The sequence below is a fragment of the Lepisma saccharinum genome, chromosome 1, assembly GCF_977018435.1.
Source record: "Lepisma saccharinum chromosome 1, izLepSacc3.1, whole genome shotgun sequence".
NCBI classification, from domain to species: Eukaryota; Metazoa; Arthropoda; class Insecta; order Zygentoma; family Lepismatidae; genus Lepisma; species Lepisma saccharinum.
Window position 1 is genome coordinate 153,581,283 of NC_139229.1, and position 72,089 is coordinate 153,653,371.

Consider the following 72,089-nt stretch of genomic DNA (forward strand, 5'->3'; position numbering starts at 1 on the left):
AAGGTCTACAATCGCTATATTCACCTCATACCACGATTGAAAAATGTCCACCATTTCTAAGTCAGAGATAATAAAAAATAAAATATTATTTTCGGATTAAAGGTAGTACGTGAGTCAGTCAAAAAGTTACTTGCACAGCATGAGAAAACAAACCAGGAGCGAACTTCCACGAAACTTTCATTTGCACATAAAAGTTCCATACATCACCTAGTTTATTTAAACATTTGTCGAGGCGTGTCACAAGTTTGTCTATGCCTGCTGCGAAGAAGTCACGTTCAAAGTCCGATAACCATTGACGAGTTGCAGCTTGCACCTCGTCATCCGAGTGATATCGTTGCATTGCAAGTCCTTCTTTCATGGGTCCGAAAACATGGAAATCACAAGGTGCAAGATCTGGGCTATAAGGGGGGTGATCCCACACTTCCCACCGAAACTTGCGCAGAAGATCCAACGTTAGTCTTGCCGCATGCGGTCTCGCATTGTCGTGCAGGAGCACAATGCCTTTCGAAAGTTTACCTGGCCGTCGATCTTTGAGTGCTTTTCGCAATCATTTTAAGGTTTCACAATAAAACGATGCATTAATCGTGGCACCCTTCGGAATGAATTCGGTATACAGTTACACCCTCTTGCCCACAAAAACAGAATCATTGCACGCACTTCGACTTTGGACACCACCTGCAGCTGCCGAAACATGTTCACGACTGGTTAGCAAGCAACCTCCAACTGCCACGCCAATGCCTGTAACGTCACGCGCCACAGATACATGTCTGCAGTGTTTTTCCAACCCATTGCAAGAAAATATCCCTGTACCAAAATTTTTGACTGGGGTGTGCAACTAATTTTTTTACTAGCCCACGTAGATCGGTCAAATCATGTACAGAAAATCAAAATTTTCAAAAATGGACTATCGATATGAATTAACTCAATTGCTGTAAGATCTTGACTACTACAAGGCTATTGAGCAACGTAGCTTCGTTCTATTATTTTTAAGTAATATGTTTATATTTTTCGATATTCCAGAAGCTTTCTGAAAATTTTGGTTTGTTTCTTTTAATTTCCAAGCAAATAAAAATAAATTCCAGAAGGCCGCAAGACCTGTCCTTAATAAAATAATTTAGGCATAAAATCTCTATTAATATTAATAGATTTTAATGTACAGGCTGGATGCCGTGTTTTATTGTAATACAAGTCTAAGCTAATACTGATACTAACGTAGAAAAAAAGGTTTCACACTCATATTCACCTATTATTACTTAGAACCTTAGCCTAGTTTCTTTTCGCAACTCCGTGCCCTAGTATTTGGATTTCCCGAGGAACTAGCAATGGTCAGGGACAACCCCTTCCTCTGTCACTGAACCCTGACCTGTTCACCCTGAATTGTGGAGCTCTGTATGACCTGTCGCACGACCCACGCCATATAGTCAAGTGCCATCATCTGTGCAATTAATATGAAAGCGACGTGAGAACGGCCTTATTGACAGTGTTGCCAATACCACGAAACAACAAAGTTCCGAATAACTATTTAAAATTATGTCTATCCAAGCTTTGCTTACTACTATTGTTAAAACAAGTTTTCGTTCAGTAATAAAAGGAAGTTTTAACAGTTTCTGCAATAAGATTAAAAAAAAAAACTCGAGTGCAAATCATACATATTTCACTTACTTTATTTTTGTATATCTCTAGTTTAATCGCAACGATTAACATGAATGGTGAACGGACGACTAAACAGGATTAGAACCTACAACTTGTGCAATCGTAGCGTGTCACATCTTCCGCTGCTAACACTTGGTCGGTAAACGAATTAAATTATATTTATGCCAAAACTGATGCACCCAGAAACATATAGTTTGTCTTTGTGGGGTGTGGAGGGTCACATTTTCGGAAGGAACTCAATTGTCAAGCTTTCTTCCCTGAAAACTGCTGCCGCCTTCACTCACAAATAGTATAAGTGTGAGTACCACACAGTATCATTGTATTCTGTGCATTGTCCTTCATCCATTTCATCCTTTCATTTATCCTCATCGTCACGATTAGCTACAAAAATATCCGAAAAGCTACATAAATTAAAACAATTACAGTTCGTCTCTTTGTATGCTTTGCTGTCTTCCGTGGCAGAGTGGTTAGCATCACACGCTACAAAGACAAGGGTTTCGGGTTCAAATCCCAGTTCTCGTGAGTGTCCCATCAACAATTTCATCACATCATCACCCATTCTCATCGTCGCGATGAGCCAAAATGGGAAGAAAAGCGACGCAAAATTACAATAATCAAAATAAAATCTTTGTATGCTTGGAACGTCAGCATTCTACGTCTGTAGTTAAATCGTGGTTATGAAGATGAATGATGATTAGATGAACGAATGAACACAACGAGATACTCGTGTCCTGGGTGGAATTCACACCTAGAGCCTTCATCGGGTAGCCATATTGAGTTCAAACAGCCGGAAGCCATATTTCTCAACTGATACGTCCCGATTCGCTGTGCCATAATATCCAATATATTTCCTGTAAACATGTACCCTCGTAATCTATATAGGAGATCCAACAAACAGATCTAACAATGCGAGACAACAGCAAGCACGCAACGAGAGACGTAACGCAGCATGGTCGAACGCCGCTAGAACGCATGGTGCGTAACGAAGAAAAAATTCCCTCGGCGCTCTTGCAACAGACACATAAAGCATCATCAAAATCTGATCCAGGCCGCATTAAACTAACGATCTATCACCCCGAGCAGAGCGCTGTGATTCAGCGAAGAAAGTGCGTCGTTAAATCTTAATTCCGGAGTTTTTCCACCTTACGTTGCATAAATTCCATCAACAACCGAGTTTATGTGCGAGCGACAGATCTGGAAATAACTTCAGTTGTGCAAGGGCTGGCGGTTTCGGTCTGTCGCGGCGTGGAAAGTCATCTTGAAATGTTCCCGCCGTCACAATGCCCTGTGTAAGCTCGATGATCTTATTCTTACAGCCGTGAGAAGACAAGGGGCGAAGGCATCTCCTCTTTGAAGGTCTTACGAGCTTTGATGTAAGCGTATTCATCTGTTCCGTTACATTGAGCACAAAAAATGCTCCATTTCTCTTCGTGTTATTAGTTCACAATGTGTTCGCGTAACGCTAGTGTATTAAGGGCAGTCTTATTCTCCTTGTACACAAGGTTGGAATAGAAATGAACACTTGAGTTAAATATAATGTGAAGTTTAACACAATTTGGATAATGATTAGGAAGTGCATTTCAATCCTCCATGATGTACTGCGTGCAAAAATAGTTTCCGGTAGTTGAGAAAGTCCAATGTCCACAAAATTATTGTTGCACGAATGTGGCTGCTATACAAGCAGTAATAAGTGTATTCCACATATACACACGCACACAACACAAACATACATGCACGTATTACGTATATATGTGGCCGCCTCCATGGCTCTCTACGATACCAGCGGTTCTAGGTTTGAATCCTGAATAACGTAAATGCATCTTTTTCATCATCTATTGCATCATCTATCCTCTTTTGTTGTGGCTAACCTAGAGATAGAAGAGCAATTTAAAATAATCAATGCATACTCGCACGCAGACATGGTATTCCTGAACACAAAGTTCATTGTCGCAGCAATACAAATTTCCCATATCTCTATATTATCTTGACTCTACTTGTCAGTTCCCTATAGGTTCATCTTAATATTTACATTCCACCTTCGTTTTGACCTTACCACAGGTCTCTCGCCATCACGTTTTCTAACAAGGATTCTGTAAACATCACTGTCCACTCCCATGTGTGCCACATGAGCTGCTCTACGAAACCTTCTCTCTTTATTCATTCTAATAACAAGACGACAAATATAGATTATACAGTTCAGTATTATCTAACCTTCACTCACCTGTTGTTTCATCGCTTTCAGGTCCAAATATATTCCTCGAAATATTTTCAAATATTCTGTATGTATGTGAACTATGGTATTTTATACTAAAAGGGGAACACAAGAATTTTGAAAATAAAATCACTGAATATACGTACCATTTACACAATTTTTGTTAGTGTATTACTACCATATATACTTACATTCATTACACTACGATATATTTGCAGTTCACGATAAACTTGAGGAAAGTTTTATGGATGGTCATAGTATGTACAGATCATTCTGATAGTGGTTAGTATTTAGATAAAAAGTCATTAGATATTGTACTGTATTGTATTTTAGTGATTTAATATCGATCGATTTTCTATCCCTTTCGATCAATCGTGATGACGAGGACGAATGATGATAGAATAGGCACAAAGTAAGACGAGAGACTCGTGTGAAATGACTACGGACAGACGTTACGCACTATTATAGACAGCTAGAACTTTCACCAATTAAATAATCTTGCTCCGTGGCGCTTTACGCTAATTCTGTCATTTTCTCACTCGTTATAATGGATGAAACCTTGATCCAAACATGGACTGAGATTCTTATCCGTGTAAAATAAATCACTTTACTGGAATCGCAACAGCAGGAGACCAAAGATTATTAAAAACTATGGAAAGTGATTTTTAGAATATAATAGAAAGGTCTTTATGAGAACAATGTTCTGGTCTCCTGAGCCGCTCTTACCAACCCTTGTCACAATAAAAATTAAAAGAAGGTTAATAATCATAAAGAGCAATGAAAAAATAAAGAGCCGAACTTAACATTTACTTAGTATATTTAAAGTACACTTAACTTCCAATTAAAAAGATTATAATAATATAATAAGTGGCTAGCAGAGCGCGCTACAACGCCAGGGGTCCCGGGTTCGAATCCCGGCCTGAGCATGGGTGTTCTTTCTAAACTGTCATCACTCATCCTCATCTTCGCGATTAGCCATGAGTGGCAGAAAATCGAAGTAAAATACACCAAATCAATAAGAAAATAAGGAAATATATCATAAGAAGCACAAGTATACGAATTAATGCTTCCTTATTTTAAACATTTAGAAAGTTCATTAGGCTGTAATGATAACACTTGGTTTACAAACGTCACACTATAATACGTAAAGTACCTCACTGATGGCGCATTGGTAACGTCATCGCTTTGTATTCAAGGGATCCCGGGTTCGATACTCGGTGGAGGCACATAGTGGTTCGAATCACACTTTTTAAACTGGACAACATATCTGTGCATAAAGTTGAATTTAAAATCCCAAACAAACAATACAATATGTGAAATCCATACTTACTAAAATATTACAACGGATAATCAGTAGTGAATCACTTAGGGTAGTAATGCAATTAGAGTGAATGAATAAGAACGATGGAGGAATAACCGCTTTGGGATAAGTGCAGAATCTTTCATTTGCACTAATCACTAAAACTGACCCCTATTCTTGCCCTAACATGTCAATGTTCTTATTGGGCATAACTAATTACGGAAATATAACTGGTAGCTCTATATTAGGATCCTCACTGATATAGATATCACACCTCATCATTAGACCTCGGATTTTAGGTTTATCACCTATTTTTTCCTATACAAGTTAGAAATAATAAGTTATGTAAGCGTTTCGTTAAAAAACGCAACAACTGATGAAGTTTAATAGTGCCTAAAAAAACTATTTTGCTTGTTAGAACCTGTTTTAGGTATATGCGCCTAAATCAAGCCTCTTTCTAGGTTTTTATATATTTTTAAAGGTTCTACGGGATTTTTATGTCACACAGAGGCATTTGCTTTGTTTGGTCACGGGAAAATTCAATGACGAACGTGTTTGAAACGTTCTCTCTGTCGATTTCCCTTCCTCCAAGTCCATGACGATTTTTCAAAGCTCTAAACAAAGCAAAATGTCTGGTGTCACTGTTACCTGTACAGTCCAAAGTGCAAACATCTGATTTGTGTGGTCTTGCTCACTTTCACGTCACTTCGGTGCTTTGTGGCATTCACGCCTTGCAAACTAACATTTCAGCATTGAAGTTTGCACCACTGACTATGTATTTGTTGAAAGATTATTTTCAGCATATACGATGATCCTCACAGACAAAATCGCAGAGTTTGACTGTGGATAACACGAAAAAAAAATTGTTGCCTAACTATACGGCGAAGAGTGGATTTTAATAGCAAATTTCCAATGGAAAGTTCTGCCACCGCCGTAGGGTTAGGCAACACACATAACGTTATGCAAGATAGTGAGCATTTCGGGATATAGGTGTCCCATTTTCATTGACGGTGACTAACCTAATCAGTATTTTTCAGGAATTTTGAACTATGTTAAGTCTTTTTGAACCTACTTCAGGATTTTTCCAGCCTAACTTAAGATTTTTAGGATCCATTTTAGGAATTTTAGAACCTATTCTAGGGTTTTTCGAACCTATTTTCGTATTTTTAGAACCTATTTTAGGAGCCTAAGAGCACACTTCTTAGAACCTAAAAATCCGAGGTCTACTCATCATGCAATGTAACGGATATTGCATTAGGAGCATCAATCTTCGTAGAATTACTCACCACGATGACTAAACGCATTTTCTCCGGCTTCCTTTGCGAAAGACTTAGAATTGCAATTCTACTATTTAGATTAACTCCTAATGCAAGCATCTATTTTCCTTATGTGATACCTTGAGAGGTAACCATGCGTTGAGAGACAATGTAATACCTTTTTTTCTCCGCGTTGTGGAATCCGAACCTATAAAGCTGGGATACCGGTTCCATAAATTTAGCGCGTTTGACCTTGAGAATACATTCCTCGCGAAAAAAAGCCACATACTCTAAAGCAGTACTAAGCATTGTTTTATTTTTTTAAATTGGAATAACCTCGGATGCCGACAATATCTTAACACTATTTAAAGCTTCTTCGTCTTCCTTTCGGACCCTGTCTAAAGCACTTACTTCTTTGCATGGGTGTAACTTGGGACCTAACTTTTGGATGGCAGAATCGAACTTGGGGCTTAACGTTGGGGGTAGAATCCAGGATTATTTGCTAAATAACTGTTACATTCGCGAAATAAACACAAAATACTTATATAGTACTTTTCTTCTCAGGTATCAGGTGTTAACAAAAGTATCCTTAACTTGTAAGTGTTAATAAACCTGAAAATTCGTGGAGGGGATTCTTTGTTTTCTCCCGCTAAGTTAGGCTTATTGTTCTTTTTCTAAGAATTTAACACTACTAAGATCCCTATAATCACAGATAGCTAGTACCAGATTGGTAAATTGTATTCTTTCTCGATTGATCAACGTGAAATTAAAATATAAAACAGGTGGAAGCAATTTGTCAGACATAGTACACTAGTCTCAATTAGTACTCCAGCATTTTGTTTCTTTATACACTATATTTGCAGAAGATACGTACAATTCAATCTACAAGTACATCAACATACGCTGTATACAACACACCTTACTTCTAAACTAGTTGCTCCTGTTCAAAGATAGCTCGGCAAATTGTCCATACTATTTTCATTCATTCTTCTCTTGCATCCCATGCGTGTTCTTCCCGTTGTGTAAAACAATGAGAATACAAATGGCGATGGATAAATTGCTTGGTAACACTTATGCCTCACACTCTACTTAATAAATGTCGGCCTACCAATAAAGAGGCTTATATACAGCTATGTCAACCAAGGGTGGTGAAAGTGCAAAAGTGAGAAACAAAACTATTTATTCGATTTCCACAAAATTCACTATATGGGATCAATCAGCCTCCCGATGGCGTATTGGCAACGACATAGCTCTGTAATCAAGGAGTTCCTTGTTCGGGTCCCACTTTAAACTGTAGGTCCAGTCCCTATTAGCCTATCTGTGCATAAAGTGAATTAAAACAAAACTCAAGAGGAGCAATCTGTGAACAAGAAATGTAGAACCATGTCGTCAGGTTCAGAGCAAAATGATTCAATTTTGCACAACTATTCGAATTCAAGTGGAGTCTACTTCGGCAACCATAGCTGCTAATATTCTATTTTTGACTCTATATTTCTTTTTCTCTCTTTCTTTTCTTCTTCCTTATTTCATTATTTCTTTCAGTCCGTTTCTCCATATCTATCTTATTTTTTCTCCATTTACTTTCTTGTCCTGTGCCTTTCTCTATGTTCCTTTGTTTGATTCATTTCCCTTATTTTACCTTTTCTGCCACTTTTGGTTAATCGCAAAAATGGAAATGAATGGTGATAAGATGAAATTGATGAAATCACACATGGACAGGACACAGCATAAGCTCTAGTGGATGTGAGTCCAGCTCCAAGAGCCAGAGAGTTCCTTTGTTGCTACCTATGTCTTTGTTTCTCCATTGTTCTTCTTGTCCTGCGTCTATCTCTGCCTCTGCTTCGTCCTCTGTTTCTATCTTTTGTTTCTCTATCTCTTTCTTTTTCTTTCTTAGTTCTCTCCTCTGCTATATGTTATTCCCCTGTTTATCACTTTCTCTTTTATTTCTTTCTGTGTCTTTATCCATGTGTGTGTAAGTGAGTGAGTGAGAGAGAGAATTCCATGTATATGTTACTAAGTATTGGTGATAGTAGCGAACTCATTGCCATGCCATCTTGTTATTGGTAGAAGCCAAATAGACACCAAATACGAATAGTTTAAAAGCACTAGACAATGGATAATGTCCAATTAACATTGCATGCTAATGTAGAACCATTGTGACTAACATTCAGAGAATTAATACTGATTGCGGCGTAGGGTTTATGTAATGTGTTGCTAAGCCAGGAGTACTTGGTTTGAACTCCGAATAAGGCGTGTATATTTCTCTGTTTCCTTTTCCTTGTAAATCATCCATCCGATTAGCTTAGAGACGTAGAAGAGCGCTGTAACATAATTAAAATACCGATGCAAATGACAGGTAATCCAGAAATTGGATTACCATAATGTGTAAACAACTTTTCACCTGGCGCGCGCAAAATTTGCTAATAAACCAATAATCAACAGCTAGCTGGTCATGGTGTAATATTGTGAAACAATTTTTATAGGTTTGCAAACTTTCGACAAAAGCATCGGTAAATACTGTAGTTACATCCTTATTTAAACTAAAAACCGTAACAACTCGTAACAAAATAAGGAAATGTGGCTTCATCTTCGCCTCTTCATTTCGTAAAGGGTAATATAAATTTAGATTGCTAATGGAAAGTAATTCGCAAAGAAACAATTGTTTCTTCAACATTCCAAAGCCGGTGTAGAAAGTGACTCGAAACAGAAACTAAACAGACGGCTTATTATCATTCACATTCGTTAACTTCCGGTTTCAACAATTTTTTCCAGCTTTTTGGTGAAACTCGCACTCAAACTTACCGCAGATCTACATGGCTGTTGGTAAAACGTAACAAGGGTGTTACTCTTAAGGCTCGCTTGTCAATATTGGGGTAGGTTACTGCTGGTCTGTCTCGTAGACACCCTCGCACCAATTTTCCCCTCCCTCTCGCTGCCTTGGCAGGTGAGAGTGCATTTACACAGACGTTCCACTTCGAAAACTGGAACAGTATAAGAGGCGGATAGGCCTCGCGCGCCTCAGACCTTCGGTGGCGCTGTGAGTCAACGGACGGCGAGGATCACCACAGAAGTGACTTGAGCGAGGGGAACGAAGCGCAACTTTTTTTTTCTGTGTTTGTGTGACTGTTTCGGTGAAGGAAATGTGAACATGAGTGGCCGTTTGGTGTAACAGAACTTTGTGCTTCTCTGCATTGGAGTAGGAGGGCGAAAAGTGGATTTATCTGTTCGGACTGCGGATAATTTGTTTACAAGGTGCGTACATTTTTCTGTTTCTGTGATGTAAAAAGTAATTAGTGTCTTTACAGTCTACATGTATTTTTCTTTATTTTAAGTCGCTTTTTGCTATTATGACGATGACTACATGACATTCATGGAGGGACACACAAGGGAACAGCTGTGATCAAGCAGAAATTCAGACCTGATACTTCCAGTCTTTACAATCTAAAACTAAACTCCTGGCGCAACAGCTCTCTAAGGGCTGTCTTGCCAGATCGGCTTCTTTCATTAGGTAACGCGTGGACAGCGCATCGCGTCCCATCGCCGCTGTTTTCTACGTTTCAAGACCGGAGTCTTCTTTTCAAGTAGCTCCTCAATTGTCTCCACGACTCTGGAACCACGCTGAAATTTTGGGGCCTCAAACTGGGAATCGAACCCGGGGCTCTTCGCACCAAAGGCGGGAGCGTTAAGCATTTTTTTACTACCTCCATGCGGTAGTATCCCCCTTCATTCACACTTTTGTATCAACTTTTACACATATCAATTTTTACTATATTTTCGGTTTTCTCATTACGGACGAACACAAACATCCATGTCCTAGCCGGAATTCGAACCCAATACCCCTGGCGTCATCACGGAGGGCGACGCAGATACATCATTTACAATCTAGCTGCCATTATGATCATAATCGATCATGTCTTTGATTATCATTCTCTTGGAGGCAATGGTTCGAGAATCGGCATTTGAAAAATGTAATTCCTAAATTTGCACATCACAACGGTGATGCAGCGGTTTGTTTGTTTGTAATTCTAACTCTTAAGTTCAGAGTGATGATTCGACAAAATAGATGACATCCCTGGTAGTACAGTGGCTATCGCTGTAGCCCTTCAATCAAGGTCCCCCGTATTCGATTCCCGGTGGAATCACATTACACACTTCTTCGGATCACACTTTGCATTCTACGTCCACTTCCGATTGATGTAGTTGAGCTGCTGACATGACAAAAATTGCTTTTTAGATGAAGCAGAAACACAATAGAGCAGACACGGGATTCGAACCCAGAACTTATCGAGCCGAGATCGTGAATAGAGTAATAAACTCGTAGCCACGGAATCTGGATATAGCGGTTAGCATAACACGCTATAAAACTGAGGACTGTGTGTTCTAATCATGAGTAAGCATGACTTGCTCAAATGTTGATCATTCATCACAGTCACTCCACTCCAATACCGAAATCGCACCTTGAAGAAAGATCACAGCAGCTTCCTTCCATCATTATTTCTACGTTTCTTTCCTCATCTTCGCAATTGCGGAAGGGTGTAACTAAATGATGTTAAATAAGCCAACAATAATAGTGTGTACTCTCATTGCCACGATACATTAGATAATTATAAAAGCAAAACAAAATTTCTCACGGGGCACGTGTATTTGAATTGACAAATTCACATAAAGCAAAGAAATGAATCGGTAATGTTCATACAGGTTAAGTAAGATTCAGTTCAACGCAATTTGTGGCTTTGTTGCGAAGTGAGTTGAATTGTTGATAAAAATAACTACAATTTCTAATTTTAGCTAATTCAATTTGCTTAAAGTTAATCTGTCAAGCGTATGAACTGCACGAGACAAAGCTGTGCTCGATTTCTCATTAGCCTATGGAAGTAGACACAAGGAAAGAAACGTTCGGAGGGTGGTGCTGACCAGACAATATTAATGTAAGCTCAGAACGAGAATGCAAGGAGCCATATCCACATTAAAATCACATTGAAAAGCCTTTCTCTCTGTGTTCAGAGTGTGTAACCTGCCTACATATGTTTTTCGTAATCAAACGAGCAATTTAAACAATACGCAATTAGCGTCTGGACGTATTCAAGCAAAAGCAAAACTGGGTTACAGATACAAAATGAAATTACTGCCTCCCAAGTGATTGAATTTAAGTTTTTATTAAGATAAAAAGAGGGAAACGTTGTGCCTTGTGAATTTCATTCTGGCATGGAGGCTCATCGAGAGGCCTATTAAATTAAGAGCCCACAAATTATCGATCGGCCACACTGGAGGTGATGGAATAAGCATCACGCTCCGGCCGCTTTTACCTACCATATCAACCTGTAGGGAAATTCGCACCAGAAATTACCCACTTCGAGAATCGAACCCATGTCTGCTCATGGAAAGCCCTACCGCAACGTAGGTCGAACTGTTGATAGTGCGACTAATGCAGAAGAAAAACATTGCATGGTTGAGTTTGTTTCCTTATTAAGAACATCTCAAAGTACAGGATCAAAGAAAAATCAACTCTCTATGGCTAGTTGCATCGCATGGCTCTCCTTGCTATTTTATTCTTTAGCCTCCTATTTCAATTGGGCTTCCCCGATGACGTAATGGTAACGTCGTCGTCTTGAAATCAAGGGGTCCCGGGTTCCATACACAGGTGAGGCACATAGTGGTTCGGATCTCACTTTCAACTGTTCCAGTTCGGATTAGCCTAGCTGTGCATAAAGTCTACTTAAAATTCAAACTCAAAACCAGGAAATTGTTTATATTATCCATTTTTCTTCATGGGTTATTGAATTCTTTCACTTTATGTATCTTCGTTCATTTTCTATAATTTTTATATCAGCCTATCATATCTTGAATAAGTTTTGACATTACATTCTTCTGTGATTGTAGGATAACATACATAGGATACATTTGTTACAACAAAATAACCATTTAAGCATAGGTGTAACCAGCTGCGAACTTGCTTCAAATTGTAAATAATATAATTTAATTTAATATTATTTCACAGTACTGAAACAGCTATAAAGTATGTAATAATAATAATAATAATGAGGTAGCTGTAAACTACTGTTTATGACACCAAATAAATATATGGTCGGTTTGCTTCGATCAAATTCACCACTCACAGATTCTCCACATCGTAGAATCCAGATCTTGGTTGATTGATTGATTGATTTAGTTTATTTTACTTCGCGTTTTGTGCCTCTTGGCTAATTTGCGAAGATGGGGATGATTGATGAAATGCTGAAATTGATGAATGGACATTCACAAACAACCAAGCCCGAGCTGGATTCGAACCCGGTACCCTTGGCGTCGCACCAGATCTTGGATTTAGATGGGTCTCCCCGATGGCGTAGTGGTAATGTCGTTTCGTTGTGGTCAACGGATCCCGAGGCCGGTACCCAGTGGAGGCACGCAGTGGTTCCGATCCCACTTTAAACTGTAAATCCAGTACCGATTAGCCTTTATGTGCATAAAGTGGACTTGAGAACAAAGCAAAACTCATAATTTAGCTAGCTAACTACTGCGTTGAGGCTAAACATGATTGGATCTCCATTGTAAAGTCGCATTCTGTGGTTGCGTGGGATCGGCGAACACGACAGGCAGGGAGATACGTGGAGGTTAGCGAACATGTAGACATACGTACCGCACTTAGTTGTTCTTGAAGCGTCAACGAGTCTCCCAGATGACATAGTGGTAACATCGGCACCTTATAATCAAGGGATCCCGGGTTCAATACCCACTGGAGACACGTAATGGTTCGGACCCCACTTTAAACTGTAGGTCCTGTACCGTTAGCCCATCTGTGTGTACTTGAAACAACAATTCAACAAATTGAAGCGTCAAGATCCTCATTGGTTAAGTTAGGCTATGTCCATGTTTCCTAAACACAGAAGAAAGAGTTATGTTCACTAACCTCACGAAAAAGGTCAGTTCCCTAACCCCACGTAATCCGGAGATAAGTTGAAACATATGAAAACGAAGAAGTGTTCTTGCTTGAGCAATATTGCCAGCTTAAAAATATCCATAGAATCGTAAGACAATCATGGGCGGAGCACGATTCGGAAATTTAAGAGAAATAGAAAACGTCGCGAGATGGCACCAGCAGTTCCGCTATCGAATTCCGTGATCCTGGAAATCTTGAGAATTGGGGACAATTGACAGCAGAGCGCCGGTGTAGTATACTCAGTGAATGCGTTATTAAATCCCGAAAGTAGAGCGGAACTGAAGTTGCTTCATTATCAGACTCTCTCGATGGCAAATCCAATTTTAATGTTCTTTGTTTCTTTTTTACTATTGTTTCTGATTTCGCGAGGAATGACAAAGGTGGCATGGATTGCAAAATAGAAAACAGATGGCCAGTGATTGGCTTTCTCGGTAGCAAATTAAAGACCTTCACTTGTGGGGAGGAGGGGGGTCATGAGCTTTTGTTTAGCTCGTATCCGATGCTCATTGAAGGTTTTGCTTTAGTTTTAGACGTGTTGTCGGGAGGCGATCGCTTAATTTCATATTCCAAGCGGATTGCTCGACATTTTAAACATTTCTCTGTGCCGATTGCTTCCCTCAACACTTTCTCAGCGCTGTTCCTTCCACTACGGGAATTGAAATTTTCATGTGATGGCCAGTTGGGAGTCCTAGACACTTCAAAGTATCTGAGGTAATTTTTAACATTTTTTAAACTCATGGGTCTGTTGCTTGGGTTTAAAGACAAAACAAAACAAACAACTAGTTTCAATCATTGGAATGCCGACCTTCGTGTCCAAGTGATTAGCATAGCTTGACGACACAAAGGGTAAAGAGTTCGAGTCCCGGCCTTGGCATGGATATTCTTTGTGTTTGTATTTCATCATATCATCACTCATCCTCATCATTAGCCAGAAGTGGCACAAAAACAAAGTATAATAAACCAAATCAAATCAACCCTTGGAGAATTTTTAATCAGCGCGTTCCCATGCTGCTGCAACCATTGTGTCAGTGACGAAAGCTGCCGAGCGGCCTGTGATTGAGCGACGCTTGGTTTGGTCCATTGCCGCTGATTACTGACTTTCCACAGCGAAGTTCGCCACTTCATCTTTTAATTGTCCTCACAATGCTGGGTCAACATCGAAACTGCAATTTCCACCGGGGATCGAACCTGAAGAAATCGCTCGCGCTAAAGACGAGAATAAAGTTAATTTTCTGTTTGTCATTTCCTTTAATATCTCTGTCCACATTTTCCCGTTTTGGCTTTTGGACGTTTCATTGCAAACACAAACACGAATGCTTTGACCCAGGATTCGAACTCGGGGCTCCGGCGTCGTATCACGCTACCATTATCACTTTCCCACCTAAGTCGGCTATCATTTTGGCACATGTGAGCCTATAAAATCAAGATACGAATTACCAAAATCAAAATTAACTACGCTGAGAAGTAGCCCTTGCAAGTCCAGTGACTGCCAGGGGGCTTTTTATTGTGATTTCGCTTCCTACACAGATAACAAGTTCGGAGAAACAACCAGAATGAAAAGTGTTTGCGAAATTTCTCCCAGTACCGATACGTGAAGGTACATTCATAACAGGACAATGAGTAATGCTGATGATGACATAATCGAAGCTATCTAATTTCACTCTCGACTGTCTGCAAGGCTTATTTGTTCCGCTGCATATAACTTGAAAATTGCACCAGAGAAAGAGAACGATACATCTGGGAGGAGACGGAAGAGCGCCCTGAAGTCGCGAGTAGCATGTGCTTTCGGTTTCCTACAAGGAAGGAATGCTCGACGGCACACCCGGTGTCTTCCTCATTTCTAGGCGATTTCGAAGTTCCGCGAGATGAGTGGAAGACCTTGCTGATACCATGTGAGTACTTCCTCACCTGAGTCTCCTGAAAAATCCCGGTACAAAGGAGGAGTGGGTGGTGTGTGTGTTTGAAGATATTTACACACCTTTCAAGTTTCAATTTACAGCACCTGATATCTCGAATAGTACAAATGTTTTACCGTATACTTGGTGTACATCCCCCTTTCGCCTACTGAATACAATTGCAATTAGTGAAATTTGAAATAACAATAGTCCTCCTCTGTGGCCGTGCGGTGTAAGGCGCCGTGCCTTGGACTCCGACTGCGGGACGGCAGGCATGGGTTCGAGTCCGCCTGGGTTCAGTCTCTAGGTTATCGCCCTGTATATAGGACCGGTGACAACCCACCAACGTGAGGAAATTGGGGGCCTACGAGTGAGTAGCGTAACCCGGTCTCGGAAATCTTCTATAACGGTTGAGGGTTCGGCGTGTTGACCCCACGTCACCCCATTATCGGTTGAAGATCTCCACACCTCTATAGGTAGGATTGTGGGAGGGAGACTGGCAGTCGGGAGATAGGCCAAGGCCCTTTCAGGGCTGTCGCGCCATGGGTTGTTATTATTATTATTCATAACAATAAAAACATCTCTCTGCATGTTAGTGAGAATATAACTTGAATGCAATGTTAATTAGACATTATCCACTATCTAGTGCTATTAACTTATTCTCACTGCGTTTCGAGAGATAGAGCACCTCCTCTCTGGTCTTCAGGTGAACCAATTTCCTTTGCCGGTGGTGGGGATCGAACCTACGACAGGCCTGTGATTTTACTACTTATTCGGTGCTCTAACCAACTACTTCACGATGCCGTCCTCCGTGGTAGCGTGTTACGACACCAGGGGTTTCGGGTTCGAATCCCGACCTGGGCGTGGGTGTTCCTTGTGAGCGTCCCTTCATCAATTTCATCGTATCATCACTAATCCTCATCTTCGCGATTAGCCGGAAGTGGCAGAAAACCAGAGTAAAATAATCCAAACCAACCAATCATTCGTACTAAGTCCCAAAAGATTGCGTGATTTTTAGTGTTTCTGGCGAATTTTACATTTTTCGCCTATTCTGTGAAGACGGCGAAAAATCATAAATTTTCTGCCATTTGAGTTTAATGTGATCACTGATCAGTAACAATCTCGCAAAGTGGTACTTTTTGGTTACAGTTGTCACGATTGATATACGAGGTAACACATTGGAAGTTGATATTTCAATACTAGATTTCCCTAAAATTTTCCAAAACACTTTATCAAACCTTTGGCTGTACCTGAAAAAAATCCTGGTTACGCTCCTGTTTCTGTACATTTAAAATTACAAATATTAAACCTGATTCATGATTATTCGGGAAAGGCACTAGTGAGCCCCTCTTAAAGAACTTTTAGGGAATGGAGGTCCCCACAATATCCCAGCCTTTACATCGACGCTTAGAATTAATCTGCTTTATTAATTAATTATCATTAATTTTCTCGAGTACTGGACAGAATAATGTCAGTTAAGAAGAAGATTTAAACCCCACTCTCTCAACATTCACTCTCGCCTCTAATATTACCCCCAACACCGTCCGCTTCGATATTAAGACTGGATATAGACGCCGTGCGTTCATTCTCATTGGTGACTCGGCGATCTCCATTACGGACGACCAATATCAATAACACTAAGTATTAATAATAAGTCTACGTTTCGAATCCTAGATAAGGCATTGATGCTTTTTTGTGGTAGTTTTCTCTTCCGTTTCACAAATTATTCATCATCCAACTAGCGTAGTGGTAATCGTGACGCGCTACGAGAAAAGAGGTCCAAAGTTCGAAATCTGTTTATCTATCGCCCATTTCATCAGTTCATCCTCACCGTTGCGATTAAACCAAAAGTAAAAGAGGCTACGTAAAATAACCGAAACAGGATGTAATATTCATTCAACCTAATCGACTCGATTAACTTAAACAATCAATTGATCTTGTTCATTTTGCTTCACTTTTCTGCCACTTTTGGCTATTCGCGAAGATGAGGATGAGTGATGACATGATGGAATCGATGAAGGGACACTCACAAAGAGCATCCTTGCCCAGGCCGCGATTCGAACCCGGGATTAACAAACAAATCGACATTAAATAAGTAGTAACAGTTCCCATACGGCCTGAATGTCATCATCTGCCTACAATCGCCAATTCTATATATATATTTTTTAAAATCAACCTGTACGGTGTTGCACAGTCTTGCTGACAAGTATTCCGAACTATATTAGCTGCAGGTAACTGTTACAGACCCCGTGAAATAGCTCCTTACCCAAAGCGTGAGTTTAATGCACAGGATCGTGCCAGGACAATCAGAAGATCTTAATCGTCAAGTTTTACTGCCTCTCTCTGCCCTTGGCGTAGATTTCCATTTACGAGATGAGGACACGGCGAGATTCTTAATTTGGAGAAACCTCTGCAGCAAAACAATTGTGAATGTCTGCTACACACGGGATCTGGATTTGGCTTTCCTCGCAAAATATAAAAGGATGGATTTTTTTAACCTCCGTACTTTTATTCAGTACCTTTATCGCTTGAGGGACCATTGAAACATATCTAACATTGAAAGTGTTCTGAGGGGTTTGTAAATGCTCCTACAGCATTGAATTAATTGATTTTGTTCATTTTACTTCGCCTTTTTGCCGATTTTGGTTAATCGCGAAGATGAGGATGAATGGTGATGAGATGAAGTGGATGAAGGAAAAATCACACATGGAGAGCACACAACACAAACCCCACAGTGGATTGATTATACTGGCTGTGGGTCCAGATGCTAGAGCTTCGCAAGCCTGCATTTACCGGATGTATTGCTTGTAAGAGAGGTTGACATTCAGAGAAGGTCACCCTTTACACACCCTAAAAATTGACATTTTTCATGTGAATTGTTTGCCTTTATGTAAAACTAAACTCTGTGTCGCAACAACCTTGCGAAGGCCAAGGCCTACCAAGTGGCTTTTAACGCCGGGTGAGGCATGTTCAACGCATCGAGGCCCATCGCCCCTCTTAGCTGTTTTTCTAGACAAAAGGCCGTTATTTCTTGCAAGTACCTCCTAATTCTCCTCGTCATGCTGAGTTAACACGAAAACTTTGAAGTCCCTAGCAGAGATCGAACCCGGGACCGCTCGTACCGAAACCATTCTGCTACACGGGATCTCGTTTTTGCAAGCAAACTTCAGTTCTCGTATATACTGTAGCGCTAGCATATCTGTGCGATTCTTTCAATGATTTACGTCGAAGATGCAACAAACACAAAACCTTTGTAACAACTTCAAGGTATCGGCGAGAACTCCTATTTTATTGGTGCGTGTGAAAAATTCGTGCCGGTGCCAGTGTCGTCACCGATAACGACTCCGACATTATACCCCTGCGCTGATGGGGCAGTGGCTTTGGCAACCCGGCGACACTATACTATGGCCACCCTAACAACCGGCCGCCATTCACAGTGCAGAACGGTTATTTTGACAAAATCCTGTTTCCCTGCTGGCTGCTTCGGGAGGAGGGATTCTAATGTTGCAGCTTGCTGCTCAAACAGATAGCAGCGGTAGGCTTAATTGGCTGTTTGACTGCACTGTCCTTCGTAGGTAAAGGCGGCTACAGCGGGTGAATGCCATAAAGGCGTTCTCCGCGCCGGTTGTTATCGAGGCGGCACTCTACTTCCAGCCTAGAGCTTCAAATACATTGCAACGTTGCTTCATACGATTTTCTTTAGAGCCGGTTTCATGCCGCGTATGGCTAATCGTAACGATGAAGATGAATGAGATGAAAGTGCACTTAGAAAGGAGCCCATACCGAAACTTGAACCCGAAATCCTGAGAGGCGAAATGAAATACGCATCCATACATTCTCATTTCGAATACTTGAGGTAATGTTACGAGCAGCACGCTCCATCGCCTTTCCCACTTTGACAGCATCTCAGTCACGATTTCGCGCGTGAGGTGTGTCCCGCCACTTCCTTTCCAGCGTGTGCGGAAAGGGCAGTATCACGGGCGACTTGTCCTTGCAAGTGATATTGAAAATTCAAGCTGCCAGTGGGGAAAGTACGCCGGTTTCACGATCCGATCGCTTCCTGGACTTTTTTTTGCGCGGCGCAAGGGGAATGGTGGGAGAGTTTTATATTTCCGGCGCTGGAGTGTCCTCCCCATTGGCTCCTTGGAGGAAGCTGTGCCAGTGGATCAGGACGCGCCACTTTCTCCGCCGGACTTTTACCGACGCGGAGAAAGATTCTTCCGAACTGGTCCGCTCGGGCGACGTGACACCGATTCCCCCGAGACAAGCGGCCAACTTTGGATATCAGGAAGCACCCTGGTTTTCTTCCGAGCAGCTTTTCACGCGTGTCAACATCCGATTGACCGTCACCTGCTGACAGGGTAAAAAAAAAGTGGTCAATCATTACGATGACACGTGTACACGTCCTGTTCGCATGTTTATGCTCAACTGGACACGTGCTTGCTAGAGAATTCTGAACGTCGCTTCTCCAACTCTTTAATCTCGACCATAGGCGTGAGAAGCGCTGAACTTTTAGTGGTTCCATCTAATAACAAAAATAACACCAAACCTGTCGAGGCGGGAGATCATCCAACCAGTTACGGTGTGACGTGTGGTCAGCACGACGATCCCCATGCCGTTGTTGTAGGTTTCCGTGGCCGGTCTATCGTAGACAATATAAGTAAATGAATAGATGAAAATAAAGTTACACTTTTAGTCTTGTTGGACTATTCAAGAGCGTTCGACTCGATCAATCATGAATTGCTATTGGCCAAACTGTATCACTATGGCGTTAACGGAAACACGTTAAATTGGTTTCGCTCATATCTCAGCAACAGAAAACAACGTGTCAAATATCGGGAACCGGAAGTTACATACTCTAAGTGGTTGGCTGTTTATCAAGGCGTCCCTCAAGGAAGTATATTAGGTCCACTACTATACATGATTTACCGAGCTGTCTAATATTGCCACTACCATCAGTATGCTGACGATTCGCAAATCTATATTCAGTGTAATACAGAAAACTACGATAATGTGATGACCAAACTTCAATTCGATCTTGATGCTATAACAAATTGGTCACAGAGAAACTCCCTTCAATTAAATCCAACAAAATCTTGCTTCATGATCATAGGAACTCATGGTACCCTTAAAAAACTTCATAAAAACGCGCCTTCTCCTCCAACTCTCGACAGTATAGCGCTAAGCGAGGTGGATACAAGCAAAAACTTGGGGATTGTGTTCGATAGACACTTAAATAGGGAGGCACAAGTCAAATTTGTTGTGAAAAACTGTATGGGGAATCACAAATCTTTGTATCATTTAAAACACACCCTGGACGCTAATGTTAAAGATCGCCTTATGCAAGCACTCGTCCTATCCACATTAGACTATTGCGCTCCATGTACAGTAATATCTCCCATGGCCTAAACTATAACTTCAAGAAATTCAGAACTGTTGTATACGTTTCATATTTAACGTAAAGAGAAAAGAACATGTATCCCCCTATTCAAGAAACTTTCTTGGCTAAACATTAACAATAGAACAAAATACTTAATACTCACCTTGATGCACAAAATACTTAAGAGTGGCTCCCCAAAATACTTATCCGATAAGATCTGTTCTCGTAGAACATCGGTCGAACATAATATCCGCAAGAAACACAATCTAAAAATCCCCAAACATAAAACCGCCACCTATAACAAGTCCTTCATTGTTACAGGGATCAGGGAATGGAACAAACTGCCTGCACCATTGACTAACATTATTTGCCATCAAAGTTTTAAGAAAAATCTAAAGAACTTATTATTGTCCCAACAACTACAGTAACCTTCATATGTTAACAATTGCACCTGCACTTATACATCATATAATAATGCATACCAAACCTACCCCCAACCCCGCCCACACACAATCAAGTACTGAAGACTTATTACTTATGTTTACTCCACATTATATATATACTAATGTATTCAATGTATTATTTTATCATTGTATAATATTTATATTATCTTTATTGTATTATCATGATCAATATGTATTTTTTTTTCTTTTTTTTTTTTTTGTATTCACTTATTGTATCTCTGACAAGGGTTGGTTGTAAGAATGGTCCTAGAGGCCGAAACACGCCTGCTTAAATAAAGACCATTCTATTCTATTCTATTCTACTCATTCGTAGCTCTCCAATTTCCTCACGGTGGTGGGTGTCCACCGGTCCCATACACACACCGAAATCTAGAGAGAAAAGTTGCTTGCTTTCTTTCCCTCAGGATACTCGAACCTGCGAGCATCCCTTGGCGCGGGACTTTCGATCAGATTGCATAATTGCATTTATACTTTTGTTATTTTACCTAGCTTTTCTGTCACCTTTTTGCTAATCGTGACAAAGAGGATGAAGGATTATTATTTGGAATTGATGAACACTAGGGACTCGAACCCGGAAACTTCAGTGGCGAGATCTAAAGTTGAACGCTTAACGCGCTCGGCCACAGAGCTCGTGATTGCATAACTGTGATATATACTCAATATCTGAGAAAAAAAATCACAGAAAAATTTCGAAATTTGTTCCATTATGCACCCAGTGCGTTTATGGAATATTAAGGAGGGTGTGATCAGAAAGGGGAAACGTGATTCCTTGTTGTTGTGTTTTTTTTTCCTGAAAGCTACATTTGCAGCCTTTCAATACATAAAAACTTATATGTCATTTTTGTTAAGTGTATCTTATACAAAGTGGTATATGGCCCTGGTAATTTCTCATTTCTGCTCTGCTAGCTGGAGAAGATGTTTAGCTAGGTTACAATATGTACCGCTAGACTCATGAATGCAATCAGCGACTGAGAGGTGGAACTATGATGCTGAAAGTGGCGGCTCCAAAAGGGGGGAGGGGGGGCAAAACAAGAAAAAAGTAGATAAGTAAATGCTCTTTTAACCCGAATACGGTTTTGTTTAGTATTTAAGGGTTATATTAAATATGATCACCCGAACCTAAAACAACCCGCTTCCTCTCTCTCTCTCTCTCTCTCTCTCTCTCTCTCTCTCTCTCTCTCTCTCTCTCTCTCTCTCTCTCTCTCCGATTTTTATTTTTTGGTCCCGTCGCTGGATGCTGATGGAAGGAAAGAAGTGGTTGTCATTTAATTAGAATTAGTCTTGAGTGACTGAGGAAAACCATAGAAATGCGTGTATGAAATAACCCGGCCGCACAATGATGTTTCTTTTATGGTTGTTCCTTCATCCCTTTCAATTCAATTTAACAGATTTTTTGCTGTGCGAGGTTCAGCTATTTCTGGTCCACCATCGTATCATCAATTCATCATTCAATCTCATCGTAGTTGTTTGAAAAGAAATCTAAGACGCCAAAAATCCCGTAGAACGCTTTTTTTGTGAAAAAATAAAAAAGGTAAATCATTTATCAACTTTTCGTGCTTAAAATGTACAAAAATATTTAATAAATGTGAGTGTGTGTGCCAAAACCGTACGTTTCTCAAGCTTGTAATATTGTATTCATATGAAATCCTCTTTCTATAGAAAAATAATCAACTATTGGAATTTCCTGCTTTGGGTTCGTTGTATTCTAATTTATTTAATCCTTTTCCATTCGTTGAGCAATTCAAACTAATGTTTCATACTTCCGAAACACCCTGTATTTTTTGTGTTCATATTGAGCATGCGATTTAACCATGGAATTAATTCATTAGTATATTAGAGTGCTTGGTGTCATTAAGCAACTCTTGCAACTGCTCTTTTACGAGCTTCTACTTTCTGTATGATAATCTGGTGATTTTTCGTTCATTGCCCTTGCACATAATCCTTGCTAAGCTGAACAACCTTCAAAACACGTTGTTGCTGATACATAAGGAGTAAAGTTTAATAATTCACGATCTTCATGAAAATAGACAGCATTCGCAACCTACAAATTCACTAACCTGGTTGCCTGAGAGTTTTTCGAGCTATCTCTTGTGCACAACACTTTTCTCACTTGCCGTATTGTTATGTTTGAGATTGGCCTGGATTGTGCATTCTTGTATATTCCTGAATGAACAGCTGTGTTCTCACAGTTTTTGCGACGAATGGGAACAAAAATGTGATACGGTACGATGCGCTCGACGTGAGCTGGATTTATGACAAGCTGTGTGCAAAGATGCCAGAGTACATATTTTACAACTGACTGTAGTATTTTTTTTTTATTTTTTTTTACCGACGGAAGTAATACTCACACATGCTATTTATAAGATAAAACGGTACGAACTTGAACGAAAAACAAAAGCTAAAAATTAATAATAATACCGTATTACGGTGACGTGCTACAAATCTAGGAGTCCTAGGTTCGAATCCTCGGTAATTCATAGGGGCAAGGGCAGGCACTTGCCCTACCAAAATATTTTGGGGTCGTTAAAATTGACAAGTTACGATAAATTTGTTGAACTCCTGTGACCTGAGGAGTAAAGTAATAAAGAGTAATATTTGTGATTTTGCAAATGTAACATTTATTTAGCAAATAATCCTGGATACTATTTTTATGGGATGGAAAACTTTTCGATTCTGCCCTTCCACCCTAAAGTTACACCTTAAGTTACGCCCATGCATGGATGTGTCATTGTGTTTGTCTTCTCAACGTCGTGATTATCTCGAAAAGTAGAAAAGTGGCGTAAAATAACCGAATTAGACATTAAAAATTGGTAAAGCTCTCGGCTGTGTATTCCGCGTGCCATGAAAGCATATGGGGCTCAGCCAGCCTCACATCCATGGGTACCTGAGGGCAACTCTAGGACATAAAGGCATGGTGCTGATCGCATCTAGTATGGCCGAGATAGAGAATGTATAGTGCCCTACCACCACATTCCCTATGTTCGAAATTAGAAACAAATTTTATTAATTTATTTATTTGCCAGATGACCGGGCAAATTGAGTGCTCGATTCGTATTAACGACTGTTAATTCACGGTTTGAGAGCTACAGACAGCCTATGTAGCTATCGTTGTACATGTCTTAAACTCGCCAAAACATATATGTATCTATTAATACATTAGATCATAATATAATTCACATAAAAATAAACATACATACGTATATCCTTCACATTAGACAAACTACAGAGTGCATTACAGTCTCGAATCGCTGATACAATAAAACAATTCAGTTTGTGAGTTTATTGTTAACAAATTGGAACTTTGGGATCGTGTGTATGATAAATTGGGGTTTCCTAATGGAAACAATCACACTGTGATGTACTTACAAAGGAATTCCCGTAGAAAAAAATATCTTATGTATAGGGTTTTCGTTACCTGCGTATTTCATTTCATCTAATCCAGTCAAATAGATTATAATATTAACATTGCATTGTGTTCATTCTTTTATGTATATATTTATTCTAATCATCATTTATCCTCATGGTTGTGATACTCTACAATAGTAGATGGTGACTCTACTCAGCCCAGAAATGTGAGACTGCTTAATTTACTACTTACCCAAAATAGGTAAAAAACTCGTAGAATATATATTTTTTTTATTTACCAATTCAAGTATAATATCAAATCGAATTCTGATAGGATATAAACAAACTTCCAAATATGGTGTTATTGAAGGTTGTTCAAAAGCGGGAAATCGTTAAATGGTACGAATAACAATGGCTCAATTTAAAATAGGTTTAGGGCTTTGTTTCTTGACATCCTTTCGAAGCTTGCAGATGTTACTCGCAAATAAAGTAGACAAATAAGGCCACCCTCATAAAATTGCAAGGTACGCCACTGAATGTGCAAGTTATTATGTACCGGCATGAGTCATGAGTAAGGATTACAGTACAAATTATATGAAATAAAGATGACAGACGACGTTAAGTGGGCCTGCTGACACGAAGGTAAAATTCATCTGCTCGCATGACGGATTCAACAAGAAGGAAATTATAGCCTTTCACTCACGTTACCTTATAATGGAATTCCTTAATTAAGGAAAACTTGAACACATTACAATTAAACGAGAACTGCAACTTATTTGCCGGAATATCTTTGCTGGTACATGCCGAATTCAGTTGTTTTTGCCAATATTATTAGAATTTTAGAGGTTGCGTCTAGTACTTGTTTTTTGTAATGTAATGAAAGTAGAGGGTGAACTTATTCATGAAACTAATATGGAAATTATGAGCCATTGTTGCACATGCAGATAGAAAAATGCCACACATTAACTGAATGCACGAAATCGAGCACACGGGTGCACATTTCCTCATGCAAGATGCATAAGCAATACGCGTACACCCATTTACATTTTTTGGCTCCGAGTAAACTGAAAATTCTAATGAAAATTCATTAGACATAACATGAAATATAAATTATAGTTCTATGTCTAAAATTGACAATTTGATTATTTTCGTACATTATTTCAAATTTTAAACACGAAGAGTAGCTACACGAATCATTGTACAAATTGAGGTTTCGTATCACAGAAGAAAATTAAATAAATACATCTTTTTTTTTAATTAAGGTTTTGAAACAACACAAGATATTCGACTAGTCGTCCATAGCTCTAGTAGATTTGTAAGTGGTTCCATTTACGGTTTGTCAGCCACAGATTGATCACAAATTACCTAGTCAAGAGAGCCTATTACTGTCGGTTTTGTAACTTGAAGTTGTCGTCTAACCGTCTAACCGTAGTGAGTTTCGCACACTCTTTTTTCCTATGGTACTGTGACCTGCTTAGCACCTTATATATTAGTCTTGTTCGGGCGTTTACTATACATAATGCAATACTATGGTTTCACATTTCGCCATTGAGCACAACGAACTAAAAATGTAAATTTCTTGCTCCCGAAAGATAAAATTGTTTTTACTACCTCTGTTCTTTCAAAAATATACGATCAAGTATTACATCAAACATTAGTTTCTTGTATTTGGTTCTTTTATTGTTAGTATTATACTTTCTTTTTGCTTAATCAGGACGATGAGGATTGAAAAATTCGAAATAGAAGAATAAAAATAATGCAGTCGATGAATGAGATAATATGTCTTGTTATCAGTCTCGTCTAGAGTTTCAAACTCCTGTCTCGATTCGTCTCGAAATAACAGATGCAAAATTGTTTAATAAGTGCTTGTTAAAAACTACAAACATAAGTTTTTACGCATTAAACAATCTCTTCTATCCTATATGTACTGTATATAAATAATAAGACAGCTAACTACTTTTATATGTTTGAATAAGTCGCATAATACTCGTAAAACAATTCTGATTTAAGCGAACCAATTTACTGGAGACTAGATCAGGCCAGGATTTATACATGTGGAGCCATGGACTAACAACATCGCCAGACAATTCAGTCGTAACATTCAGGCCAAGTTTTGTTGGTGGTTAGTTATAGTATTTTTATACACGTATTTTACCACATCTTTAAATATCTCATTTGCTCATTTTGTTGCCTTTTTTTTTATTCAAAGCAATTTTCCCCCAGTGATTTTCTTTTTAAATGAAAGCCTGGATTTGTAACCCCAAGCCCCCTAAATGCGAACCTGGACTATGCTCTCGAACAGATAGTCTGGGTGTTATTCTCGCTCTCTCCCTAGGGCCTCCCCGATGGCGCAGTGGTAGCATCGTCGCCTTGTAATCAAGGGGTCCCGGGTTCGATACCCGGTGGAGGCACAAGTGGTTCGGATCCCACTTTAAACTGTAGGTCCAGTCCCGATTAGCCTTACTGTGCATAAAGCGGACTTAAAACACCAAATCAATCCAATCCAATTATTCTCGCTCTCATCAATACAATTTTTCGAAGTGTCTTGTCATGTTTTTGCATGATCAGATTAAGGGAGCAAGTGGGGCCATCGCCCTGTCTACAACACGTCTAAAGTTAAGTGAATAACCACTTTATTTGTATTTTGCATTTTCTTATTGTAAGTCGCCCGCTCTTAACAGCTAAAAACAACCTTGAAACACCTAAAACTAACAGAAAATATTTATTTATTTTGAAATCGGCGATACAACAATCATATGTGCATGCCTGAACAGGCTTCGAACGTGGGACCTCTGTCTACGTAGCGTGTTATGATAACCACTCCCCCACGGACGTCGGCTACTGAAGACAAATCCTCTAGTTAGTAATACTAAATGGCGATCAACTCCTCTTTTGAAGTATAAAAGGGCCATCTACCCCACTTGACGTCTAAAGTTAGAGCGAACTACACCCTAGAAACGTCTAACACTGACAGTTAACCTTCATTGAAGCTAAAGGCTACAGGAAAGGATCACGGCAGGACATTAATCTGCCATTGCGTTTAGGTTACACACAGCCAAAGTTTGTTATAAGTCCACTGTATGCACGGATAGGCAGAACGGAACCGGAAACACGCCGTGGTACGAACCCGGGACCTTCTGATTACAAGGCAACAGCGTTACAACTCCGCGCTGAGCCACAGAGGCGTTTCAGAATTCCTGTTATTGAGGAATTAAAGGAAGAGGGAAGTGTAAAAATGTCGAAATCGTGCCACAGGAAATAAACACGCATGCCCCAATGTTACAGCATCAGGGAAGTTGCATGCGATCATAATCCTCGATGCGGTTGCACGCTGTAAGGTTCGGACACGGTGTAGGGCGTCGAAGGCATCTTGGAGTAACGCACGCGTGGGTGGAGCGAAGCATGACATCACTGACAATGGGGGGAAAAGGAAAGAAAAAAAATCCTTAACGCATGAAGCCACCTCCTTTTCCGGGTCATCTTTCAGGCGCCGCTTCTCATGTGGGTCCCTAGAAGACGCAAAGTGGGTGAATGTGTGCAGGTGAAATGATGTACGAGTGTAGAAGCGTTAGCACTACTATTTGTTCCCTTCTAGCGTTCTTCCTGAAGGAGGTTTTAGTGGAAAAGACTGCTTTAAATACGAGAAATTTATTCAAGAATCCTGCACACTGAGTGACTGTTTAGTTCAAAGTGAAAGGAGGATTTTGTCTTGCTTTAACCTACAGTGTGTGTTGCATATTGTTCTAACGTAACCACAACCAACATTTTAATATGTATTTGGCTGGGAGAAGGGTGTGACGTTCGCAATCACAGTGACCTGCAACCATTCTGTTCCATACGTTTGTAATGTATCTGTGAACGAGAGAGTATTGGCTATGGCTAGGATCGAGGCGAGACAAATTCACTGGTCTTGAGATTTTTGTAAATCAAAATAATATAAATAATAATAAAAACTTGCTCAACTGTGACGCTTATTCAGATTTATCAAGGCGTAGCACTCTGATTAAGTCAGGTTATGTGTGCAAAAATTATATTTTAAATGTATTTAATAATTATTTGCTTTCCGTTTTTGTCATATTATTTCGAGGCGATGCCGAGAGAAAATCAATTTTTCTCATTCAAGAACAAGACTGAATTTTATACATGGGCCTTCGGAAGGGTAAGAGGATCCCAGAAAATGAATGTCATCTTAACCAAAACATTTCTTCATATTAAATAGAATTAATGTTTTATTTACATTCTTTTAGAAAACCGTAATCTTGCTCATTTCTACGTATGTATGCTATGCACAGGTGGGTCCTACATATTTTAACGAAAACGATTCGGCGACGTCACTCTTAGAACTTTGACTTTCTGAAGAGCAGTTTAATTTTATGCAATTCTTTCGTACATATGAGTCAGTAGTTATCCTTAGAATCTGCAAATTTGTGAGGGTCTTCAATTCAAGAAAATTCGTAAACATACAGAATATGCCAAGCAACCTTGAAAACATACAAAAATCAACAAGGTATGTAACGATAATTTAAAACTTAGAGCTATTGAGCCCGTAACTGCATCTCCTGATGCTATTACATGCATACCCTTTGAACTGCAATTTATGCTACCATCCTCCCAGTTATTTCCAGGGAGTTGCGTGTAATAGTTTTAAAGCCAACAGTCATGGTTGCTGACCCCTTCCCAAATGGTATGGCTAATCAAGTAATAAAATCGCTGCGCTTTACAAAATTATAACTCTTTGCATAAATAAGATAAATATGTTAAGAATGTTCCACTAATGAGCATGACCGAAAGTGGAAACTAAAGAGAAAATTTCAATCCACCATATTGCAGTGCATGTTGTTATTTTTCCACGATACGAAGTTGCTAGTTACAAAAGAGTACTATTTTCATAAAATCACCTACTTCGACTTGCGCTTTGAAAATATATGCCACTTTATACTCAGATACAGTGTCCGAAATAACGGGGTGTACTGGGAATTCCCCCCAAAGAAAATGTAATCTCCGCCAAAGAAAAATATGTTTATCCCTGCCACGGATGTTTTCAGACTCCTGAAAGAAAATGGGGTTGAAAGCATATAGTGTACCATTTCTTAACTCTGTAACTATGTAACTGTGTGACAAACACAATTGAAAATTAATTCGTATCAAATAATGTTCCAGTCATGTATGTAGGCTTGTGATGGACACCTTTCAGCCTGCTTCCTGGCATAGTGATGTTATTTTATAATCATTAAAGTGTTCACAAAAAACTTGTAGGTAGATTATACTGTAAAGTTTGAACTTCGCAATATAAATGTGGTCAAGTTTTCGGACTTACTAGTTCGATAGCTTCTTTTATGTACGAGATTGGGTTTTCTTAGAATGTAAAGGTGCTAAGGGTTTCTAAATTTCGTGCAAATGTTTTCCTAAGATCTAATGACCTAGGTTAGAACCAATGTTATAAGGCAAGGCAAAAAAAAAAAAAAACTCCCGAAATGAAATCACAAAAACGCCACTGAGTAGGTATCCCCCCCCCCTGCCCTAAAGCAAGAAGGTTAATTCGCACAGTGCTCAGATGGCCTGATCGGGACTGGTCCTACGATTTAGAGTGGGAACCACTTTGCAAATGTGCCTCCACCGGGAATCAAACCTAGGACCCCTTGATATGAAATATAAGCATCAACACTGTTTGCCGTCACGTGACGTACCGTTAGGCCATTGAAACATTATCTTGCGATGAGGAAATGCAATATTACAACGAGATTAGCCACGTCTTGGCCTTATTTTCCCCACAAATTAATTTGTGTATCATACTTTCTTGGCTTTCTCCAAATTAATTTTGTGATAAAAATCTTCGAGAGACAGTCATTTTTGATAGTGAAATTTCTTATCGGTCCGTAGGCCTACTTGTGCGACTGATCCTAATTAATTGCATGCAAAAATAACAATCTTTCACGAGCGAGCGAGCGCAAACATGAGCGTAAGTAAGCGAGAAAAATCTTGCATGACAGTTGTTCACGGTGTCAAAGACGGAGAAATTTTGCGTCCAGTGTCGCATGACATTTCCGCTTCGTTTGCAGTCAAATACGTTGTTGATAGCAGTAGGAATTTACATATTTCATGTTAAATGACTATGGCGTTAACTTTCTTCGCCGGTACCGTTACTTTTAAAGAGACTCTTACACGAATCAATAATTGTGCTTTCAATATTTGAAAAACAGCGCTCGGAAGCTAGACACGTCCTTTATAATTGGACATTCAGAAGCAACAGTGTTAGAGTGAATATGTATGAAATATTATAGAAATGTGTAACTATGAATCAGCACATCCTAAGAAATTTGTAATACAAAACACAACTACCGGGCATAGTTCATTACAGGCAAGGGATTGTGCCAGGGGTGACCACAAGAATTGAGAAGAAATATTGTTGAGAATTTCTTGATCATAAACTGGCTATACACCATTAATTAGTGATTGTACAATTCTTGCTTCATGAATAAGTTTATATTTGGGAAATATTTGTTGCAATCGTGGTTGTTATTTATGAGGGAGAGGGTATAAAAATTATTCGTGGCAGAGACAAAAAAAATACGTGTATTGCTATTGATGCTTGCCTCTGTTCGCATACCGTATGCAAATTTGCATATTTTCCTAGATATTTCCGTTACACTTAGCTACTCAGTATTTTTTCTAACAATATTAATATAAATAATTCACATACCGAATAAGGTATGCTTTTTGCGTCTAAATACATAGGTTTGCAATCATGCTTGCGTTAAGATGAATTAAAGTTAGCTGAGCGAATTGAACCTTGATATATATATTTTTAAAGAAGCATTACACTTCCATTACGAACCATGTTAAACGAGTGTTGATATGCTCCACATAGCATATCTCTGAATGGTCCTTTTCGTCTGACCGATATAACTGCTTGATGTTGCGCTTTGTTCACGGGATTAGAAAGTAAGTAGAGTAAACAAATTCAGCGACTCTTTAGCAAAACAGAATGCTTATGTAGCGAGCCGTAGGTTTGTTTTATGCACCGCTTGGTTAGGCAAGCGATGTATTGCAGTGCCTCTCCGAACGTATCTCGACTTGTCTCTTATCTTACGATAAACTTGCGAACGTCAAAATACGGATAGATGGAGAAGGAGCCTGATTGGTAATTATGGAGACTGGGTTGATCTCAGAAAGATAAACCAATAAAGAAATTGAGCAAACCAATTGTACTCTTGCACGATTCCGTCCTACACAAATATTACAGGGCCTCCCACATAGTGTAGTGGATAACGTTGTAGTCCTTTAATCAAGATGCCCCCGGGTCAATTTCCTGTAGAAATACATTGCACAGTGTTTAGCATCCCAGTAGGTTCACTCCCCGTTAGCCAAACTTATGCAAGAAGCAAATGTTTTGCAGATCATTGCAAATTGTTACAGCATTATTCAGTCTCTTATGTTGGTGTCTCCCCGATGGCGTAGTGGTAGCGTCGTTGCCTTGTAATCAAGGGGTTCCGGATTCGATATCATGCGGGGGCACAGTGGTTCGGATCCCACTTTAAACTGTGGGTCCAGTCCCGATTAGCCTTTCTGTGCATAAAGTGGACCTAAACTAACAGTTCAATTCAAAAAAAGTCTATTATGGTGTTCATTGTATGTCTTTCCAAAGAGCAGATGTAATTCATAACTTGGTGACATCACTTGCTCAGCATTTTCCAATATTTATAATTCTTTTCGAAGTTAGAATCACTTGATGATCAGCGAATCAATGGTTACCGTGGAACCCATGTTCAACTTCCTAGTTTCGAATCTGCCTGAACACAAAACAAAAAGAACCCTTGGTATTTCTATTTGATTATCGTTAACTCTGATGACAGTAACGCTCTAAGGATTCACGATTGAAGTTTTCAAGATAAGGTGTTAGCTTCGTTGCATACTCTTACCCTCTAAATTACTACAATGACAGTCACTTCCTTCCCCCTGCATCCTTGATAATGATGCAGAAAATTTCAGGAAAATTCCAATATAATTGCAACACGTTTGCACCGTGAACTCCAACTACTCTCGCCCAGTTTACATTTGATTCCCTCCAAAACAAATTGCTCTTTCAAGCAAGGAAAATATCCGTAACACTTGTGCCGACACAATTAATTCCACAATAAATTGCGTTCCTAATTTATACATCACAAAATCACAATTAAGGAAATTCCCTTCCCTTTTGTACACATACATTGCATTCGTTCCTTGTCAGAGGAATGCACGTGTCGGAAAACTGTAACGCTCCACAAATAGTTGAAAACAGCACCATTCCTTCATTCCATAGTTTAACAAATTACTTACGTCAGAGATTATTGCAAAAAATTGCAAATTAGACAAGCATTTCCCACACTCCTTGGATTTGTGGGACTCGGAGCACATGTACCGTGACAAATATTGTTACATTCTCTCTCTCTCCATTTTTACATATCGTTTGTCAATTGTTCTTTGTTTGAAACATCCAGTTCTTGAGCAACACAGATTTTCTATTTGCTTGTAATTAAGTTGATGGGTTTTCTGATATGTAATGCTGCGCAAACTGTGAATAAAAGACATATTTTTTTCCCTCCATGTTGTGGAGGGTTCAATGAATGACTTGCGTCACGAATACGCAAATGAAACTCATATTTCCCACGCTGCCTTGAACTCGAAACATGTGCGGAAGAAAATGAACCTTTCAGGGAGGAAGAAAGTGAAGACAGTGGAGATTTATTTATGAGGTTGTAAAAAGTCCACTTCATGCTCAGATAGGCTAATCGGGTTTATGAGGTTGTGTGCATTAAAGACTGAATCTCAGGATATGTTTTTGTAATGAAGATGCTGCACAAACTAGGCATAAGCAATTAACAACTCAAAAGTAGTGCTTCCATTTTCCTTGATAACTTGATTATATAATCCAAATGTAAAAATAGGACATGCACTCTGTTACTTTCTTTTCAGAATAATTCATATTAAGGTTTAATTAATGAACTAATGGATGACTAATAGTTACGAACGCTTCACGTGCCACTGTGGATACTATTTCGTCATTTTGTTGTTCTGTCTGGCTAGTTTGTGTGTTTGTGCATGAGTGCCTGTGTCTGTAGGTTGATATATACTTATCTATCTATGTTTTTGTATGTGTAGATATATGGTTAAAACAAATTAAGGAATTCAGTTAAAGTGAAGAAATAATATTAAAATATATAATGATGATAAAAGAAAATTGTGAATACAATCAACGCGTATGTGTGTAAAAAAATGTATGGACATATACATTTGGGTCCAAATTCAGAATGAAATTAAAATTATGAGTCTGGACAAAACGACAAAGGGACGAAATGTTATCCATATTACACGAAATACAGTGCTCAGTTTTAAGGAGACTTGGTATTGGAGTTACATCCCAACAAATAAATTTATTTTGTGCATGTAAATAGCAGTTATCATTACGATGATGCACAGTAGAATTTTGACTCCCCGCAATCGAAAATAATTGAGTTATGAAAGATACAAATCGATTTAATTACTTTTTTTTTGGAAACGTCACGCTAAGCAACGACAATAATAAAACATTTATTATTAAGATTAGCAGGTCTATTAATAACAATAAATTTGATTAATAATGGGTCTATTATTATAATTGATAGTTATTATTAACAATATTATTACATGAATATAAAAGACGGTGTATGAGTAGAGATATAAAGGCACACATTCATTATCTACCAGCTTATTTCTAGTTAGATCACTAAAATTTGTATGAAAAAGTTTTTGCTCCAAGCAAATTAATGTCGAATTAAATAGGAAAATGATATATTTATAGAATAACAAAAAGGTTGTTAATTTCAGCTGCTGGAAATCAAATCTCTGATTATTTTTATTATTATTATTATTATTATTATGCCACTGTCATTACAAAAATATTCAACACAATCGAATTCTTATCTTCATATACGCTCAGCGGGAATAAGCAAATTTCATATTATTCAACAACGGGAAACAAGTGTTTTGCTTGTATAATTTCAGTACTATGTAACTCCTTCAGGGGTTGGTGTGATTGATTGATTTGCTTTATTTTACTTCGCTTTTTGTGCCATTTTTGACTAATTTGCGAAGATGGGAATGAGTGATGACATGATGAAATTGATGAATAGACACCCACAAACATCCATGCCCAGGCCGGGATTCGAACCCGAAACCCCTGGCGTCGTAGCGCGATGTGCTAACCACTCCACCACAGGGGCCTACTTTCAGGGGTTGGGACCCGCCTGGACACCCCTTTTAAATCAATTCTTGGACGCCATTTCACCAAATCAAATACCTTGCAATATTACTGGGGAACCCGACTTGACATATGCATGTGACGTCACTGATCGGCAACGAGCGTGCAGGCGATAACAGCTAACAAGCGAAGGATGAGAGCGAGCTGAGATTTTCAGACCGTGTCACCAGATGTCGCGCGGAACGATAGCAGGAGTATCAGAACGCCCCGGTGGTTCTGCTCATAACAGTCTTATTTCTCACGACTTTTTTTTTAGGGCAACGACGTCGAATCGCGTTATTAAAGCAGGGAAAGCGGGTCATTGCAGATCCGAATAAAGAAAAACTGACGTTTTTTCTCTGCATTTTTCTTATAGATACGTTCGAACGCTGCGTGTCCCACGGAAGTAATTTTTCCAGAAGAATTTGCGTTTGATGTCTCACATGTGAGAGCTCGTTTACGAAGCGTGAAGCGGTAGATTTACTTATCAGAAGAGAATAAGAAATATAGTGTGATTTGAGGTTGGTGTGGTGTAATATGAACTCTATAGCTGTGAGGTGACAAAACGTTCTGACGTAAAAAAGGCAACTTTAAATAATAGTAAGAATAAGGAAATAGAACTCCATTTTCGCTCACTTTCCACCATTATGAACTTCACTGTGAGAAGAAAAACGAACATAAAATTATTTCTTGAATCATATACTACTGCAGCACACAAAATTACGAATAAAACAACAGATTTACTAATACCAGTGTCATGTTAAAAGGAAAAAGATAGAATATTCCCGTGTTGTGAAACAAAGGACCATAGGGATGTGAGGGGTGATGAGTTCAGCATCACGATCCCGCCGCCATATAACTCCCATGATTTGCTCTAGTGCTCATTGATGAGAAGTTGGGTGAACCCCGGAGTCACTTTTGCAGGAGAATTTGACTATCTGAAAACACCCGCTAACTAGACCCTGGATCTCCTGCGTGGCAGACAGGCACCTTACTAACTGAGCTATCACCAGTTTGTCTATGTTGAAATAAGTCTTAATTTAAAATTATTTCCCGTAATTTGTGGTTGGCATTTGGTTCAATAATTGTTTGATTGATTGATTTGTTTGAATTGTTGTTTTAAGTTCACTTTATGCACAGAATGGCTAATAGAGACTGAACCTACAGTTTAAAGTAGGATCAGAAACACTATGTGTCTCCACCGGGTATCCAACTCGGGACCCCTTGATTACAAGGTGACGGATTTGCCACTACATATGTGAGGCCTCAAGCAGATATTCCATACTCAATGTTACGGATGGATGTAACTAGACCATGTAAGACTAGCTTCAGAATTAAACTTAAGAAATATAAACAAATTGGTTGGTGAAGTTGCTAACTTAAGCAGCAAAAACAACGATGAGAAATATGGTAAAGTAAAGGATTTCTTCAAAGTTCGTATAATTCGTTCTGTTCAGGAGCTTAGAATCAATATTTTCTTTTTTATGATTATTCGTAGAACAGCAACTTATGCAACACGCTCTTAAGACAAATTCAAGCTTTATGAGAAGGCAGGCCAATTTCTGGTAATACCCTGCTTTAAAGGTAGCCTAAGGCCATTCACTTGGAGAAAGCATTGTAGTGGGCAGCTGCAATGGGTGTGGAAAAAAGATATAACAAGGAAATCCTGTTTAACGAAATCGAACATTATTCCGACTGGCTGATTTAATAACATTCCTCAGTATAATGACAGACTTGTGTAATATCCGGATACCTTGCTTAGTCAGTGAGTTTTTGTAGCACTGTTCGGCCAGTGCCGTATATCATAGAGTTTCCTCATGCCATCTGGGCGGGCAACGAGCTATGCGGCGTTTCAATATCCCCCAATGAAAGTTGGCAACGGAGAAAGTGTTTCGCTTGGATCACCTTGTTTCGGACAATGAAGAGAAAAGTTTTCTTTCTTTAAGAGTGACGGTTAATTTTTTGTTGGTTTCGGTGGCGGCGTTTACAAAACACCAAACGGGAAAACAAATTTCCTCGGTTTTCATCCAGGTTTCCTTGCAAGATGTCCAGTCCCTTGCGCAAGACAATTAATTTGATTGTAGTGTGATCTACCGTATTTTCAGCTTTGACGATTTGTGTATAGGATTGTAACGGGAATTTCTGGTGTCACTTCTGACTTGGAATGCATACCGTCATATTGCATTACACAATATTTCTTAGTGACTGACTCGATTAGTTTTCTAATTATGTTACCTCACCAGATCCTCAATAACTCTTGGATTATATCACCCCACATAATCATGACATAATGGCTATAGTTAGTGATGATATTTTCAGCGTTTTTGAATCGATTGTGTCTAAGTTTTCAGCAACGTCACTATGCGATCAACAAAAGTTTGAAAGGGGTGCTTTCCAAATTGAATCTACAGTTGAAATTGAACCTCAACTCAGTGTGCAATATGCCTTGATCGGAGATCGAATCCTGGACCCCTTGATTACAAGGCGTGCCTCCTGTGCCAAGACTCAAATCATTGCGAGTGAAAGGGTATTGGTTGACGAGAAGTGACATACACTCGGTTGTTTGTACGGAATGAGGAAAAACAATTTGCATAATTTATTAGAAATATTAACGTTCATTTTATGTGTTGTACTGATTGAACGATTTGGTTTATTTTACTTCGCATTTCTGACACTTTTGACTAATCGCGAAGATGACCATGAGTGATGATATGTCATCATATATGATGATATTGATGAAGGGACATGCAAAGAACACCCATGCCCAGGCCTGGATTCGAACCCGGCGTCTCTGCCGTTGTAGCGCGTTGTCACGGAGGCCGGTTCTGTTTTTTAATGATCGAAATAATGTAACATATTGAGTATGCTAGTTGAAGTTTGTCTCGTGTTTCAGAGGCAAACAGTTGCTATAAGATACAACGGAACAGTGATGTAGTATTATCGACTTATCAGCAGAAAAAAAGAAATGGCAGCACATGCTGTTTTAACTAGTGAATAGTTCGCTACACACTATACAGATGTTGGCAGCGATCTTCAGGGAAACTACTGCAACATCACGTCTCCTCTAGTGCAGTAGACTCATTCTTATGGTCTCACATACGACTAAACCTTGACGATCACTCGCATACCAATAAAAATAACAAATTTTAGATACAACTAAATAAAGCTGGGAAGGGGGGGGGAGGACTCTTTTACATCGCTCACGTCCAACTGCTTGTGCCAACAATCGGGCGTACCAGATAATAGCTCAAGGCAACATAAAATTAATTCGACAGACCTGTCTATCGTTGAGATATAACAATCAATCCTTGTCGATATCTCAGTGATGGTCTAAAATGTTCTGAAGTTAAAAATGTGGAAAATACTTCCTCGTCTATTTGTCTATTAGAAATAATAATTCTATTACATATTGAAGTTCTTACGAACCAAGAGATTCGCATGAAAATTCAATCCACCGTTGGCAGCTTGCTATATATTTCTCAAATATATATATAAGTACTTCCAAGACTCGGGGAGATCGGCCATTTATGCACTATTATCATAGTCTGTTTTCAGATTATCCAGCATAATAGAAATAATGCAAAGAACTTACAAGTGGGTCAGAAAATCGAGAACAGTAATGATTTCAATGTTCAATTTATTTCTTTTGTCATGCCAGTACCGCCGAAGATGTTCTTAAAACACTGACACGTGAATTGGTTGAAGCTTTTCTGCAAGTGGTTTGTTATGGAAATTCTTCTTTGGCTTGAGTAGCCACCTGTCGGTGAAGGAACGCATTTGAAATGAAGAAGGAGGTCGAAGAAAAGTGACATTGAAAGGTCCTTTACAATACCGCGTAGGCCAAGGTCGGAATGTGGGTCAGAGAATCACTCAGCGACTGTGAGAGGTTCTTTACAAGCTGGTATGGGATGTTTTCTCATGGAAGTAAACGGATTGTAAGGAGAATAAAAGCTGCAAAAAAAACGTGCGAGAGAAATTACAGTTGATGTATACACGTTTCTTGCAAGGCTCTTCGCGAAACTGCATATTCTATTTGGAAAAACAAAGCGGATGAAGAAAGCTGCATGCCTCTTACAAAAAGAGTAAAAGAGGACCAAATAAACATGAAAAGTGGTTAAACAAGCACAATTTTGTGCCTCTTCTGCCTGCTTGAGATTCTGGTGATACAAGTAACAAGTTCACGAGCTATTATACCCTGTGGTGGAACTCTCTTCTAATGACCAAGATCTACAGAGTCTTTATGTCGCGTATTCAGCCTTTACAGGACACCCTTACAGTTTATCTCCGAGTCTAAACTAGAGTCAAGTGTACTGTGAAGAGGGAATTCACATTTTCCAGGCGGGAGATTTGAGTTCGAATCTCGGAGTGAGCGATTTTTCAACTTCAATCGCTACCTGGAGGGGCGGTAAAGGCGGCTGGAGTGTGTTGCTCATTGCATCATCTCCAGTACTCTGAGACAGAGAATATGTGTGAGCTATCCCTCCCCCATGTGCCATCATGGCACGGTACAATGCACATGGGAAAATTTACATTTTATTTTTACCTGTGAACTGCATTGAATTTTGTTTTTCATGATCTGAACTCTCTCCATTTTAATAATTTCTTCAATGATTATGCTACATTATATTCATGCCTAATGACAATCTACAACATTGTGTTCGAGAATCAATTTATGGATCCTGTTCTTCATGAAATGTCTTCCTGTGTTGAAGAAGAAGAGTTTTCAAGAATAATTATATCTTCTGCTGAAATATTAGGTTATGATCGCATGCACTGTAAAAAGTTGGCTGATCAAATCAGGGTCTAAGACCGTCAATTTATGCTGCCATACATTGGCCGTTTTAAAGTGTTGACGTACTTAATGTGATTTTTATGATTCAGTTTTTTAAAAAACATTTATGATGCACACAATTTATGATTATCAACATTAATAATCCGTTGCGCAACAGCCCATGAGGGCCTAGCCGTACCTACCGACTGCCGGTCTCCCTCCCACGCTTTCCTTCGTCACCTCTAAGCATGGAGATCTTCAACAAGTTTGGAATAGTCGGGAGGTCGGCCCGACGTATCCCCAGCCGTTATAGTAGGTCTCTGTGACCGGATTACTCTCACTCACTCGGAGCTCCCCAATTTCCTCACGATGGAAGCTTTTCTTAAATGCCTCAATTGTGTACTATAGATATGCATATACATACATGTAATAATAATAATAATCCGTGGCGCGACAGCCCTTGAAGGGCCTTGGCCTATCATCCGACTGCCAGTCTCCGTCCACAATCCTACCTAGAGGTGTGGAGTTCTTCAACCGGTAATGGGGTGACGTGGGGTCAGCACGTCGAAACCCCAGCCGTTATATCTAGGAGATTTTCGAGACCGGATTACGCTACTCAGTACGAGTGTATGTCATTGCTAAATATTTCAAGTGGTTATCAACGACATCTTTACTTCTAGCTGTAGCCGCAGCATGAGATATGACGACATGGATGCGCCTCTCCCCACAAGAAAAATATTGTGTCCAGCTTTTTGTAAATTTACGGGCAGACTGTCAAACGTTAACGGTAAAATAATGAACTTTACGGTAACTTCTATCAGTGTAAAAAATTCGGTATTTCAAATGTTAACGTTTAGCACTGAACAGCATGCATTTCTACTTGGAATACAGAAAAAAATGTGTATTTTGCATAGTGTAAAAGTGGTTATCAACGACATCTTTACTTCTAGATGTAGCCGCAGCATGAGATATGACGACATGGATGCGCCTCTCCCCACAAGAAAAATATTGTGTCCAGCTTTGTGTAAATTTACTGGCAGACTGTCAAACGTTAACGGTAAAATAATGAACTTTACGGTAACTTCTATCAGTGTAAAAAATTCGGTATTTCAAATGTTAACGTTTAGCACTGAACAGCATGCATTTCTACTTGGAATACAGAAAAAAATGTGTATTTTGCGGAGTGTAAAATTGAGAACGAACTTCGGAAATCTTTCACACACGATCTTGCCATTCGACGTGAATTTTATACTAGTGTTTTGTTTTTTTCAAATATGATTTTTTCCTTAGAAAACAGATCTCTAAGGTGGCAGGGGTGGCATGTCTTCTGTTTTCGGAAAATCCGAACATGTTGAAATAACTGGACGCTATCTTCTAGCGAAATTTATGAACACGATTTCTTTTGTTAATGCAATTTGTACACAAAGTTTTATAGTTTTTATTAGTTTATATGTGTGGAGGTAAGAAAATTGTTTGTTGTGGAATGAAAAATGTAGAAGTGGTTTTTGTTCTGTAAAAATATCACACCACTTAATATTAGCTCGTTAGGCATCCTAAAATGAAACACAAGTGTGCTTCTTACGTAGTAATATTAAAGTTATACAAGCTGTAAGTTAAAATCAATACACTGTATAGATGTCAAAGTAATGACCAGTTAAGTTGCACGATAATGTTTCATTTTGTGAGATCATACGTGTAGAACATGCCTGAATGAAAATAAAAATATAACAAACATAAGTTGAAAAAAAAACTTACATTTTTAAGTTAGGTCCAATCCAGTCGGTACTTGAACCATTCAATCTTCACCCATCACATAGTCTATTCGTCAACAGATGGCAACATTGATCGCAAAATGAAGATTGAACTCTCTGCTGTAGATGGTAACTGAAAGAGGAAGAAAAAATGTAATATAACTTTAACAATCAATTATATGTAAATGTTTTTGACACTCATCACACGATAATTATTGGTGGTATACTATGGAAATTACAGATCAATATAGATACACCTATGTGGAAAAATCCGTGAAGGAAGGTGCTTTCAGAGCAGGATTGCCGTGTGACTATTTCGTTGGGTTTAGCTTAATTTGAATTGAAACTTATGACCTTAGGGTCATTAATTTTTTTGTGAAATTCATATTTTTGAAGCTAATATGGTTTACCCTGTATTTGAGTGTGTTCTCAATAATTTTAAGTTTTTCTCACGGTTGTGTCTCATTCTTTTCCAGAATATATCTGCTGCCAGGAAGATGACGAGGGTGACTCAACTGTTATGCATCCTCCTTTATATAGGAGCTTGTTTCGCAGACGAGAACGAGAGAAAGGATGCCTCCAACTGGAGCAAACCAGTGGCAGAGAGTCGACTGGTGACCGACGGCCTCTTCGGCGACTGGATCCCCCTGAGGGCGCCGTGCCCCACGTGCCGCCCTGTCTCAGACGGCGCCGCCCCGAAACAACCGGAACTCGTCGTCGCCGCCACGTCTAACCAGGTGGCAAGCCTGCTGACGCCTCCTCGGCCGGGCACGCACCCAACTTTCCACCAGCCTTTGCGCCAGCACAGGCAGCGGGTGCGTCAGATCCCGTCTCACCTCATAGGAAGACCCTCGGCGGTCGCCCCGCTGCAGTTCCTCCAGGTCGCTCCCAGACCTCCGCAGTTCCTCAGGAACAAACCAGGCCCTAGACCACCGCCGTCGCCGCCGCAGTTCCAGCAACCCACCCAGCTAACCTTCCAGCAGCAGTCTCAGAAGCAGCCGAGGAATCCTGTGGCTCTGCCGCAACAGCAGCAGCAGACCCTGAACCCGCAACCTCTCTTGCAGCAGCCGGCATCTCAGCAATCCGTCCATCTCATACCTCAGCAGCAGCAGCAGTTTCAACAGCAGCAGCAATTCCAGCAGCAGCAGTTTCTTCAGCCGACGGCGCAGCCGCTGCAAGCGCAACCTCCTCTCCAGCACTTCCAGTCGCCTTTCCAGCAGGTACCTTTTCAGGTTCCTCAGCTGCTCCCCCTGAATCAACCGCTTCAAAACTTCCAGTATCAGCCCTTCGGTCCAACTTCTCTTCTCCAGTTCAGTCCGTCTCCGACATCAGGAATCCCTCAAGTGCAGCCCCCACCTGCGAGCAACAACACAAATGCTGGTCATCAACTTCAGGCTCAAGGAAATCCAAATGAAATCAACGAGCAAGAAGAGGTTCAGCTACTTTACGTACCGCTGGAAGCCTTGAGACAGGGAGGACAATTTCCTCACCAACAGTTAGAAACGGTCCACCCGGGCATTGAGCTACCGCCCGCAGGCAACTTGTTCCAGAATCAGAATATCCCTCATGCTGTCCCTAGTCCAGCTACAGAAGAGCTCGAACCACATCAACCACCTCTTTCTGTCTTCATGGGGAAGGATTCCAGAAACAGAAATAGAGATGTCAAAGTGACAGATGTATTGAATCTTCTGAGAGGCGCAAGAACTATTCCTGTGTTGGATGCGGTGGACGGAAGCGTCCCCAAAGTATTCATCGGGCCCACCAATCTGAAGCCACCTAAAGGTTACGCAAAGTTCGAATTGCCTTACTTGTCCGCCCTGGATTCGAACCGCGTCGAGAGGAAAGTCAACCGTCTCCCGTTCTTCATAGCACCTCTCAGCTTCCAGCCACCACCAGGGTACTCCAAGATTCCATTCCCAGCACCGCACATCGGCAGCGTTGTCGTCTCCAACGCCACCGAGACGACTCCCAAAGACGACCTCCATGGAAAACTGGCGACACCAGTCACCGAGAAACCTCTGAGGCAGCGGGTTACCCCTCGTCCTCGCCCAACTGAGCAGACAATAGTCCCGTTCGCAACCACTGCAATTCCTCCGTACTTGTTACCTGAAAATCTTCCTCCAATAAACCCTGCCTTGCCGCACCTTGTCAATTCCCTGCTAGAATCTTCACCTCAGCCACAGTCCGTTGGGCCAACCGAATCTCTTCATCAGCGACAAACCGAGTCTCCAAACATAGGTCAGGGATCGCAGCTGCACCACGGAAACCTACAGCAATCTGTCTCGTTCCAGAACTTCGTAGGACGACAGCCGTTCCCTAGCAAGAGCCCTGCCTTCGAGACGCAGTTCCACGCCAAACAGCCACAGCAAATATTTCAACCTATCAACCCGCCGGTGGAAGCCCAAACTGAAGGCTCTGAGGACAGAGGCTTAAGTTCACCAAACTTTGAAAGTGCTAAAGTCGAAAATGCCTCGCCTTCGTATGCGTCATCTCCTGTCACTCCTCCAACTACATACACCCAGACAACACGCACGGTTCCAACAAGGAGGCCCACTTCACGTGTACGAAGCAGACCACGCCAGAGGCCATCACCAACCGATAGTGCGCCAACTTCCACCACGACAATTAGGTCAAGGTTTACTCAGAACGCTGTTTCCTCCACTGCAGCTCCAAGAAGACCCGCCAGAGTAAGGCGTCCAAACGTCAGAACCACGTCAACTACAACGACTGACGCGCCATCTGAACAGACCGTGTACCGCGCGCAAGAGGACTACTCAGAAACAGGCGATGATGCTGTATTTGGATCGAAGAGCAACAGTGGAACAATTCCGCCGAAACAGGTGCAAAGACAACGTGTACAGGCAACAAACAGGGAATCAGTTTCCAATTACGAAGACCAAGGAGGTGCACCACACTTCTCTAGCTCCCGGAGAACATCTGGTCAGAAATCGACTGTGCAGCTACCAGATCCAGACAGTGTGACACGATTCCACAAGCAACAACCTTCGGTGCCTTATCAAAATTTCGAGAGTGTTTCCAACTTCCCGAGCCAGAAGACATCCAAGTCAAGAACCGTAGGAGGGCAACTCAGCACACAAAACCAAGAATCTGCTTCATACAGTGAAGACACAGAAGTAGAACAACCTGTGAGAAAATCATCCAGAATTCGCTTCCCGGATTCCAGAAAGGCAGGACACTTCCAGCAACAACAGGAAGAACCATACCAAGAGCATCAAAGCCAGCCAATACTTCGCCAGAGAGGAGGTACCCACAGGCAATTTCAATCAGAACAACCGGATAATCAGAATCAGGATAACCCTACTTCATTCCAAAGACAGCAAATAGGAGAAGATGTTACCCAAGAGTATGCAAAATCTTTCACTACTAGTCCCAGGCTTGTTACTCAGTATGACGAGCTGTCCAATGTGCCAACTCTAGGAAAACCGAATGTTCAAACTGAACAGTCTCAAGTACAAGACTTGCCGACTCATGGTGACACTGTGAGTGAAATTGCACCTATATCAAGCACACAGCAGATCTTGACTTCAGATAACGTCTCGCCAGTCAGGGAACACCACGCTGGCAGAATTAGGCCACATAGTAATCAAGGCGTGCAGTTCGTTCAAGTAACAACTCCCCAACCTCCGGAGTATGTAAGACCAGTTTTCCACCGCCAAGGGTTGAACGCTTTTCAAGATAGCCTGGACGTCCAAGAACCTGAAGTTGAGCAGCAGCAGCCAATAAGACACGGAGGCAGGTTCCCTTTCATCAATCGGGAAGAGGGTGCAGGTGTTGCTGTCGAACATTCTGGTTTAGCGCCACAGAGTGAGTCAGTAGCTCCAGAAGTTACCCCAACACATGAATTGAACTACCCTTTACAGGAATCTGATGCAGGCGTAACCACAACTCAGAATGATGTGGAAAAGACTTCAACAGAGGCGACAAGCACCACAACCAAAAGCGGAAGGAAGTACCCCAACTTTGCCACGCGTGGTCGCCGCCCAATTAGACCCACGTATGCACCATCTTCAACAGCCAGCCCAACGGTCACGATTCGGGCAACAAGACGACCAACCGTGAGGGTCAGCAGCGTTAGAACCAGAATCCGTCGCCCAACAGGCACTGCAACAACTGAAGCCACCAATGTCCTGACAACTACAGAATACAGTGCTCCTATCAGATCTGCGCTGAGGGAGGACACGCGACCGAAAGTTCCAAACACCGTGCAGTCGAACCAGCCTGGCAATCGTTGGGGCCACAGAAGTCGAAGCAGGCCTTCGGAGGAGCAAAACGATCAAAGCACTGACGACAGCTCTACGACAGAACGGCCATCGAGAAATACAGTCAGCTACAACGTCCGGAACAGAGGCGCTTCCAGATACAGACGTCCCCCTCAGGACCGTGGGAATTCCGTCAGAAGAAACCCAGCATCGCAAATCGAGGAAGGACTGGAGGGGCAGGAATCTAGAGACCGACCAGAGACCGTGGATGGATACGCTTATATTTCCACAAATGAAAAGAAAGTGACAAACAACGATGATGATACGACAGCAACAACTGTGCAAGACTCTACAGCAGAAACAGCAACTGCAACCGAAGGAACCACTCCACATTTCAGACAGTCGTATTATGAGTATGTTAACGGGCAACAATTTCAGGATCAGCACGGTTGGCTACCCACCACACCTGTTCAAGTAAACATCCGAGAAGTGATACCCAACTACTGGGATCACGGTCTTGAAATAAATAAGCTGAACCAAGGCTCGGAGACTGAAGTAGCCACAGGGCCAACATTTGAAGAGAGTGAAGTCGTTGAACAAGAATCCACGAAGCATGAGTTGAAAGGTGGAAGTGCTGAAAACGCCGGAAGTGATTCGGCAGACGAGTACATCGCCTTGGTTCCTGTCACGGAGGAAGGGAACAAGGAGCAGTCAAGTTCTTCTGAGACTTTCTCGAGTCCGCCTCCTTCAGACGTCCCAGCCGAGGAAGGCGTCACGCAAGCGGACGCAAAAGAGGAAGAGAACGAAGTTCAGTCCGAGGAAGAAAACATGGTGAATGACGGAGAGGAAGAAGAGAACACCAGCGAGCAACCAGCTCCTCCTGTGTCGGTCAGGTTCCGAGTCGGCACCACGCTGGACAACAGTAGCAAGAAGGCGGACAAGGGAAGACGAAGGGGGACCTGGGTTCGAGTACGGTCAAGACCGCGACAGCAAGAGAACGCTGGCTTGGACACGGCTGAGTCGCAGAACGTCGCTTCGGCAGCGGCAGAGAATACCGTGGTGGACGTCAAGAAGGAAAAAGTAAGGTCTTTCACTCTCCCTATCCTGAAGGACGGAGACGATACAGATGAACTGGTGGCCCCAACTGAGATCACCGGAAGCACATCTTCGGTGCAGACGGACTTCGAGGATATGACGCAAACGCCTGGTTCAGCGCCACCCACGGTGACCGCTTCGGAAGAAGACAGCACCATCCAACCTCCGAGTCCAACGGACGACGAGTTGGCGGAGAACATAGCAACTTTCCAGCCTCTACGAGTCATCGGAACGTCAACGACAACAGAAATCTCCCTGGAGACGGAAATATGCTACAGGGGACGTTGCGTCAAAACCAAAGTAGAGAACGACCCCATACGCCGTGCCATCTCTCCCAAATGAACTAATATCTTCCCATAAGTCATCCACATATCATCAAACCTTTAGTTGCAATGGCTACCCTACGCCACTTTGTCCAACGTTCACCTGACCCAACCATTACTATTCACACCAAATACATACAAAATGAAAGGGTTGATATTCTGTACACTGTTGTAACACCTCCCTCGGTGTATTTGACTTCTTGTTAACTTTTTAATCAATCCAAGGCATCAGCTACTACGTTTCAGTCTTACATCATGTTGTGTAAAAACTTTCAGGGATAGTGTTGATTTTGCCAGTGGGGCTAATTCTGAGAGATGACAAGTCAATAATAAGTTGTGACAGTTTTCTGTGTGGACTTCACGGTGCACTTGAAGTACATCTGCGTCAGTTCTGTGACGTGGAGCTTTATAGTGATGCATATCCACACCACTGTCGAAGGACTGTCCTCCAAGAGCTTTCGTCAATGTGAAAAGACAACTCCTCAGCGGAATACAATGTCACTTGCAGACAGGCTCAATATAATGTCTGCCAAGTGACAAGAAGACTTCAGTATGTACAAACAGAGTGCGTGAGTGTGCGTGTGTGATTGCGTGTTCTACACAAAAAATAAAAACTTAAAAACATTGTTAGTAAGTTAATAAGAGAGGCCGTGCCTCAAGTAATACATATTATTATAATGTTAGTGCATAATATTTGTTCTTGATCCCAGTGCCACTAATACCAGTTGCACATTTTCATTTAAAATAAAAAAATGTTTTGGAACAAGGACTATTCACGCAAGATCAAAATTATTTACAATCAAGCATTCCAACTGTGTATCTAGTTGCTTTTATTTATAACCGCTGTAGCTTAGAATAATTTCGCGTTGTGCATTTTTATTGTATTAACAAAATAAAAATTGTTCCACAAATAAACGTGTACTTTCTTCATAAATCAGAAACATAATTTAACCAAGTAGTACCTGTCACAAGCTCTCATCTCCAAACGACCTAAGTTTCAATTTACCTATTACAATTTTCAGTGTCATTAGCTTGAGTCTTCTATTAAAGGGTTGTTCAAGTACCTAGATTAAAGAGCAACGATCAATCTTTAAAATCTTTCAAATGTTACATTCTTAATCTATTTCGATACAGAATATTAATTGCGCAATAGTTGTACACTTCTCCCTGTTGATGCTTTTTTAATATTCGTGTTTTACTAAGCTAATATGTTACATTATTACGTCTGCCTTAAATTGATTACTTTATAAATTAAGAAAAACTATTTTGGAATTTGTTTTTAGGGTAATGAAAACAAGACTTAGAATGTACATTATATTTACAAGAAATTCTAATAAAGGGCATCAAATGAGATTATATAAAAGGTAGAAGTTAACGACTATTAGACAATTTACATTGTACTATCGAATTCGACGGAGATTATAGCATTTGAAAGATTTTTAAACATGATCAGAAAATATTTTAATCGGATGTTTGTGGGTGGAATTTTCTACATCGTATAATTTAAATTTGTGTTGGTGTTTTTTTTTACTTGATGTTGCTTTTCTACCATGTCTAGCTAATCGAGACGATGAGGATTCATAGATGGGTCAACTATTACAAGCAGCCACTCAAACCTGGAATCATTGGTGGTGAGATCGCGATTCGACCATTCAACTCGCTCGCCCACCAAGACGGCTATGGATTAAGACTAGAGCCATGTTTTGTCATTAGAGATGTAGGTTCAGTTTCTGGTGTAAAGAAGTGCAACTCTAAGTACCAATTTATAATGAAGGTAGCACCACACAGGAATATTAAGCAGTTTTCTCCATATTTCAGTCACATTAATAATAAAACAGTAACTGTCCCAAATAGAAGGGAAAATGGAACAAACCACCAATTTTTGCAGGACCAATCTTTATTTCTCAAATTAACCTGTATTCAAGTGTAGCCTACATACGGAGAGAAGGTTTGAGTGTGTATTATCCAGACTGCAAGTATGCCTCTTCATGCTGATAGTGGAAAGTATCCTCGAGTTGAAATTTCCTGAATGCTCAAAATTAGGTATGTATAACCTCTTATTATGGCGAGAATTGATGGAGGCAGAGTGTATTCACAAGTTTAATGTCATCTTCTAAGCTGTAATTCTACAACATGTGGTACTCGATCAGGTAAGAAAGAGAGAGAGACAGTATTAAACTTTAAAGAAGCATAAAGTAGCGAAACCGCTGTTGAAATCATGGCGATAAGTTTCCACTAGAAGACCTTTTCAATGGTGAACTGACTATGACTGTGTGCAGTGGCGGCGATTAGCGAGGGCGAGGGGGCAGTTGCCCCCCAGTTTTCGCCACTTTTGCCCCCGCACTAAGCTAAATCTTATCTACAAAGGAAAATATACTGTCTTGCCCCCCTAGTTTTGGCACTTGCCCCTCCCGGTTTTGGGACCCAATCGCCGCCACTGACTGTGAGGCGTAGACTGCAGGCCCTCACAAATTTCAACAGAACAGCTCTTTCTAGAGTGTCTTTTTTTTCATCTAGAGAGTTCTAGGCCAGGGGTGAGAATAGAATTAAGTGTCAAAGAAAGCCTAGAAATAAGCCAATCCTTGCAGTTTGCTGTCAGACAAAGTGAAAGATGTCTAACATAATGGAAAATAAAATGTAAATGTACAAGATATATGTTACCAAATATCTTACAATTCCAAATTATGCTATTTGTACATTTTCATTCATTACTTTTATTTTTAGGTTTTTCTTTTTTAAAAATAGAGTGATCGATACGAGCCACTAATGTTGGGTCATGAATTTTTAATGAAAAATATTAATATTGGCAAAATAAATTTTGACTGAAGATGCCCAAAGTTGATTAAATGGTACGTCTAACAATACACCGAGGTCACCTGTGTTCGATCCCGATGGAAGCACATTACACAGCGGTTCGTGTTCCATTTTAAACCGCAGGTCCAGTCTAGTTTAACCTGTCTTTATGTTATTCGCTCTTCCTCTCAGATGCTGAAAACCACATATATCAATTAATCTCTGTAGTGGGAGATGGCTAAAGGAAAAAGAGTGGCTCCTTCCTTCTGGAAAGCATGAGCTATAAAACAAATTAAATATAGCTACACTAAAATGAAAAAAAAATACTAAGAGATGACAGGCATTGTAAAGGTGCTATTAATAATAGATGATAATAAAATACCTGGGGTCAATAATTGACACTTGAATTCCTCCTTACCTTTCTCAGCCCCCCCCCGTGATGCAACTGCTATAATGTAGCAAATTGTTCATTACCAAGATTTCAATTCTCCCGAGTTTTATATATCCATAATGTTGATTCAAAAATAGCTTCAATGCTTCATTGTTGATCATCTTCAGATCGTACTTAGTATGTGCCACCATCTTTAAAATATAAGATCGCTACAAATTGTAACTACACTAAATATAGCAGAAGGCCCATTAACATATTTGATCAGAGGTATTGTTGTCTTATTGATATGTTCAATAAATGCTTGAATCTATTCTCATTAATATTCATTACAATGCAATTACAAAGCATGGGCATTATTTAACAATAAACACCCAAGGTATAAGTATAAAAAAATAACATCGCAACTACTACTTGCATCTTATAAACTAAGATTAATGGCATGGACCAACCAACCTAGAATATGTACACTCTGCGGCTGCTCAGGAAGGAAGAACTCCTTAACAGGCGCAGCCTTCTCTCCCAGAGCAGAGAACATCACGAGATCAAAACAAAGGACAATCGAATACACGATAGTACCAGATCCTTACATTTTTATTTTTCCCGTAACGAGCAGGTTTCATATGATAACAAGCATTACATACCAACAGCGATTCTCTTGAAATGTGGAATATTACATTTTATTTTGCACACCTATGACTTCCTCTTGGGGGGGGGGGGGGGGGCTGCTTGTGTAATGAAGCTAAACTCATCTGTCACCTTTCAGACAGATACAAATCGAATTTGATATTTTGGGGAAGTAGCATGTCTAATAGTTATCTCCTTTTGACCACGTCACTTTTCCGGGATGTGTATGCGTGAATTGGAAACAACCCGAACTCAGGGTCTTCTACTCTCCTCCTCAGACAAAATGATGGGGAAGTTGATGCATGTATAAGAAGCGGGGTTTGATTACCTTCCCCACGGGACAATTCATATGGAGACATATATAGGGAATTCGTTACATAAAATACCAGAATACACAATGAACATTCCATTATTGAAACAAAAGTTACATGATTCAGGAATGGAATACTTGTTCTTTGATAAAATGAACAATGACAATATGTCAATGTTGCAGCATTGGTTATGTACGTACAGGCGCGGAGCGTCCATGTAAGCCGTGTAAGCCGGGCTTACACTTTATTATTTCTAGTAAAATGTATGTAATTATATGGCAAAATTCGTAAAAACTTCAAAGTTCAACTCGGCCCGATACCAGTCTTCGAGATCCTGTTTGTTAGATTGCAACACTTCAGCACCAGATGGCACATGAGAACTCCCGCCTTTTGCTTTGGGAAAATTGTAAGCCGTCTGAATGTTGCCTTACAAATTTCTGACCGCGAAGGAGCAGTGCCTACCGTCGCCCACAGTATCTGGAACGAGAAGAGCAAGGAATATAGGGAGAAGAGTGCGTCGAAACCCTAGGTGTGTAAACCTACGGGCAGAGGCTTACAGCAGCGTTGCAAACCTCATGTTTAGAAAAAGTGTTGTTCATGGACGTCCTCAGTATTTCTTTCCACCAGGGAGGATTAAGCAAAGTATTTTTTTCAGGGGTTGGGGTAAACTAGGTATATTTCCCTTCTCAAAATATACTAATTCAATTTGAAGTTAACATTTTTCTGCAACGCCCTTACAACAATTAACAATTTGATGTGACTGAAATGAAATTATATGTGTGAAAATGGTTGACATTCATTTTTCAGGAAGTGTCTCCTCCCCTTGCCCCTTCTGGACATCCATGGTGTCGTTTAAACTCCGAAATTATGCTACATACTACTAAATTGTTCTGGGATTTTCATATTATAAATATTAATTTATAACAAAAACAAATATAAATTCGAATGGTTCAACCAACGGCATGGGTTCCACGTTATGTGAAAAGTTTGAGAAAATTCAACCACAACGAAAAGCGGCCTGTTGTTTTATTTATATCTCCAACTTATAAACAACTTTTTAAACTTGTGCAAGATTTTGCACCATTATGCTTGGGTTGGCTTCACTGAATACTCGCCAGCGAGACACAGGTCCTGCAAGAGGAGGGGCTCCAGCGTTGTCGGGTATGAATGGTTGACTGCAAAGGAAATTTGAGCCGGTGGTGCTTCAAGGAGTTTTTTTTTTCCAGGAACAGGGAATTCTGAAGCAAAAAACTAACAGGAAGGGGAAAAAGGAGAAACCTAGAAATGAGCGGGATACGGGAAAATTAGATACACATTGATGTGCTAAATTCTTGTTGTTTCTGTTTTTCGCTTGTAGGAGAGCATAAACATTAGACATATTAAGATCTCTGTTTTCCGTTTATGTATGAACTCAGCTGGTAATAATTGAGCTAAGAAGTGAAATAAATAAGTAAATAAATAAATAAATGTTAATGAAAACTGAAGATTGAACCAATTTTACAAATTTCATGTCAAATGTGAACCAAATATAATTAATTACATAGTCCGTGATTCAAACACTCTTCGAACAACGTACGAAAAGCCTGTTTATGATCTTTTAGATGCTAGATTTGCTTTTACACTATCCTAAGAAAGCACTTACATGTCCTTTGATATAAATTTCTGGGTATATCCCTACAATTTTGAGCACTTCTTTTATATTTTATATTGTATTTTTTTTTACTAAATATAGGGAATTTTAAGGCAAGAGAGGGAATTTATTTATATCCGAAAGGGATATTCCCCTCACAGTCCGAAAGATCACTGCTTTGAGCAGTGACCGATTTTGGATCTGGTTTCTTTTTGTTTCCCCCTTCTTGCTGTGTGTTTGTTAAAGTCTCAAGGTATTGCTTTTGCGAATTCCATCTTGAAAAGCGGAATGTAGTCCCTGTGCTGTGGTGTGATACAGTAGTGAAGTGCATTATGGAATAAAATGAGTGTGATTGTGCGGTGGGGTGGAGAACTTGTTGAAGACGCCGCTGTCCAGAAAGGATTTTGCTGCCAAGAAGAAACTTGTGGACATAGGTAGGCCCACCCCTTTCTTCTCTAGCAGACATAGTAACAGAAACGAAAAATAAAGTGCGCCGATTTTGCGATTCATGATACGGAGCTGATACTTGGCTATGCGGTTGTAAAAAGTATTCAGCACTTTTCTGTTTCCTTCTGTTTTCGTTTGTTTATTATTATTATTATTATTATTATTCATTTTATCTAACTTTGCATATTTTTTATCGATACGTTACTCATTGTGATAGAAATAACACTGACTTAATTATCAGATATCCAGAATTTTTGATTTGTTGAAAAATTCCAGGGAAGTATTCTGAAAAAAATGGGGGGGTCCGATGTGTGTGGATAAATCACTAACCATGTCAGCCCAAAAGTAAGCACAACGGGAAATAGCCTTCGTCATGCTAGGCTTACACTGTTGGAAAGGTCACGCTCCGCCACTGTGTACGTAGTATGTGAGATAGATTGTAAGCAATAATGCAGGTAAAGCAAATTATATAATAATAATATCAATAATGATATTGCGACACCATAAGGATGACTAAGGAGGAAGCGGCAGATGATAGGCAAAAAAATCTCAGAAGTTCGAGATAATTGAAGGGCTCGGATGTAAAACATGGTAAGTAACATTTTGGTCATTTCTGAATTAATTAAGAAAAAAGGTTATTAGAAGCTATACTGTAGATAAATTGTTTTCGTGTTGCGTTTACCAATTTCAGAAGGCTTCATTCACCGAGTCCAATGCAAATTGTATGACGGCAATTTCACTCGAAAATTGAAGGATCGCACATTTTACTTTGTAACTCCAAAGGGACCAAAATGACACTGACCATGTTTTGCACCAGAGCCCTTCAATTAATACAGAATATCGTTTATGGTAGTAATTATGTCGTTATACATTTTTATTTATTTATTTAAGTTTGGGGGACCAACAGGAATTTAGCTGCCCAATTATAGGTCTCCGCTAATTACATTTAATAGTTACAGCTACAAATATACATGCCACACACATACAAGTAAATTTGTGGTTGATAACATTATCAGAATTTGACAAGCTAATCTAGAGTATGCTCAGTCAAAAAATCACATTACATAAAAGTAAAGCAAAGAATGATTGGTATGTACAAAGAAAAATAAAGAAATAAAAATTCACCACACAAGCATAACAATAAATGATCAGTATTTTTCTGACAGGAGAATTCAACTAATGATTGTTGTATGTAATATATTCACTATGGGATATGTATATGGATATGAATATTGAAGTATATTAGAATATATTTTGGATGCAATATTATCAGTGCAAATTAATGTATCCGTGCTTCACATTCTACCTAAACACGTTTTGTTCACTGTTATAGACAAATAATTCATATTTTGAAGTAAAAATAAGTGCAAAAAAAACAATGAAAGACAGTAAAAGACAATAATTACCTATTACCGTTGGTTAGCTACGTGTTTTTTGAACTCAGGAAGCTTATATCTGAACACATCTACTTGATCATGAAGTGAGTTTGTTTCCCTTGCAATACGGTTTATTGATGTACAGTAACCCTTATTGTTAAAACTGAATAATCTGCTGAGCAGAGGCTTGCGTCTTGTATCATAATTGGGTATTTGAAAAGATAAATTGCTCAGAATTTCTGGTGAATCTATTATTCCATTCAGACATTTGTATGCAAAAAGTAAATCAGCTTGTTTTCTTCTTCGATGCAAAGTGTCCTTAATGTTCAGCTTATTAAAGTTCAGGTATCTGTTAAACTTCAGTTGTATTTTTTCAATATCATTACTGTAGCTTGCATAATAAGGAGACCATATTGTGGTTGCAAGTTCAAGTACTGGTCTTACAAGTGATTTAATTAACATTGATAGAGTATTTATCTTGGGAAAATCATTTGACGACCTAATAATGAAGCCAAGCATTTTGTCACAAATTTCCATCACATGATACTCGAAGGTTACTCGAGTGTCAAAATTAATACCTAAGTCAACGATATTAGGGTGTTTATCAACAGATTCATTTATATGTTTTATCCTGCATGCTTTTCTTTCCAAATCTCATGTGTTTGCATTTCTTTATATTCATTTCCATATGGTTATCTTGGCACCAAGTCATTATACCATTTATATCCTCTTGTATGCTTTCGTGGTCAGTTTTGTTTTTCAGTGGCAAATATATCTTTAAATCGTCTGCATATAGCAGATATTTACAGTTTTTTATGTAATCTCCTATGTCATTTATGTACAACAAGAAGAGTAAAGGACCGAGATGTGAGTCTTGAGGTACTCCTGATGGTATTGTCTTTCAATCAAAGAAGAATCCTTGTATTGCAACTCTATGTTTTCTGTTTTTTATGTAACTGGAGAACCAATTTAAGATCAAACTACAGATACCATACGAGAAAAGTTTTTCTTTTAGAATCTGGTGATTAACTTTGTCAAAGGTTTTTGGAGAAGTCTGTGTAGATGGCATATACCACTAGACCTTTACTTGACGCTAGTGTAATATGATTTACATATGTTAAGAGATTTGTTGTAGTGGACCCGACAGGAAAAAATCATGTTGTTCAGGTATGAATTGTTTAGTGCGCGCAAATAATCTTTTGTGTACCAACTTCACAAATATTTTCCCCAAGCTATTCAGTATTGATATTGGTCTATAGTTACTTACCAATTTTTGTCACCATTTTTGTAAATGGGGATTACATTTGCTTTTTTTCAGGCATCAGGAAACATTCCTGTCAGGTCCACTGCCTTTCTTAATATCTACCTTCATTAATTCATCCATAATTTATTTTTGTTACTTGAAATGACGAAAATGAAAGGCTTGTTTTGTCTTTTATGACTAACTTTGATGGTTGCAGATTGTTCGTTAGATATACGGAGTCAAAATAGTCAGAGTATATTTGGTAGGCTTCTTTTGCATTTTTTCCTGTCTTATTTATGCTTGTGATGGGAACAGGTATATGGATATTGTTCTTTCTTTTGTTCTTCAAATTTGCCCAAAAATGTTAGCTGGTTTGTGATATGTTGTTTTCAGAATGAGTCACAAATTTTTTGTGGCAGAATCTAATTTCAGATTTCACCTCTCGTCCATAGGCGTGCGTACGGGGAGGCAAGGGGGGAGCAGTTGCCCCCCTAATCGTGGTCGTCCGCAGATTTTTTCAACGGAGGGTGAAGCAAGATATTTTTCCATGGGGTATATTACCCCGATAATAGTGTTGCCCTCCTTAAAAAACAACACTTGAATTTGAAATTATCGCATTAATGTAAATTACTGTAACTGAAATCAAATTATACGTGTGAAATATATACTTTTAGCTTGACATTCGATTTCTCAGGGGGAGGTGTGGTCATCATTGCTCCCCCCTCCAGACGTCCATATCCCTACATTATTATACTTTTACCTACAAATTTAGTGTAGAGGAATGTTATCGCTGTTATTAAACGATATTCTACTTTTAAAGAAAATGAAGTATTTTCGAGCCGATGAAAGTTCAAAGCAACTATGGAAGGAGAAGGTGCGGTAGATGGGAATCAATTCTAGGGGGGGGGGGGCAAGGGGAGCAAACATTGAGGTAAAAGAAAGCAAGACTAATTTTAGTGGAATATAAGAGTAGCAGGACAAAAGGATACTCAACATGGAATTATTTCTCACGTCTTTCTTGCATTATTTCTTCCAGAAATGTATAGAAGAGATGAAGAGAATGAAATATATACAAAAGAAGATAGGGAGAAAATGGAAAATGAGAAAAAGAGAGAGAGAGAGAAACATGTAAAAATGGTAGAAAGGGAAAAGTAGGGAAACAGACTGAGAGAACGAGGAAGAGAGTATGCTGTAAACAAGGGATAAAACCATAAAGGATATGAGTATTTGAATAGAAATTAATGCAGTTTAATTTTTCCTTTATCCAGAGAGACACGTCTAAAAACCCTCCTTGTTAGCTAATATGTATTGAGACAAAAGCTGATAGGCGTAATCGAACAGGAAAGTAGTATTGCGTTCATCGGCACATGGGATAAATTATGAAAATGTTCGTCAGAAATCCTTCTATCGTTTCAGGGGGCTCTCTAAATCCCATTCTTTCTTTTTTTTATTTTTTTTTTTTACTTTTTGTTAAAGTTAAACTAAAGTTCATACAAATAAAAGTATCAAAGTTTGGGATGTTACGAAGTCACGCTCCCTTCACTGCCAAAGAAAGATTGCACCACTCGAGCCATCTTGCGGCGAATTCAGTGACTTTTTAGTGTTGTCCGGCGGCCTCTGATGAAACCAAAGATCATATAATAGTGGGGAAAAATCCATGTGTTAAAAATTTTAATGATGTTCTAAACAACATCCTGGAGTACTGGGAAATCCACCCGGACTTTTGTCCGACATGTTGGAAAAATAGCAATGAAAGCTATTAAATTAAACAAGATTTTTTTGCAACAGAAAATTTCATACAACGATATCAGTTTATATGGTCGCTGTTCTGTCTATTTTAGGCTAATCGTGTCGATGAGGTTGAACGACGATTAGATTAAATTAACTGTTACTCTACCACTTTTTAAAAAATGTGTCTAATGTGTAATTACACCTGCCAAGGGCGCCCGCAGAGGGGAGCCAGGGAGGGGTGGCATTTGCCCCTCCTGAGATATCTGGAAAGCCTTCGTATAATTCAAATTTTGAAACTGTAGTTTGAAAACATGGACGAATGATGCTGTGAAACGCAGCAGATTAAGTAACTATGCAAATTATCCTGGTGCTGGGGATGCATTGTGAGAATTATTTTCTTCATTGGGATAAAGCATCACTCCACGTTTCGCCTTGATCGCTCCCCCCCCCCCCCCCCCACGAGAAAAATCCTGCGAGCGGCCTTGACACCTGCGTATCTAATCTATAGTTCAAAACGGACAATAGTTTATTTTTGACACGTTCGGTGTTGAAATGAAGTCATGTTTCCATTATGACAAGTAGTGAATTTTGAGTTTGTCGATCTTAAGGCAATCTATCTCTGGAACAGTGAATCACGGAACCCTGTAACAAGACTCATTCTAACGTGAGAAACTACTAGAATAATATGTAAATTAGTCTACAAAAATTCTTGTTGCGTTTCAAGACTTACTATCAAAAGTCAAGGGTCGCTTCTCAAGTTTCATTTTCTTTATAATAAGCGTATCTTGCTGTGCCAAATATGAAAATTGGGAATGTCTGGCAGAAAATTTTTAGAAGGACGCAGGGGGGACAAAAAACCTCTCCCAAGTTCACAAGTTATTCCAAAATATTTCATCTATCGATAATGATGCCGTTATATACTGAGTCAAAATATTTTTTCTAAAAACTGGGGGGAGAGTGTTGGCCTCTATAGCATCACCACTGTCTTCTTCTCTTTTTAGAGATCTTCAATTTATAGACTTTTCCTTACTTTTCATCATATTCTAGTCCTTGACACTTCGGCACCATTTGGCTCCCAATATATTAAACCTAGATGCGAAAGTTGGAAACTTGGTCTCCAAATTATACCTCAGTTAAGAGAGAAAATACCAATGTATAAGCATTGCTAATGATTTAAAATTATAAAAAAATATATAATTAATAGCATTTGTTGTTCATTTCAACACCTACCAGTTACTCAGACACTTGATCACAAAATCTGTTTCAAAGTCCGTACTTTTGATGTTCGTAAAAATGAACAAGACAATGTCATTTCTTTGCAAAATTTTAAAAATGTGGATATTAGTTGCATATACTTTCAAAATGTTTTAATCGCTACTTAATCATATTAATTCGTTGTTTGGTATGAGTAATATATGTTTTAGTATAAAAATTAATAGAATGTGAGTGCAAATTTTCAACAAATATTTTCATTTTTGCAATTTACATATATCAGTCATTACACATATTATACCATATTTACCTACATATTTTTTTACGTATTTATAAAATAAAGTTTCAAAAGCCACCTGCTTTAGTTAGTTAACTGCCATGGCCATACTATATTCGCATATATACGCGTAGTTGTAGCGACCAGTGGCGCAGGAACGGGGGGGGGGGGTACAGGGGTACATTGTACCTCCCCAAATTTTTGAAGGGGGGTACTGTACCCCCTAAACCCGTAAATCGAGTTGTACCCCCTGTACCCCCCTTTGGTAATTTGACAGCAGACGCAAGATGCTATTGTTAAAAGAACCTATTTTAAATTCGCCCAATAAAAAAGTGAATATTTTTTATAACTTAAGCATTATCTTTACCACAGAAATTCAAACCATTGTAAACTGATTCTACTGCATTGTGCTTGCTACTAGTTAGTTCATTGACCTATGTTCTTGGATACCTCTTTAAGGAGATGAAAATTGTTTAAAATGTGTGTGGAACGATGGAATCAGATTTGCTCTTAGAAAATCACGCTGCATACGAATTCTCCTTTGCGTATGGGGGGTACACTTTTCTAAAGAAGTGGTCACGTCGATTCGAAGATGAAATACAAATCTTCATCAGAAGAGTGTATGACTGGCCCCATTTTCTTTTGAATATTTAAAATGGAATTTTCCTAAACGAAATACTTACACGAACGAGACGAGGCACGACAGACCAACTTGGGGGGTACAATACACTCCTGTACCTCACCCATATTTTTCATAACTTTGTAAGAGGGTGTTCGGAAAACTATACTTAAACTTATATATTAAGAGATTTTTTGTAAAATAGAGTCCAGACCATGGACGTCCGCAGGATTTTTTCCAGGGAGGGGCAAGGAAGGTATTTTTTTTCCAGGGGGGGCAAACGAAGACAAATTTTTCCCAAAAATAGTGTTGTTCCCTAAAAAACATTGCTTAAATTTGAATTTATGGTGTTCATGCAATAATTAACACATATTATTGTGGCTAAAATGAAATTATATGTGTGAAATACATATTTTTTGGTTGACTTTCATTTTCCAGGGGGGGGGAGGCACGGCCCCCCCTTGCCCCCCCTTCCGGACGCCCATGGTCCAGACTAGCGTACCTGAGCATGAAGTGAATCTAGAATATGTTCTAACAACTTCAGAGTGGAATTCGAAACAAAAATAAGCACAAACAAGAACAAGAAGGACCTCACCACACAGGAGACGACATGAAGCTGTGACAATTTTCGACTCATCGCATTGCGATATCATTCCTAGGTGAAATGAAATTTTTCCTAGACATTTAAACAGGGTGCAATCTGAGATTTTATCAGAGGGGGGGACTTATTTTACGTATGTATTAGGTATACTTATAATTGGACATTAATTGCTTAAAATCTGATTTTGATATCGAATGCGACACAAACACAACGCCATTTTAAGTTAAACACTAAAGTCAAACTGTAAGAAAATTACATTAGTCATATGAATGCACGAGATAAATGAGACTCACTGCAGGTTCTATTGGTAGATTTTGGATTGGATTCGCTAGGTCTTTGGAGTGAGATATTAATGTTTGATTGATTTATTTGGTGTATTTTACTTCGCATTTCTGCCATGAGTGATGATATGATGAAATTGATGGACACTCACAAATAACACCCATGCCCAGGCCAGGTTTCGAACGTGGGACCTCTGGCGTCATAGCGCACTATGCTATAACCCTTCCGGCATGGAGGCCGGCGAGGCGGGAATGTGTTTTGGATTTTCTTTGTAGATTCAAAAATCTTTAACTGTGACGCGCATGCTTTTGCATACATTAAAGTTTACCTTTTCACATAAACAAGAAATTGACATGTCACCCTAAAACACACGTATGTATCTGCACTTAATACCACTCCATGCGAAAATAAACCTTGGCCGGCTCTTCATGTTGTCCACAAAAGATTGAAAAAAACAACAAAAAAAACTTTTCAGCGTATGGCTTTCCTTGCTTCCTCTGAGATCTGAAGCATTTAGGTTTTGTATATGTAATGATAGTACTTTCAGTGCTTGAAGACTGTCAGGTACAGCTAAATATATAACAAATAAATGCTTTGTCAAATGTTTCACAAATATTTCAAAGTTATATTTCTTACGAGTTGACCGGGAACCATCTCAACTGTTATTTTTTTTTCTTTTTTAATACAACGCCTATAGATGTGGCCATCTGCCATAAATTGTTTAAATATATTTTTATTTGTAGCTATGTGTCTTTAAAATTAGAATGAACTGATCTGAAGTAGAACTCTATGAGTATGATATACGGATCCAGTGAGTGGAAGATGATTATTCTTGGTTGGGGTGGCTTAAGATCCTCCTCACCACCTTTAATCTCAACCTGTATTAAAATGAATAGATGTATCTTCGTTCGCAATTTTCACATTTCAAACTCCTGATTTTCCGTTCCGTTAAATCCAAATAAGCCCAGAACGAGGTCCAGAGCTTTATATGTTTCACAATTGTTATCAGGTTTTAAAATCTGTTAAAAAAAATCTAAGAAAAACAAAGAAAAGTATATTTATGCAAATTTTGCATTAAATAACAGAACATTCGTGTGTGCTGTTCTAAAATAGAATGTTTCTCATGGCTTCACATTATACCCAGGTATCAAGGACGTATTTGGAGGGGGTCCAAGAGGTCCGGACCCACCCTCCGAAAGACTTACCATGTAGTAAAAGTAAATAATCAAAATATAATTGTGTAGCATTAAATATATAATCGATGGCTATTTCCGCTCAACTTATTGGAAGACAATAAATTTCGCTGATACGGCTTTGAAGTGTTCCAAATATTTATGCACAGTACTAATAATGATATCCATAAAATATTGATCAGCAACTTTACTTTTCGTTAATTGGATCTAACTCCTTTTTTGTTATTCAATGAATATTCAATTCTTTTTCTATTTGACATTAAATGCTTACCAAGGCAGTTGTTTTTATGCAAATCTTGGCGATCTTAACTACACGAAAGCTAGATAATGAGTACGTGCTGTTATACATCTATTCTTTTACTATCTTTTACCTATTCATGTAATAATAATTAACATTAACTAATTTACATATTTAATTAATATTTTAATTTAATTATTCTAATTATTATTATGTATTATTATTGCGACACTTGGTTGTACCCCCAAACTGTATTTCTACATACGTGCAGGAGTGTGTGTGTGTGTGTGTGTGTGTGTGTGTGTGTGTCTATATATATATATATATATATATATATATATATATATATATATATATATATATATGGGAGACTGAATTTTGTACCCCCCTAAATAAAAAAGCGACTATATAACGCAACCACTCCATAGTTGCCACAAGCTCTGAACCCAGAGAAACAAACCTGTAGGTTTATCTACGGTTCTGAGTCTATTCGCCAAAAGGAGAAACCTGAAAAATTTACATAAGCGCGAAACCGAAATTTCTAATCTTATTTTGCGACCGCTCATTTCGAACACTAGAAAAAATCCATTATTTTACTGTGAGTGACGCCGGAACAGAGGTAAAACATAAAAGTCTACGCCTAAATTGCCGATAATTATTTTTTTCATTCCGTATTATCTTACAATATGGTACGTTACTATTAAAATATGCATAGGCTATAAGCTGTTCTCTTATTGTATCAGCTTGCTTATCTCTCACAATGGTAGAGTAAGTTTTTCTAGTTCATTTATTTCACGACACTTTTCTTCCACTCAGTGTCTTTCCCAAGGGCGGAAGGGTTGGTCCCCTTCTTTGACCGAGTATTCCTTTAAAAAAAAAAAGTCAAAAGCAGGAAAAGATGGCTTGATTGATTGATTGATTGAGTTGGTGCTTTAAGTCCACTTTATGCACCGTAAGGCTAATTGGGGCTGCACCTACAGTTTAAAGTGGGTTCCGACCCTCGACCGGGTATCGAATTCGGGACCCCTTGATTACTACCACTGCGCCATCGGTAGGAGAAAATGCCAAAATGAAGGCTGGCTACTAAAGAAAATATACGTACTACTCCCCGCTTTCGAAAATCCTGAGCACGCCACTGCTTCCACTGTTGCTTGATCGCGACGATGAGGATATATGCTGCTTCGATGAGACAAATTAAGGGACAATCATTAACATACACAGACAGGACAAAAAACACAAATCCCACAAAGATTATACTCACTGTGGGTGCAGACGCCAGAGCCTCGTTGACCTGCAAGAAAAGAGATTGATATTACACACCCATCCCATATTGGGTACAACAACAAAAGTTAAGGAAATGTTATAATAATCATTATTATTTACAATTTAATTATATGAAATCTATAATTATGGAAAAATAAATAAACACCTATTCATAATTATATACGTCCACTGTAAATGTTTAGTGGTTTATCTCTGGATACAGAGCACAAGAGCCAAAACGCAGCTGGCACACTAATTTCAAATACTTCTCGCCTCTGACCACAGATGGCAGAGAGCACCTGAACGTTCTCGAGTTGTTTTGCAAGTTTCTCTACAGATGGCGACACAGTGCAGACAACAGATGTATGCCTTTTTAACAGGATAAAGAACATGATTTCCAATAGTGAAAAGTTGGAAAAAATTATCGTGTGACAACCACTGGGGCAAAACTTCAATTTATCAAATTTACACTAGAGAGTATATAATGTATTGTTAGGAATATTTCTAACTCTTAAAAAGAATCAGTAAATTGAATTCCATATATATGACTCAATCTTACTTAAGATTTAGAAGATATGTCGATTTGTCTCCAAATAGGCTATAGCTCGTTATACAAAACCGCATTTTTGGAGTTATGTTCCGGTGGTTCTCATACGATAAATAAAGAACTTTAAGTACTTCTCCTAAATAATAACACTTCATGTTGAAATAAGGTTCACAGTGCATTTCTTTCAAAATATGTGGTAATGTAACATACTATTTTATGATTTTGAAATCAGATTTTTTAAATCATTTTTTTTTTGTTAGAACTGATCATTGTACTTACACCCACCGGCAATAAAAGTGAGACACCTGAAATACTCCCTGCAAAACGTTGTGTGTGTTGCCTCGCAGACGTAGGCAACACACATAACGTCTTGCAGGAAAGTGAGTTTTTCAGAATCTAGGAGTTAATTTTTATGCCGGTGACTGTACACCCAGAACGGAAAATGCATCAAATTAAGGTTTATGCAATTTTGTGGTGCATAAATTGACAGAAACCTGTATTTTTAGTTTATTTGAAATGATTGTATCTTATCCTCTCAACTGAAGAATTTTAACTGCTGATATAAGTACCCTTTGATGCATTTTAAGTGTATTTTAATGCATCAGTAGCAGCTTACGCATTTTTGTGTGTTACCGGAGGCTCATAATTCATATGTGTGTCAATTAACACCTTTTTGCGTTCTGTGCGTAAAAGTGAGATGCTGTTAAGATCGGCTGAACATGAACTAATGTGTTGGATTACAGAAATTGCACGCCAAAAATCTAGAAGGCGTAGTAACACACCCCTCAAAATTAATAACAATATAAAAGAAATACTGGAATGGATTTTTTGATTGTAATATTCAACAATAACAATTGATATAATAATATTTCTTCTTTCAGTGGAATGGTAATTTTCGAAATTTCTCAGCCTAGTAACACGTCGTCTATATTTCATATTCCTGTTAATGAAGGGAACATTTTATGTTTGAACCAGGGAGGAAGAATATAAAGCACTCGACATATTTTGCTCAAGTTACTTAACACATTGCATGTATTTAGCCTACCATTACAGAGTGCGAAATCCCGGCGGACAGGGGAAAATTACCCCCAACCAACGATCTTGCCATAAAATTCCCTATCCCATCAATAATTTCCGGGTGAAGTTTTCGTTATACTTATAACGAATCTAAAGTTTTGACTTCAAATATACTTTACTAATAATAACATCGAAAACCCACACACAAACAACGAAGAACAAAGAATAATGTCTGTGTGTGTGTGCGGCATGTATCTCTTCTCCATTTCTCATCCCCCGGGTTCAAATCCCGGCCTGGGCATACGTGTTCTTTGTGAGTGTCCCTTCCATCTATTTCATCATATCATCACTCATCCTCAGCTTCGCGATTAGCCAAAAGTTGCAGAAAAGCGACGCTAAATGACAAAAAACAATCAAACAATCAAAATCTAAATAAGACAGCAGTGGCTCAGGAACGTTTTTCATTTGGGGGGGTACAAAATTCAGCCTCCTATATATGATGAGATGTCTGCCGGAAGGCAGATTTTTTGACCGGAAGGTCGCTGGGCAAGGTGAACCCATGGTGGTTTGCCATTGTCTTCCATGAGATGAGGATGAAATGGACATTTACCATGAACGAGCGGGATTCAAACCTGGGACCCCTAGCGTCGCAGCGCGATGTGCTAGCCACTCGGCCATGGGGTCCATATATATATATTACTTCACAGGTATAATGTGAAGGCAGGGAAATATTCCATTTTGGAACAGCACACACGATTTTTTTGTTATTTAATGTTTTTCTTTAGAATTTATGATTATTTTAAAAACAGATTTTAAGACCAGATAATAATTCCGAAACATATAAAGCTCTGAACCTTGTTCTGGGCTAATTTTGAATTTAATAGAACGGAAAATCAGGAGTTCGAAATGTGAAAATTGCGAACAAAGATACATCTGTTCATTTTAATGCAGATTACCGCCCCCTCTATCTTGAGCCATCCCAACCAGGAATAATAATCTCCCACCTACTGGATACAGAAACCATATTATTGAATATATCATAGGCTACTTATAGGAGTTCCAATTCAGTTTAGTCCCATGCCTACATATAAAAAATATCTTTAAAAAAATCATGGCAAAGCATTTATTTGTAATATAATTCATTATCTGTACCTAATGACGCTCTTCAAGCGCTGAAAGTACTATTATTATACATACCAAAACCGAAATCCGTCATATCTCAGAGCAAGCAAGGAAAACCATACGCTCGAAAGTTTCTTTCTTTTCAATCTTTGATGGACAATATGAAAAGCCAGCTAATGTTTCATTTCGCATATAGTAGCATTAAATGTAGATACATGCGTGTGTTTTAGGGTGACAATTCAATACCTCGTCCTCCGTGGCGGAGTAGTTAGCGTAGCGCGCTACGATGGCAGAGGTCCCGGGTTTGAATCTCGGCCTGGGCATGGGTGTTTGTGAGTGTCCCTTCATTAATTTCATCATATCATCACTCATCCTCATCTTCTCGATTAGCCAAAAGTGGCAGAAATGCGAAATAAAATGAACCAAATTAATCAATCAAACATTCTCATCTCACTCAAAGACCTTGTAAATCCAATCCAAAATCTACCAATACCTACAATTGAATGTGAAAGTGGGTTCAATGCAATAAACCTAACCTTAACTGATTACAGAAATCATTTAGAAGTTTTAAACCTACTCTTCCTTTCAATAAATAGACCCGCAGTGCATTGTTTCCATGCAGAAAAGAAATGCAATAAATTGGATTAAGTCTAAGCATCACAGTGCCCTTCACAAGCCAACTGGCAAACCATAGAACCTGCATTGAATCTCATTTATCTCGTGTATTCATCTGATTTTCTTACAGTTTGACTTTAGAGTTTAACTTAAAATGGCGTTCTGTTTTTGTTTCATTCGATATCAAATTAGATGTTAAGCAATTAGTGTCTTAATTCTAAGTATACCTAACACTTAGGTAAAAATAAGTTCTCCTCCCTCTGATAAAATCACAAATCGCACTCTGTTTTAATGACTAGGAAACATTTTATTTCACCTAGGAATGATATTGCGATGAGACGAGTCGAGAATTGTCACAGCCTCATATAGTCTCCTGTGTGGTGAGGTCCTTCTCGTTTTTGTTTGTTCTTATTCTTGTCTCGGTTTCGGATCAGAAGTTATTAAAACTTTTTTCCAGATTCACTTCATGCTCAGATAGGCTAGTCGGGACTGGATCTACAGTTTAAAGTGGAATTCAAAGCACTGTGCATCTGGGACCCTTCAATTACAAGGCGATATCTCGTCCTGATTGATTTGCTTTATTTTACTTCGATTTTTGTGCCACTTTTGCAAAGATGGGAATGCGTGATGATATGATGAAATTGATAAATGGACACTCACAAACATCCATGCTCAGGCCGGGATTCAAACCCGGGAAGCTGGCGTCGTAGCGCGATGTGCTAACCACTCCGCCACGGGGGCGGCATATCTCGTCCTGACCCACGAAATGTTTAGTATAAGCAATATGTACATTGTGTCTCCACTCTCACAACGTACGATATGTAATTAAAGCAATAACTTTTCTTAATAACGTTTGTCTGCTTTACATCTTGTTTCGACACTGCGAACCGTCGAAATACGGAATTTTATCCTGAATGGATGAAATCGGGCAGCACAGGCTCGCAATTGTCACTACTGGATTTACTTTGCAATTACAATAAATAAAATATGTGTCTAATTTGAAAAATCAATGATATATACACTTGATATGTCTCAATAAGACATAGTATTTTAAATTTATTTTAAGCAATATCTTCAAATTTGATAACCAGAGTTTCCAACGAGATCGTCACGAACATCGAGTATCGTCTCGCTTTGATTTTGTAGAGATTTGTTTCATTCTCGTCTTGAAATTTAAGAGGAGAGACTTTTCTTGTCTTAGTAACATCTCTATTTCTAACGAATCTCTTAATATATAGGTTTAAGTTTAGTACCCCTCCCCCTCCCAAGTTGGTCTGTCGTATCTAGTCTCGTTTGTGTAAGTATTTCGTTTCGGAAATTTCCATTTGAAAAATTGAAAATAAAAGTTCAGTCATATTCTGACGAAGATTTGTGTCTTATCTTCGAATCGACGCGACCGTTTCTTAAGAAATGTGTACCCCATTACGCAAAAGAGCATTCGCCTGGAGAGTGATTTTCTGAGAGTAGACTAAACTTTACCTTATTCCACTGTTCCACACACATTTTGAACAATTTTCATCTCCTTAAAAAGTTTCCAAGGACACAGGTCAATGAACTAAATTGTAGCAAGCACTAGTAAAATAAGTTTACAATGGTTTGAATTTCTGTGGTACGGAAGATAATGCTTATAAGTTATAAACAATTTAAACTTTTTTTATTGAGCTAATTGAAAATAGGTTATTTTAACAGTAGCATCTTGCGTCTGTCAAATTATCTATGGGGGGGTACAGGGGGTACAATTAGATTTACGGATTTAGGGGTACAGTACCCCTTCAAAAATTTAGGGGGTACAATGTATCCCTGTACCCCCCCCCCTTCCTGCGCCACTGTAAGACAGCTACGTAGGGGAGGTGCGAACTCGGTGCAGAGGGAGGCAAAATCTATTCTCGTCCTGGGCTCTGAAATCTCTGGCTAAATCTCTGATAAGAAAATATTTCCTTAAGAGACACCATTGACAGATCTACAACACCACCAATACATACAACAAAAAGGTGAAACACGAATGCAAGTCTAATATAAGTATGGAATCCAAGAATTAAATAACATCTAATACCATTGAGGGACTGATGAAAATTGACTGAAGTTGAACGACCATGCAGTCCAAGATGCAGAAAATTAGAAATTTAACCTTTTATTATCAATAGTTTTGGCGAAATCATTCTTGGATAGAAGCCCTACATAATTTAATTCATTGCAACATACAACCTTAGTGACAATGAAGTTCGACCAGTCACAAATATAGGAGTGCGTTGTGAAAGAAGGAGAACACATGCGTATGCTGAACATATTTTATTCAGCAGGCTACATGAAACAAAGGAAAACATAAATTTCCGCTACAACGCAGCAATGTATGGTGTCCACACAAAATAAAACATTTTCGTCCATCTACACGTGACATTGAAGTTCGACCACTGTTAGAGGGGATCCTGTTTACCATGGTGTGACGCCGCCCCGTCGGCGAATAACTGTAGAAATGCATCGGGGCATGCTGCGGACGAGTCGTTCAAGGTATTCCACATCGATGCGGTGCCATTCCTCCTGCAGGCAGGCGATAAGAGCAGCCACTGTCGTGGGTCCCCTCTGTTTCACACGTCGCTTAAGAACACGCCACACATTCTCAATGGGCGAGAGGTCGGGACTCGATGGTGGCCATGGCAGAGTTCGCACGTGATGGCGAGTCAACCATTCTCTTGTCAGCCGCGCTGTATGAGGCCTGGCATTGTCGTGTTGAAAGATGAGACGCCGCCTGTGGAACAGGTGCCTTCGCACTGTGGGAAGATGCCGCTCCAGTATGCGTGTATAGGCGTGTGCATTCACAATGCCCTCACAGACGTGTAGTGGGCCAACCCCAGATGCCGTCATGCATCCCCATACCATCACTGACGCAGGTTTCTGTACCCGACGTGCATAACATTTTGCTTCATTCTGTTCCTCCTTCCGACAAATGACTGTTTTCCGTATTTTTCCGTACACAACATTGAAAATGGATTCGTCCGTTCACAAAACCCTGTTCCACTGCCGAAATGTCCATCCCCGGTACATTCGTGCCCACCGTAGTCGATTGCCTTTGTTCAACATGGAAAGGAAGGGTTTACGTTTCGCCTTGTACACTCGGTAACCGCATCGCTGTAGGTAACGGCGAATGGTTCTGGTTGACACTTCAATGTGAAAGCGTTCTCGAGTCCACAGTCGTAATTCGGCCACAGAAACATGATTGTTGGTCTGGATATAGCGCCTAAATATCCGTAGGTCACGCACGCTCAGCAGGCGTTTTCGACCGGGGGTCTTACCTGGCTCTGTAGTACCCTATTTTGGTGGTGTTTGATGATGCAGTGGACGGTTGACTTGGGTAAGTTCAGTTGGCACCCTATTTCCCGTTCACTGAATCCATCCCGTTGCAACTCCACCACTCTTCTCCTCACGGTGTTGTCAATAGGTTTTCCCCTGGCCATGGTGATGATGCACTGCGGTTCCTCGGTGCACAGCACGCGCTTATATACGGCGGACTCCCTTATCGTGTCCGTGACGTCATGCTTCCGTCGAATGCGCCACTATCTGGAATTTTTCCGTATGGGTCTGGTGCCTGGTCGAAGTTCAATGTCACGCGTATCGTTCCCCGTTTTCGTTCTTTACGTGACCTTGGGTGCAACATGCTGGGATCACGATTCTTGCCTGCTCACACGCCTCCTCTTACACACATGCGTCACTTCTGCGGGTCACCCATTCCACTGCCTATGCCTCTGTGCATTTAATCACGTATTCCTTTCTGGTCGAACTTCATTGTCACCAAGGTTGTATTTCATTAACTTGGTTTTAGTGTTCGTTCATTTGGATTTATGATTGTGATTATTAATCATCTGACCATTCTAATTTTATTTTTGTTTTACTTGCCTTCATTACCTCTTGAGAATATTTATGAAATCTAAGGATGAATAAATAAACTGATGAAATGGGTCAGAAGGAAACAACACGCACATACGAACATATCCATGCCTTATAGTACTTATCATTCAGTCCTCGAAACCTACAACACCTAGCATCATAGCTCCTATGTAAACACCACACAGGTCTCACCACTAATTACTATGTACGTATATTAGAGTACAATTATCTTTTACAAGTTATGGTTTCGAAAGATTATGTAACTACTAGTTTTCGTAAATGCAATGTTTATTAAAAATAGGGGAAGTGGTATTTTAAACTGAAATTCTGACTGGCTCTTGGTTCACTGAAGCTTCTCCCTTCTCCTTATTTTGAAGTTCAAACTTTCTCCGTCATAAACTCCTCCTGTTGATATCTTCGCACATCGTGTTGTGCAGCTACAACGCAAGTGAGAGAGATTTTATATGGGGAGGAACGCAGAATGCTGCCCCGTTTCTTCCAGACAAATACAAGCCATGTCTGCTATGTGTGTACACTGCTAAGACCATAGTGTGTTTGCAATCTGCTCACGTGTCAACTTCTGGTACAGCACCGCGTCCGCCATAGTTGCCACCTTGCATCGTAGGCCCTAAATCCGGGACCAATTCTCAAAACAATATACGTAGCATGGAACTGTTCAACGTCTAAGAATGCGTATGTGTTATTTTCCTTCTATGCAGATCAGTAATGTCACCAGGCAATGAGGCGGATAGGGACGAGAATATTCTGTAGGGGCTGATTTTGCATTGCACGAGAAGTGGTCAAGAGGATGGACGCCCCCTCACGACGCCACTGCAGATATTAAAAGGTGGGTGTGCTTCTATTGTACAGTCAGATGCCCAAAAAAATTATATGCTAAAAAAGCTGAGAACTGATGAGATGAAAGTACAGGATATTGCCGCACAACACCGACGAAGTTTCACAGAATGTAGAAAACATCAGACAGAGCAAACAATTTTTGTCTGTAACGTTTTGCTTCTTGTGTGGATCTTATTTTTAGTTGGAACAGATTTAAAAATGTTGAATTTCATAAAGAAAATTTAGAGATAAAGATTCGAACAGCCATGCAGAATGATAAACATGATTAATTTTTTCCTGTGTGTACATATTGCTTGCGTTGTACAATTTTTCTTCTAATTTACGGTTGTTGGAAGCAAGTATCTGTGTTTTGATGTAACGTTTCGGTAGAACACACGGTTCATTTTTGAGACATTATTATTTGTGATTTGATCAGTGTTACAGTTATCACAATTGCAACAATTTAACAAGAAAAGGAACTGTTATATAATGAACCTTGCCAAAAGTGTTTTGATACACACACACACACGTTCATTACATTGTTGGAACGTTCACATCTGCATTAACAATGAAATGAAGGATCAATTTTATCTCTTAGGAAAGCATAAGTTATCAATCTTGCCATTGCCAGACTCATAAATCTTAAGTATCATCAGCCAAATTGAAATCTCAGCTTGGGTGGTTATAGGTACTATTTAATCCCTAACTGAAAATCATACTTCTCTACAGAACTCAACATTTAACGACGAAGCAAGTGACTTCGGTATACAAAGATATTATAACATTTCAGATACACCATAGCCATAATCCAGGCACGTATTTAAAAAAATATTTCGGGGGGGGGGGGGGGTTCCGAGCCAAGTGTGTCAGAAATTGTAATAATAATAATAATAATAATAATAATAATAATAACAATAACATAAACGTTTAAAATAAAATAATTGTTATAATTATATTCAATTAAAATAAAATTAATTAAAA

General features: G+C 39.4%; 1 protein-coding gene across 1 annotated transcript; it reads left to right on the plus strand.

The window, feature by feature from the left end:
• The first annotated feature begins 9,458 nt into the window (after positions 1–9,458).
• LOC146002759 (uncharacterized) lies at positions 9,459–47,760 on the plus strand. The gene is made up of 2 exons (XM_083140697.1): positions 9,459–9,673; positions 41,696–47,760. Exon 2 carries the CDS (start codon positions 41,717–41,719, stop codon positions 46,874–46,876), a length of 5,160 nt encoding a protein of 1,719 aa, XP_082996823.1. The 5' UTR covers positions 9,459–9,673; positions 41,696–41,716; the 3' UTR covers positions 46,877–47,760.
• Positions 47,761–72,089: the final 24,329 nt, after the last annotated feature.

Excerpts from the sequence above, each read along its gene's own strand:
- LOC146002759 (XM_083140697.1), top strand. The coding sequence starts at position 41,717 with ATGACGAGGGTGACTCAACTGTTATGCATCCTCCTTTATATAGGAGCT.